General features: G+C 42.3%; 2 protein-coding genes, 1 long non-coding RNA gene and 4 other non-coding genes across 8 annotated transcripts in view; 1 reads left to right on the plus strand and 6 right to left on the minus strand.

Moving 5' to 3' along the window:
- Window positions 1-3,853: 3,853 nt before the first annotated feature.
- NOP58 (NOP58 ribonucleoprotein) lies at window positions 3,854-31,072 on the minus strand. 2 transcript variants are annotated; one of them, XM_054070181.1, is made up of 15 exons: window positions 30,937-31,072; window positions 26,978-27,054; window positions 25,184-25,236; window positions 23,326-23,450; window positions 22,168-22,304; window positions 20,981-21,045; window positions 19,547-19,681; window positions 18,518-18,663; window positions 17,437-17,563; window positions 16,612-16,775; window positions 14,701-14,835; window positions 13,321-13,382; window positions 10,742-10,875; window positions 5,897-6,051; window positions 3,854-5,362 (listed from the first exon to the last, which is right to left on the minus strand). In XM_054070181.1, the coding sequence occupies exons 1-15, from the start codon at window positions 30,979-30,981 to the stop codon at window positions 5,306-5,308; spliced, it is 1,617 nt and encodes a 538-aa protein (XP_053926156.1). In that variant the 5' UTR covers window positions 30,982-31,072; the 3' UTR covers window positions 3,854-5,305. The 2 variants fall into 2 exon arrangements, with proteins under 2 accessions (XP_053926156.1, XP_053926157.1); XM_054070182.1 differs by having other exon boundaries at window positions 3,856-5,362; window positions 5,897-6,015.
- Window positions 17,180-17,265, minus strand: LOC128852609 (small nucleolar RNA SNORD11). Its single transcript, XR_008450593.1, has one exon. It is a non-coding gene; the product is annotated as a small nucleolar RNA SNORD11 (small nucleolar RNA).
- On the minus strand, window positions 18,334-18,417 carry LOC128852610 (small nucleolar RNA SNORD11B). Its single transcript, XR_008450594.1, has one exon. It is a non-coding gene; the product is annotated as a small nucleolar RNA SNORD11B (small nucleolar RNA).
- On the minus strand, window positions 20,307-20,395 carry LOC128852613 (small nucleolar RNA SNORD70). The gene has a single exon (XR_008450597.1). It is a non-coding gene; the product is annotated as a small nucleolar RNA SNORD70 (small nucleolar RNA).
- LOC128852612 (small nucleolar RNA SNORD70) lies at window positions 24,843-24,931 on the minus strand. The gene has a single exon (XR_008450596.1). It is a non-coding gene; the product is annotated as a small nucleolar RNA SNORD70 (small nucleolar RNA).
- Window positions 31,073-39,254: 8,182 nt separating the features above from the next.
- Window positions 39,255-48,720, plus strand: SUMO1 (small ubiquitin like modifier 1). Its single transcript, XM_054070463.1, has 5 exons — window positions 39,255-39,402; window positions 44,196-44,270; window positions 45,526-45,603; window positions 47,475-47,546; window positions 48,486-48,720. Exons 1-5 carry the CDS (start codon window positions 39,391-39,393, stop codon window positions 48,552-48,554), a joined length of 306 nt encoding a protein of 101 aa, XP_053926438.1. The 5' UTR covers window positions 39,255-39,390; the 3' UTR covers window positions 48,555-48,720.
- A 10,873-nt stretch (window positions 48,721-59,593) lies between these two features.
- The window catches only part of LOC128852558 (uncharacterized), a 4,620-nt gene continuing 1,975 nt past the window's right edge, over window positions 59,594-62,238 (minus strand). The window contains exon 3 of the long non-coding RNA XR_008450510.1: window positions 59,594-61,022. This is a non-coding gene — a long non-coding RNA (uncharacterized LOC128852558). The remainder of the gene's footprint in view (window positions 61,023-62,238) is intronic.

A 62,238-nucleotide genomic window follows, 5' to 3' on the forward strand; every position in this document is an offset into this window, starting at 1 on the left:
AACGCAGCTGCCCCGAGACTGGCTGCAGCTTTATCAAGAGAGATTTCATCGTGGACCTAAGACAACCTCACTTGCAGCCATTGTACTGTCAAACAGGTTTCCTTCCTCTTCTTCACAACACTTCTACATCACATCCTATTTAGAACTCTCCAGTGCTTCATAAATAATGCAGTAACGAGAGCCCTGTACACTTAGGGGATTTGGAAGGCATTAGCTCAGGTTTTAAGGAGTAGAATATGAAGATCGGAGATTAAAGGTGGCAAACCAAATAGGCTGTAATCCAAACGACAGCAGTTTTTCTACCTTATTTCCCTTGGATCGGGAGCCCTTCTCGGCTCCGCTGCCAGCAGCCCAGCTCTCACTTCTCCACCCCAGCACTTCAGTCCTGCCCTGTCCTTTCTTTCCAGGGTAGCTTACAGATTTCACACCAGTGCATCACCATCAGTCCCTCACTGTATTTTGCTTGAGCTCTGTAGAGACACAACTGCTGTTTCCGATGGCCAGTAACTAGGAGGAGAAGCTGAACGTCAGAAAATCTTTCCTACCATAGATTAGTACTACTGAAAATGCAGAGTCACTGAAGGTAGAAGTGCTCACTGCTATAAAAGGAATCATCTTTTGTTTAAGAAATAAGTCAAAGTGCAAAGGATGTGGAGAAAAATGAAAGCTCGGAGCTAGGGCTCACCTGTGGAGGACAGGCACTCGCTGCAGAAGCTCCTGGATTTCCAGCTGGGGCTAATTAAGCAGAAGCAAGTGTAAATGTGGATGGTGCATTTGGCATTACTCTGCAGCGAAAAAACACAAGGTCCAAGCCTGGCAATCAATAAAGCAAGATTTCTATTCCAGATTTTAAGCTACTCCAAACACACTGCTGTGGTCCTCCCTGAGGAAGACGGGAAGCTAGTGTTAAGCTGCCTATCTTTTATAATCAAATTATTTTTTTCCTGAGAAAGTGAAGCCCCACTGCAGGGGCACACAGGCACCAGGATGCAGCGCAGACAGCAGGAAGCAGACTTGTGAGTTTTTCCATGGGCTGAAGTGGCGCTGGAGGGTTTACTTGAAAAACAGCAGCGATCTTGCCCTCCCTAGCAGGCAGGCTGCACAATTCCCAAGCAGTTACCTCCCATGTCTCCACCTCAGCCTCAGCAGACACTTTTGACTGCAGGGCCCGTGAAATCCTGGGATGGCTCTGGGGAGCTCCTTGTCTCCAGAACATAAGGGCCAGTGCGCAGAATGATGCAGGGTGCCTGCCCATCCCATTACCTGCAGTGGGGAAAAAACAGTGTCCTTCCACTTGGCTTCCGATGCCCAAGGAGCGCTGCTGCAGGTAGGCACAGACACAGGGAAGATGGCAGCGGGTGTGTGTCTGTGGGTGGGAGGAACAATCTGTGGACAGCTGGAGCAAGCAGGATGCCCCCAGGCAGCGGAAGAGGCCTGGAAGGAAGCACATCGCTGCCATAAGCACTGGGGCGAGGGGCTGCTGCAGATCAGAGCAGGGCTGAGGCTACGTCCCCCTAACAGTCCCACACAAACAAATCCTAATTCACAGGGAGCACTGCCAGGCATGTTCCCAAGCAGCAAAGAAAAAACCACAAAACATCTGTTTTCCAAAAGACTACAGTCTTAGCCTGAAGAAAACATTCATTTTCCTGACAACGCCTTTCACAGTGCAAAGTAGCTATGAAAAAAGCCAGACTATGGCTCTCTGGTGAGAAGGTGCCACAGCAGCAGCAGACAGCGAGCAGCTCCTGTGCTTGCTGACGCACTCCCTGTAGAGCTGGAGCAGGGAAGGGGACATGGTGCACAACTCAATTCCTAAGGAGGAAAAAATAGCAGAAAATGCCACTAAAAGACACCAGACTTAAACCTTGCCAGGCACTTCACCACTTTGAGCTGGAAGCCCAAAGCCAGTGCAGCTTTCCTTTGGAGCCAGCGTGAACAATGGGGAGAGAAGCAGGGAGGAGACACCCAGGACCTCGGCCCAGAAGTCCATCCGTCCCTCCGGCTCAGAGAGAACACAAAGGGTTGTCATCAGCCCAGACAGAAGAGCCGCACTGTCACTAGATGAGCATCCATGAGTTCCCAGAAGCCTGGACTGGGTGTTGTGTCCCCTGCAGCGTGGGAAAGGCTGCGTGTAACCTCCTCTGCAAGAGGGATGCCCTTCACCTGGAAGGTGTGTAACTGCACAGCCAAGAGGGCTGCTGGCTACTGATCAAGAATTCACCTGGGCTGTGAAGGAAGGCTGCCTCTCCAGCTCTCAGTCACCATGAGACCAGATTTTCAAAAGCAGACAACATTATATCCCAGGATGGCAGAACCTGAGACAGAGCGTTTAAGTGCCCAGCTGACCTTTGGGAGACGCTTTCCACTTGGCAGCCACCCCCTTAACACCTTCATTCACCCTTTTCTTTGCTTAGTCCTAGGCAGTCAGCGATTTCTCACTGACAGCAGAGTAACCTGTACTGACAGCAGAGTTACCTGTACTGGCAAAAGGCTCCAAGGACCATATTAAAACATTTTAGATTATTCTGTTCCACAGTTCTTGTTTTGCTTCAAGTGCTGTTTTCAGCCAGCCTAGCTGTTCTGTGTTCAAGTAAACCAAAGCATTTATCCTTAAACCAACATTAGGTTTGGGTTTTGTTTGTCTAGTTTTGATATATTAATAGACAAAACAGATTAACTCCCTCACAAAGATTAGTGACCGACAGTACAGGCTCTACATAAATGCCCCGTTGCACAGTTAATTCTTACAAGTGCGTACAAGCCTCAGAATTTAAACTTCTACTATAAAGATCACAAGACTCGGGTTCCAATTAAGGGCCTGTCCTACTTCTCGGGTAAGAAGAGCCACCTTTCTGTGTAGAGAGGTTGCAGTATTTTCTAAGTATACCTGTAGGTTTTATTATTGTTATTTTAAAGCACAAGATTGCACAGAAATAGCCAGACCTTTGTGGAAAAGGATATGGGAGCAAACCAGTCTTATCTCCTTGAACTGATAAGCAACTCTAAATGCAGCCTATAACCGCTGTTTATTTTCACTGATCGTATTTAGCACTCAGCTGAATGCACTCACAATGTCTCAGCAGCAGCTCTTTGGGATATGCAGCTCATTGTTTTGAAGGTGAGGAGTTTAACAGTTCAAACCAGACCCCAGAGTACTTATTTCCTTACCTGCTTAAAGGAGGCGGTGGCAGGGAAGTGCATGGTCCATCCAGGACTGAAAAGCTCAAAACTTGCTTCCTTTTCTCCACCCAGTATTTCTGGGTCGCACAGACTGAGCTCTCAGCGCTTTTTTCTCTTCAAAGGAGTTTCATTCAGCAAAACAAAAAAAAACTACAGCATTTCAGAAATTTTGAAAGCAAATAAAGTAGCTCTAGTTAATTGGATTCCAAAACCAATGCTCCCAGACACCAGAGCAGGAACAAGCTCCAATGGGCTGCCCTGGGAGATGGACACTGCTCTGTCCTGGACACTGGCTTGCAATCATTAGCCACTAAAATGTGTTATGTAAGAAAAGAGGCGAATCCCACTCCCCTGTTATCAAAGGAATAGGAAGAAAACATGCCCACGGAAAATTAAACTTCTCTCAATTTCGATCCCACTGATTATACTTACAAAGCAACTGATGTTCATATAAATTTTCTGATTAGGGTAAATTATATAGGACAGTTGGAGCAGCACATACATAATTTATCTGACACTTTTGAGGAAGCAACTGCATTAACAGTTCAGAGGAAACAACTCATGTCTGCTAGGATTTCTGTTTGAAAATACATTTATAATAAAAATCCAAAGGCACTGATAGCCAAGTCTTCCATCTCATTATGAATAATTTTTAATACCTTTCTTGCCCGCTCAAATATTTCAGCTTAAATTAATTCATCTTATTTGTCTGGCAAAAAGTAGATGAACTGGAAAGGTCTCTATATTCCCAGGCAATACAGAGCTCTGCATGTTAAAGGATCAGTGACTGCAGTGTGACAGAAGTACTCGTACGTACTACCTAAGACTTGCGAAGGCTGCAGTACAGTAGCACAGTCACAGTTTGCTGTTTCAGGATTCTCCTTGACCAGCCACGCAATTATAGCAGTTAAACCCACTGCAGCCTTCCTGAGGGGAAAAAAATTGCAGTTCACCTTCTTGACACTGGCACACCTGCGTTAATAAACACATTACCGATTTTGTTGGGGATTCAGTACATCCACTTACACTAACAGGTATTTAAGCCACTGGCAGTTACAACAAGAGATGGTCAATAACCTGTGTAGCACAAAAAAGCACCAGCTACACTGGCTGCAATTATGAAATATTATCCACTTAAAACCACTGCTGTTTTGTTTAACTAGTCATCTACCACTACACCTAGAAAAAGAGACTTTTTCATATTAATTACACTGTGCGATAAGCCTAGTCAAATTAAAAATTGTTTCCTTTTCCACTATAAAGCTTCAAGAGCTTTAGTGCCTGGATCATATGATGCTACTTCAGTGCATCTGTATCCCCTACAGAATACAGCAAAATTGGCAAATGGCTGCTATCTGCTGCTAATAAAGAACACTTGTCTTTTCAGCTTCATTATCAGAAAGCTGAAGAAGTAATTTTGCCCTGGGTTTTTTTCTTTTTTAAGAAAAAAGTGAGGAAAGTTGTCATAAACACCACAAAAGTAATTTGGAAGCTAGCTCATGTTAGTTAAAAACATGCATCTACATCTTGTCAGTGCAGCAAAACCAAAATGTTTGAAAGATGATTAAAAAAGGCTCTCTCAGAAGAACTACAGCACAGACTCAATAATGCACCTCAGCTGATCAACACATCTTTGATATTACACAGAGATATTTGTGTCACTTTTATGGAAAATTTCAAAATAATACAACCTTGGAGTTCTTTACAGAATAAAACTGCAACAGAACACATTTAGAAAGTTTTTTGCTTATCATTCATTTAAAACAATAAATCTTAGAAAAAGTCCTAATAATGGTTAGAAAACCAGCAAGCAAGTTAAAAAGGCAGAGGCATCAAATCTCCATAAAAATGTTTTTATTCCTATAGGTGGAGACTGCATATGAAAAGAGGCTCCATTGTGAGCTTTTCAACAAAAGAAACTGAAAAAAAAAAAAACCAGCAATCCCCGTAAATAGCAGAGACACTGGCATTTCCTATTCCACGGCAGAAGACGGCTAGCAAATCCATCTCCTTGCCCTCTTGCAAAACAGGGAAGTTAGTTTCCAGCAAGAGGCTAAAGAAATCACGTCAAGAAATGCTACTCTGAGGCAGCTGTCCAAGAGCCAACATTCTCCCCTGTTCCTTAGTCTTCATCCTCCTCTTTCACTTTCTTCTTTTTCTTCTTCTTTTTCTCTGTATTCTGCAAACAAACAAATGTTTCTATGAACAAACCATTATTGAGAAGAAAAGCAACACACGTAGCTAGGCAACCAACTTCACACTCCAAGCATCACGGCAGCTGCCATACTCAAAGCACAACCTAAGACAGGTCCCATTCCTCTGCTGCTACACACGCTCGATGTTTACAACACAGTGGGGCCAGTGGGCAAGGGAGGCTGCGCTGTCTGCTACACTGCAGGCAGCCCAGCACTGCGCTCACACCATTTCAGGCAGCACAGCTGCCCTAAACAGAGGGGAGAAAATGAAATCCCATGTTAAGAACACGATTTCCAAACTAAACAACCAGTTTGGTTTGGTCTCATCCACTCCACTGTTGCTTGGAGACACCAAATGATGCTTCATCACTTCAGCAGGTACAGCCTCTGTTCCCTACAAGCCCGAAACACTAGACAGGTGCCTGTGGATCGGCACCAAGGGAGAGCCTACTCCTCGCTAAAAAAAAGATGCAGAAAGAGACAAGACTAAAGCTGGCAGTGGAGAAATTTTGCCTCACCTCAACTGTGGGGCTGGTGGGGGGCTCCTCAGTCAGTACCTCCTCTTCTTCAGCTTGTTTTTCCTTATCCTTTTTCTTCTTCTTCTTTTTGACAGGTTCATTATCTTCTACAGTTGTCTCTTCCGTACCACAGAAGGAAGAAAAATGAAAGGCACCTTGTCACTTATTAAGAGTGTAAAAGGCAAAAGGAAAAGCTTTCTATGAGACGCGAAAGGATGCAGTGATGATAGCAAGAATGCAAAATACAGAATACCACACTACCTACACTTATTTTCCCTCCACTTTGTCCTTAGCTGAATGACTGCTCCTTGCTATAATCAAAACATAGAAGGCAAGCGGCAATGTTCCGACAGCACTATGCACACCTCCTGGGACAAACACCACTCCTAAATGCTGCTCCCAAAAGTTTAAAACAAGTTTAAAAAAAACTCAGAAACTTTCCTGTTCTGGAATACACGAATTATTTATATAAGCTGAGAGGAATGTTAACCCAAGAGAAGACTTACTAATACCCTCTTACATTTATTTTTCAGAGCTATTCGTCAACAGCTGGCCTATTTCATCACTATGATTTACCACTCATTTTCTAGAATACAAACCACAGTCTTAGGAATCTCTAGGTAAAAAAAACGAAGAAGAAGTCATTACCGAGCTGACAGTCTATGTAGTATCCAGGCTGTTACTGGAGAAAACCCAAGTTAAACTTATTTGCACAACTAAGTCAGTGCCAGATACAATGTTTCTCACTGTGTAGTACAGGACGTGGCAACCACTGTCCGTCTGTAGCTACAAAACTGAGATGCTGAAAGCAGTGGTGTGTACAGTTCCTACTAGAGGTGTGACTCAAGAAGCAGTTTTCTCACTGTAATCCCCCAAAACAACAAATCAATTGCAGCTTGAAGCTCGCTCACTTACCACTTACAAGAAGAACAGAAACAAACCCAAAGCAATTATAAAAAACTGAAAACAGTCTCTTAACGTCTTGACTGCACTTTGTCACAAGTTTAGTTCCCCAAGGCAGCAGGATTATGAGTCAAAAACACACTTAAATCTCTGCTTCTAACATAAGCTCTGCACAAAAAAAATTGGCTTCAAGGTAAAAAATTTCTAGATGTGTCTACAGGAAAATACAGCCAGCTAACACATGCAGTTTTCTGACATTAAAAAATGCCAGAAGCAAAATACCAAACGACTCCAGATAAAATTACATTTACCAGTTCCTTTAAGTGGATTCTGCCATGTGCATCATTCACAGTGAGCAGTAAGCAAGCATAAGGCATTCAAAATACGTGTAAAAATAAGTATCCTCACCTCCCCATGTATGACACAGGGAAATAAAAAGTAGCAGAAAAATAAGCATAAGCTACATTGAAGCCATACAGTACAACAGGAGCACAGGCATCACATTTCGCTTTGAGGCACATTTTCACTCAGCTGGATCGGTAAGCTACGCATTTTCAAGGAAAGTGTTGGGTGGTAACCTTGGAAAAATATCTCCTTGTTATTACCCTACATGTCATCAAGTCTGACACACCAGGCAGCGGAATCTGTCACAATTTACAACCGCAGATGATGTGCTGTGCACTCATAGGCACTGTCACTTCTCACAGCTAGCAGCAGATGCCTTCTTTAAGATTTCAGTTGCTGCTTTCTAGCCAAACTCATCACAAGACTTCACGTATTTGTACCTAGGCAGAATGAGGGTAAATACTCCACGGGTGCTCATATATTCCCCCTGGGTGCACTAAGTTACTGAAGCCCAGCACGGTTTCCTTGTGATCCACAGCAGCTGACATGAAAGCCAACAACTCTTACTATCAGGCACAGAAAGCAGCATCAGCAAGAGCAGTCTGACTGCTAGCCCTGTGCAGGGCTGCAGGTTACCAGCAGCAGTTCCACTAACCCATTTTCCACCAGTGTTCTCTAAGCATTTACACACCAAGCGGATGTACCTTCCCTCCTCCACACATACAGAATCAAATCACACTGCCTGTGAATGAAGATGCCATGTCACGATGTTGCTGTGATTTAAGGCTTTGTGTCTGGCAGGGTTCAGTCCGTTAATTTAAGATGATATTTCTCTTTTCAAGAGAGACCTTTCCAAGTGACTAACTGCTACTATATCCTGATGAGCGCTTCACTGGAGGCACTGGCTAGCCCTGCTGGTGGTATACATTCTGTCTAGCCACATTCAGCTTCAAAGACTGCAGTCACAAAAATAGCTGTCCTATTTCCCTCCACCCACCATTAAAACAGGTTTTAACAGACAACGCCTTAAGTGGATTATAAATCAATTCAGGCACTATCCTTCCACCTGGTCTCTTTATAGGCATAAAAGATGAAAGTGGTTTGAAATCATGCCTCACCACCTCAGTTCCTGTCCAAAGTACTGTCATACACGCCCTCCAAACAGAGGGAGAGAGAGAGAGAGAGAATGCCACACATCTCATCCTGCAGTAACATTCACATTTCAGGATAGTACAGTTCAAAAACATTGTCTCTCTTTACAACAAGTATTAAAGCGCTTTAACAGTTTGACAATTCACTTCTCAATGGCAGCTTCACAACTTACTCCTGTCCCTTACCTGCCTCTTGCAATGCAAACTGGATGAAAATTGATCTTGCTGAAGAATTCCATTCTTTCCTGGACTGCTTTTCCACCACCCCCATATATCATGCAGCTACACAAACAGCGTGGGGAAGGAGGGGGCAGAGACTTCTTTCACAACACTGTCTGGCTGTGTAATCTCTGACCAGAGAAAAGCTAACAAAGCACTGCATCAAAAATAATAGAGCCAAGAACAGCAGAAATTCAAGGCTCACATATATTCAAGTGGACATGCAACACAGATCTTAATGCCAGCACTCTTCTGTGTATTACAGAACTTACTGATCTAGTCAGACTCCTCAGACCACCCTCATCCCCTGGCATGCTGTGCAGTCACAGCAACTATACTGGAAAAGGGCACGGTCTGCCTGCCCGTGCCAGGGAAACCCACCTACTTTGCCAGGTGGTCAAAGCACAAGATTTGCAAACACTGGGGCAGTGCTCTTTAAAAGAGTACAACAGGGCAGCCTGAAGAGATTAGTTCCGCGTACAGGTGATCAGAGATGAATAATTTCTCTGAGAACACTTCTTTCATAGTCTGAAGCAACTGGCACAGCTAGTTGTAATGCCCAAGTATCCAAATAAAATCACCCAGCTGATACGAAGAAGTGGGAAAAAGCAGGAGCTACAAACCATACATCTTCTCAGGAAGGAAACCAACATACCTGAATTCTGTACTTCAGGTTTTGGAATTTTGAAAAACACAGCCAAACAACACAGATTTCAGTAGTCGATAAGCGTTCTGAAGATCATCTACTACTCAAATAATTCTTGGTAGCTCAAGGATATCTGCTAAGCACCACTCGACCCCTAAACCAGGGAATATCAATGCTCAAAAAAAGCAAACGAAGCAAACACAAACAGGTTTGTGCATGGGAAGCATGAAGCATTGAATAATGTATCCATGAACATAAATATCCTATTCATACTGTAAAAGAACAAGCTGGAAATGTAATATTTCACCTGTGAGGAGCTCACGCCTGTGAGATGTCAACACTTGCTTTGATTAATGCAAGAGAAGCCCAAGGGAACAATTCTGAGACTATATTATGGGAAGTTAGTTCAAAAGATTATCAAAAGCAGTAGCTGCGAGAACACCCACATTCTCCAAAAAGCAAACGGGCAAAGTTCAAGACTCTAAAGTACTCGTGTGTCCTTGACTTATTATGATAAGCACAGGAAAACAAGCTGGGGCACAGATGTCAGCTTTACAGCACAAAGGATTCTCCCTCCAGTGTAACTTTAAATCTCAGCTGAGCTGAGGTTCCTACAAGTTGCTCCATCCATGTACAGAGACACCAGGAACCAACTGGTGTGTGGAAACATCATACCTCTGCCTCAGCTGAGCATGAAGAGGTACAGAACCCGTGTAATTACACTCTGATATTCCAGAACACAACAGCATGGAAAAGGACAGACAAGGCTCTGAAAAGCCCTTGCCTGCTGCAGGTATGGGTAGTTGACAAAACCTGTGAGGACCTCACATCTAGATCTGGCTCTGGCCCTCACAGAAGAGACTTAACCATCTTCCCTTCCCTTTTATTCACCTCCCGAGTTAAACAATTGGTATTCCACTACCATAGCGAGTATTAGTCCAGACATTTAGGAGTGCTGAAAGGGACATTGGAGAGCAGAAGAGAGAAAAACGAACCATTTCTTAAAATGAACCATAATAAAAAACCAGATCATTTTGAAGTCACAGTCCAAACACCTTTCTTCACGCAGTAACTTATCAGTGACTGAAAGAAAAACTGTGGCCACGGTTCAGTTTCAGCTCTCCAGAGAATAAGAATTGTTCATGTTTTAAGTAAATTCAGACTGAAATTTAACTGTCATTTCACCTCAGATTCTGACATTCAAAGTTTATATGTTGAAAACATTTCTATACAGAATATAAAAGTATTCTTTAAAGAAAATTGGCCAAGTTCTGGTTTTGCAGAGAAGAGGGTTGTCTTCAAGATAGTGAAGCCCACTAAGCAGAAACCTGCTGAGCAAGAAAACTACAAGATGAGTAGAATTTTGGTTTTAAATGTTCTTATATGCTTAAAACAGTTTAAAAGGAAATATTTAAAGTAAATTGACTGTAATTTGGTGTCAGTCCATAAAAGATTATTACTTTTTTGTAAACACATTGTCATACCCAAGGAGAATCACCAGTTATTGTGGCTGGTTGTGAATACTAAGCCCCACTGTGTGATGCACAGTGACATGCCAGCAGCACAGACGCAGCAACTAACCTTTTGTTTCTGCTTTGAACTTCTTTGCTTTCACAGCAACCTCTCTGTCTTGCTCATCCACCTCCTGAATTTTGCGTTTCTTTGAAACAGTAGGAAGTGTAGAGTCACCAGAAGGGTCAAATACTTTTACTTCGCTGTAATGAAGAAAACAAATCTGTTTAAGTAACGAAAAGACCTCGGCCCCAGGCAAGATCCTGCAGTTGAACATAAACTTTCCAACACAGCCTCCCAAGAACATTCACAAATTAATCTTGTTCAGCTGATGAAGCATCTACATGTGAGGCTCTTTCTCCAACACACGAACAGTTTATCAGTAATCCTGACTACAGAGGATATTTCATGAAGTAAAACTGTCCGATTTGAACAGAAAATACCAGTTAAGCAAGAGCTTGATTCTGTTTTGTATCTGTTCAAGGCTCTACAGAGCACTTAAGTTACCCATTACAGTGAACTCTGCTGCTTTCTAGCACAGCTGAATGATCACGAGCACAACTCCCCACAATCTGGTAAGTCCGTATAATCATACCCCAAGGCTAACGTGCATAAACAGGATTAGAAGCAGCTTTACATCTGCTTTTTTTGCACTGCCTCTCCATCACTACATTCCCAGGCACACCTCACAATGCAGGGCAATGCTATGGCTCATCTGGTTATCACTTGTATCAGACATTATGGGACATTCAAACACCTCATCTCTGCCCAAAATTGCCTCTTCTCTGATACTGTATGCTCCTTTGTTCGGTCCCAAACTCCTCTACGGAGCTCATAGAACCAGTCACCCCAAAAACCCAGGGCTCTTTAGTTGGACCTTTTCAGGGGCAACTGAATTGCCTAATAACAATGCTACTTTCTTCTTACTCATTCAGAACAGAATTGAGTAAGAAAAAGGAGAATTGAGTTTTGAACAGTAAGTGTAAACTATTCTTTCCCTCCTCAACATATAGCAAGCATGAAAATGTCTCTAAAACAGGAATGTGAAGCAGCTATCTTGCACAAGATACAAAAAGCAACCGAGGCTAGTGATTAAAGGGGAAGGAAGTGGTAATGCTAGCAGACAGTACCAGCGATTCATCCTCTAAGGATCAGAAATTATTCTTATGGGTATTAACACTGCATATTGATTTACAGAAATTGATTATGCAGCACAGTGGACTATGCTTCAGCAAATAAATGTACCAGAGATACATAACGCACACTCTTTTGGAAAGTGCACTGAAATTGCTCCACTTGAGCCTCATCTCTAAAAACTATCTCGCAATTAACCTCTGAAACACTACTTTGATGTAGCTAATTCACAGAGGATCCATAGTTCCATACAAGACTAAGAGGCTGTTGCCAATCTCCTTAGAACACTGGTTTAGCCTGTCAAACAACCTCCCTAAAGCAGCAGTACTCCCATTTCTGTTCTACAAGGACAACTTTGACAGGGACTGAGTTAATTTCCTTTTTAGGCAGCCAGACTAATCCAAACAGCCAGGAACTATCTTCAGTCTCTTCCCCAAGCCTAGACACGTTTGCAAAGCATGTCTAACAGCAGAAATGTGTCCTGGCAGGAATTCATGACTCCTCATTTCAAGAGGTCAAAACCCAGCACGTATGTTGCCTCCTCAACACCCTTCTCCCTAAGCCACTGCCTCCCAGCGCTCCCCGATGCCTCATTTACCGACACAGTCTCTTCAAAAGCAGCTCCAGAAATCACAGCCATCACTACCCTTCAATATGCCTAGCACGTGGAAATAGAAGTTAATAGTTAGGCTTGAGAAAGATGTCTGGGACTGCAGATGGGTGCAGCAGCACTATTTTTGCCTCACAGAACTCGCATCCAGCCCTGGTTTTGCTAAATACTTGCCCTCTCTACGACAAAGGTTCAGCAAAGTAAGCAGGCCAAGCAAAGCAAGATGCCTGCAACCAAATTAAGTGAAAAGCACAGTTGTCACAGCTCAGACTAATTATAACCTGTTCAAATCCTTAGATATTCAGCTGCCCTAGATGCAATTTTACAGTGTCACTTTGGGCACCAGAAACCGCTCTAACGGTGTCCAGAGTACCGGCCTTATCTATCGCTTAAGATACGTGTTACTTATTACATACAAGACCTAAACTAGGAGATCAGGCTTTGCTAAAAACAAGAACAGCTTTTTTTCCCTTTTTCAATAATAAAACAATTAAGTAGGTCTCTAGGACAGCTTCCACGTCAAATAAATTAATTCAATCTGGTTTCCTCCAATTTAATTTACTCAGGCTTGCATTCAATAAAGCTGCTACATATTAACTCCCCAAACTATCCAGCTTTTGGGGCTGATGTTGACAGCATTTATATATATTTGTTATCTGATGATGTCAGTAATTTGCTACTAGAAAATCAGGACTGTTTCTTCAGTTCACTGGCTTTACCACAGCTGTAAAATGTGGGAAAATTGAAGTTCCCATTAGTAATTGGACTTGCCATCAGTGTTCAAGAGCACAGAAAATGTTTTCTGAATCTTAAGTCAACTCAGCACACAAACAAAAAGCTTCTCAGAGATAAAAACATGAAGAGCTATTTATACTCAGCCAAACTGAAAGAAAAAAATATTCACCTCTTGTTTTGATACTTGTCTGCCCTGGCTAAGGCTTTTCCAGTGCCACTTATTCTTCTCATCTACAAGAAAAATTTACAAGTGAAAAACAAATTACTCATAAAATGAAAACCATTCTCAACACAAGTTCTACACCAGCCCTTGAAAGAAATTAAAAACTGATAGGCAGACAATATTAGTTAATATATATTAGTACATCTATGTACCATATATTATGGTACATAACAATTAGGTACCACACATAATTAGGTACATTAGGGGCAGGCTCTTGTGTACCTGAATGAGTCCTACACCTGGGAGTAGAATAGTGACAGAGACGTGACAGGGGTGAGAAAGGCATGCCTTTCTAATACTGCTCTTCAAGAGCCCAATTCAATTACAGGGTATCTAGTACTGGGTCAAACACTCCACAGCCACGACACACAATATCATACTTCTAAGTTCCCATAAGCAGCTCAAATCTGTGCACACTTATTTTTTTGCAAGGATAACTGCACGTCAGGGCAGGTATTGCCCCATACCTGGCATAAAGCCAACCTTAAAACCACAATACAAGCCTTAAACTGGATTTGAATTAAATTTGTAGTTGTCAGGTGATCAGTTTGCCTTTGTTTTGATGGTAAGTATCACTTCCCATGAAATGCTCAAGGAGAAGCACGCAGGTTTTTTCTGGATTTTTCTTTTTGGTTGTAGCAACGCCAGTATTATGGCATTAGCATCAGATCTTCCAGCTTGGAAGGCTGAATCTAGGCATCATTTACAAGAACACATGCAGCAGGCATGCCATCTTAAAGAGGAAAATGAACCCTACGTTCTCCCAGCATGCTGTGCTGATGGCAACAGATGGAACAGCACACACAGAGAGGCAGGATATGTATTAGATGATGGGAGGGAGATGCAGCAATTTTGCTTTAGTTAGAGAGAGGCTGGTGAAGATTCACTGTCACCACTGTTCACGTTTTGGGGAAGCATGGTGGAGAACACGAGAGGGGAAGGAAACGCAGATATGCTTTCTTCTAAGCTGAAGAAAAAGAAGCGGTAAAGTAATAAGCATATCTTTGCAATTAATTATGATGATGATGATGATCAGAGATGCAGTAGAATGTAAATATGTGATCTTATTCATCCTGACAGAATTAAGATTTTTCATTATAATGTTTAAATGACTGCCTTAACTTACAAGACAAACTGACATACAAACAAACGCATGCAGCCATCTTACGAACCTTACTGTTCCAGCCAAGGCTGGGAGAAGCTACAGAATAAGAGTGACACTAAATCACACAAGGGAGTGAAGAGGAAAGACTCAGAAAGCAGTGCATCAGAAAATCACATCACAAACAAGAACGTCAGCTTCATGCAGCCCTCTGCTAGACTTACCCCTCTCTCTTCCAAAAGCCGCAGTCTCGTCTCTACTTTTAGTCTGTTCTCAGCTCCCATTTCAGCACTAGTATCCTCTCCAAGGGCATCATAACGAACAGTCAAAGCAGTCTTAGCTGCCAGCATTCGAGAAATCTGGAAAAGCCAAACAGAATATTAAATGCTAAGACTTAACATAAGGCAATGATTCACTCTGATCTGGAAACCATACCCACAAACAGAAGAACAAAGTAACCACTTGCTAGCAGTGCTTGGTCCAAAAAACAATTGGTACATCATTCTCCCAACACTGAAATACTGTTCATGTAACACCTTATTTTCTTGATAAATAGAGGGAAACATCTGAGACGGCAAGTTAGTTATACATATCCTACCCTACCCCAACTTTCAATGAGGTTCATCTGAGGTGTTATTTCCGGCTGCATAGCTTTCTCCACAATTCAAACACACATTCCTCCACCTACATTATGAAAGCCTGAACTCTTTCAAAGTAAGCCACAAGTTACTACGTTCAGCACGAGCGTCTGATTTTCAAACAAGACTAAAGCTTTTAGCAGCTCAGTTGGCCATCACATAGAAGAAAGCAGCAACATACCCTTTTGAGAAAGCCAACATTCAAGGTCCTGAGAGATATGGGACAGGTGAGGAGTCAGGACCCCAAATTTTAGGAAAGCCAACTTCCAGCTCTTCAGGGAGTTAGTCAGTAGGACCCTGTGGGAAATGGTCCTCAGGAACAAGGGAGCAGAACAGAGCTGGCAAATATTTAAATATGCTCTCTTTCCATAGAACGCAAGAGAGCTCGTCCCCATATGTGGAAAATTAGGAAAGGAAGAGACCATTGTGGCTGAGTTGAGACCCGCAGGTCAAACTGAAGAGCAAGAGGGAACGGCACAGGCAGCGCAAGCAGGGACAGGGAACCTGGGAAGAGTCTAGGTACGCTGCCCGGTTGTGCAGGGATGGGGTCAGGAAGCCCAAATTGCAGCTGGAGCTGAACTTGGCATGGGAAGCAAAGACTTACAAGAAGGGCTTCTACAGTTAAGTCCACCAGAAAACGGAAGTTAAAGAGAGTGTACCCCCACTGATGAACAAAAATGGTGACCCTGTATCAACAGACGAGGAGAAGGCTGAGGTACTCAACAACGTTTTTTCCTCAGTCTTCACTGGCTCTCCTTGCCCCTCCTGGCTCAATGAACAACCAAGACGTGGACCAGGGGATTAACGCCCCTCTCACTGTAGAGGAGGATCAGGTTTGTTGGAACAGGTCCAGAGGAGGGCCGTGAAGATGATGCGAGGGCTGGAGCACCTCTGCTATGAGGACAGGCTGAGAGAGTTAGAGTTATTCAGCCAGGAGTAGAGACGGCTCCAGGGAGACCTCATAGAAGCCTAAAGGGGACCTACAAGAAAGATGGGGAGGCAACACGACAAAGAGAATAGCTTTAAATTGGAAGGGGGAAAATTTAGACTAGACCTTAGGAAGAAACCTTTCACAATGAGGGCGGTGAGACACTGACACAGGTTGGCCAGGGAAGCTGTGGATGCCCCCTCCCTGGAGGTGTTCAAGGCCAGGCTGAATGGGGCCTTGAGCAGTCCCAGACTTGTCCTTGCCCACAGCAGGGGGTTTGGAACTGAATCATCTAATAAGGTCCCTTCCAACCCAAACCATTCTGAGATTCTATGATTCTAAGAACACATCTATTATTACTTAGATGTGTTGAATGGACAATCCCATTCACTTTCGCCAACAGGAATGACAGCCATCTCAGTATTTGTGAGACAGTGGCGTTTTCCATTTAAGCATGAAGCACTACAGTGAATCAAGCCATGAAAAGAGCCTCACTGTGAAGATCAAGCCATGCCATTAACAGATATTCAGAAAACAAAAACAAACTGGTAAACAATTCTACAACTCACCTTTCCTTTGTTTTTGGTATTGGTTTGTCCTACAAGAGAAGCGTGATAGATAAGGCCAAATTTGGGCGTGTCCCGTTTTGTCTTTAGTGCTCTGAAGAGAGCCTTCTCAGCACCCAGCAACTGAACTGTTGAAGCTGGATGTTTCGCCAAATTCAAGAGGGAACCTAGAAGGAGGTGACACAGCAACAGTAACTAGTCAGAGATGCAGCTAGAGAAGTAGGCAGCTAGATTCCTACACTATCTACAAGTAGGAAGCTGAGAGCCATCTATTTCTACGAGAGCTGCTTCACGTTCATATCCTGAAGGACAGGTAAGCCATTTCAGTCTTCCATGCTTCAACTAACTGTCTTGGCTTCACCAACATGAAAGAAAGTTGACTCAATAAAACATACTCTACTGGAGTAATGCCTTCTCCTGATGAAGTCTGGCAGCAAGAACATGTCATCACAGAACTACAGCACAGACAGAGGGCCGCTTACCTTGAACCAGTCTGACTATAAAAGCCTAATGACATTTTGTTAGTATTTTACCTCTGCAGTGACTGGACTATCAGCAGGAGGCTCGGTCAGTGTCTCAGAAGAGGTAGTGACTTGAGTTGCCCTCATATACCAAAAAGAACTCAGGCCAACTAAAAAATTTATCATCACAGACTACTACCAAGCTCATGCTGGTATTCTCAGATTCCTCAAGAGCTACCATCCCACACCCCCTTTACTACGAGATGTTCATCAGGGCCTTGCATCATGCTTTTAGCCGATCAGCTCCTCAGAGAAAACTCCTAATGAGATCATCTAAGCATTATTTACACTGATGAGTGTAACCCACCTGCATGAGCAATGAGTCTTGCTCCGACCAGTTCACCCACCATGACAGTGAGATTAGGGGCAATGGCCATCATTCTGTTCTTCAGGTAGTCATACAGCTGTGTCCGGTACTCAGAGATTTCAATCACCTGGCACAGACAAGAGTTTGGTTGCAGGAATCAGTATTAGCTGACAGACAAACAGCATGAGCTAAACAGATTGAAATGAGGAAGCGCTGAGAATTCCAACGATGGAGACTAACAGAATGCAGACAGTCAAGAGCCAGACTTATAGAAAGCTTTAAGTAGGGCATATTTCCAGAGCAGAGTTCCATCCCCAAAGTATATTGGACCCGTGCTGCTTATTCCCTTACGCAACTTCAGTTTCTCAAGCAAAGCTCCCGATGAAGGAGCTGAAAACACGCCAAAGACAGCGAAGCAGAACAAAAATACTTAGTAAGGACATTTCTTTAGGACAAAACCCTGGAACACTCAGTTTTCACATAAATCTTCGACACCATTCTCTTGAAATCGGATAAACGGTCTTTACTTTTTCCATACAAATACACACAATTAGAATGTACATGAAAAGGCAGCCCAGTCTAGACCTAGAACAGGAACTCACTACTCCTAATCCTGCCACTCCCTGGTAAAGTCACAAAGGGATCTGACTGGCACCAGTAAAGTCAGAGAGAGTTCACATACAGTCTAGATGAAAGCAGGATAGGGCTCCGAACTCTTCTGGAGCCTCAGTGCTCCACTTTTAACCCCCAAGTATATCACTTAGCTTCAAAAGTAACAGATAAAAAGAGGCTACAGAGTAGCATTATCTCAAGGACTTAAAAGCACATGATGCCAAAACTCTGACAAAAAGTAGGACTGCTCCTTCTGGAAGACTTTGTCCAGACATCAACAGTCTGAGATGGCTCAGATGAGGTAGTGACTGCACACCCTCATGTCTGTACATCAGGAGAGCAACAATATAGGAATCATCACTGCCATCACAAGTGTGTTAGCAACACCCTGGGAAAACCTCTCCTTGGTATGAGAGGCCCTGATACAGCTAACTGGAGTTCCTATTGTTATTCATCCACATGTACATACCTGATCACAGAGATGAATTATGTTGTTTATATCTTCTTCTGATACTTCTGTCCCCATGGAAATCTCTGCAGCAGCTTTCACTTCCTCTTCGATCTCCTCTGGTAGGATGTCAGAAACATCAGATGAGGCAAAATTGCTTCTGTCTCCTGTGGGGCACAGATGAAAGCATGTTTGTGCTGGGAGCGAGATGGATTAGTAAAAAAGCACAGAAACAGATGAAGATAAAAGGCCAAAATAACAACAGTGAGGCAAAATTGCTATTATCCTAGTCCAAACTCCTAATATATACATCAATGCTCTGACTTTATGTTTACACTAACTTAGAATGATCGGAAATTTTAAATTCGAAACTATAAATAAAAGGCCTTATACTGTAATACTGCATACGTCACCTTTTCAATAGCTGCTTACAGCAAAAATTTCAGTCACAAGATTACAAAGGAAGAATTCCAGGAAGTGAGCAGTCATTTGCCACTAACCAAACCTATGTAATTCTTCCTACAATGGGGAAAAAAAAGCTCGCTTAAGACCACAAGTCTCTCTGGACTGCAAACTTCATTATTTGGGAAAAAAACCAAACCAAACCAAAACACACATGCCTAAGAGGTGAGGCAAGTGTTTGAAATATTATAGCAGACATTCCTTCTGCTCTTTTGAATAATTACAGCAGTCCTAGTCTTCAAGAACACCGAAAACCAGGCTGCAATTCTCTTTACATCAGTTTTCAGCAGCTAACTTCCAATCTGATCTGCTGACTGTCATCCTAGTAAGATATATTGGTGGTCCACGCAGAACTGACTGGTGATATGGCTTTAGCTTTCTCTTAAGCTTTGAAATGGTAAATTGCATCATCATACCGATGCAAGCATACATTACTTTTCTACTGGCCCCATCTACACTGCTGCTGAAGGCCGAATTGTATACAGGGTCACGACAATAGCTGGATGAGTGCATGGCTGGTCTACAAATCAGTGCCAATCACACACTAACACGCAACATTCGCCAGGCTCATGCCTCCTTATTACTCACCAACTTTCCGCACACATTTACAATATGCTAGGTTATCTGTGATGATTTTGCCCAATTCAGGGAAGTGCCAGCCATACCATTCCCTGCAGCGCATGATGTAGTTATTCAGTTCTTTATCCAAGTCATCAAGAAGTGCTGAGAGAAAAAGAACAGATTTTATTTCCTAAAAAGGTAATCTAAAAATGGAAAATTCTCAAGTCAACAAATTTAAGAGCGTAAAGGGAGACAAACTGAAGTATTTTATCCCATAAAGACTGGAAAGAAACATAAGCTGCAGTACATTAGAAGTCTTTACTCTTCAGAGAGCTGTACAATCCCAGGAACAATACTATAGAAATACTAGAATTCCCATGAGCGTGGTCTGAAAGCTTCATCACTAGGATTGTATTGGACAGGATCCTTTGACAGATGTAAAGCACATTCCCCTAGAAGCAGAACAGCAGGCAGTTATGCTGCCTTTCAGTCAGTCAAAGTGCTACACATAAAACTGATGTAAAACTCAGACATCTAATAAACTTTAAGAAAAAAGTTTTAAAGGCGAGGAACTGATCTTGTATTCAATTACTTGATTTAAAAGATTGTATTAAGCCCTTTAGTTGCCTTTATAATATAAATATATCCAACACAAATCCAACAGGCTCACCATTTACCAGATATGACTGACAATTGGATTTAAAACATAAAAGTTTAACACCGACAGCATATATTGCTACACAGTCCTGAGGCTAAAGTATTTCCTTCTAATGCAATACCCATGTTCCCATTTGTTGTCTCAGTGGTAGTGACGAAGGAACTGAGTTAAATCATTAATTTCAGCTTTAAGTATGTTTCATCATTGACAACAGTCTGGGAATTAATATTCCAAACAGGATTCCTCACCACTGCTTCACAGCAAGCATGCCGATTATGACGTGGATGTCTTCAAGGAAAACTAAAGGAAGGGTTTTCCTGGCTGCATTTACAGTTGCAGTCTGTTTTCCATTAACAAAGCAAAGAGATCGAATGCAGCATTACAAACTGCAGTGGGATTTACGTGCCTAACATAATAGTTTATTTCTACATTGTCCCCTCTGCATGATACCTCCAAAATGAAGAGTCAAAACATCCTGTCCTGTGGGCCTCATTCTCCCAACATTACTCAGAAGGGAGACACATTGGGAAGGGGAGTCCTCAGAGGACTAAGCTAACACTGCCTGTATTTCAGCTGATCTCTGATAAGTAATGGCGGACACCAGTTTACTGTATTAACCTAAAAATGTTCACACTTGTGGAAAACCGTACTAAGAAAACACACCCTGTGCCTATCTGAACAGCAATAGCCGATTTACAGAAAGCTGCTAGGAGGAAATAGAAATAACTTTTCCATAACCAATGTAAATAAGTCAGCTATCCTAAGCTGGATCCATTAATAAATTAAGCTCTAAATATACTTACAAATTGCCTGGATGATCATGGTATCTACTTTGTCTGGGCTGAATTTCAACTTGTATCGGGAAAGGCTGAGGGGACAGAAATACAGTTTTATCAGTAACCTGACATCTAAGCATGTCTCACCCAGTCCTACTTCACGCAACTATGGCTGTCCATACACTCATTCATATCAGCTCAGTTTTATGCCACCGACTGCTCTCAGCTGTGGCCAGAAGTCACACTGACATGGTTTCACAATACCTCCGACAAATCCCACGACCAGGGTGAAAGGGAAAGTTAACGCTATCTGTACCACGTGTAGCAGACTGAACATTAGCCTTGTGGCAGGAAACAGGCTGTTCATTTCTTTCTGCATGGCTCCCCACAAAAAGTATTTGTCAACAGCACTTCCATTTCCACAGCGGCTGGAGGCACTCAGCAAAGCAGCACCTACGCAGCAGCAATATCAGCAACACTAACACAAAGCAACAGAAGAAACTTCCTTCAACAGATTCTCACTGTCTGAAAAAGCCAATTGCCATCTGGCTTTAATAGACGTTTAAAATTTCTACAGCAAAAGACACTTGATAACAATGAGGACTTGCAACTTCCAAGACTCTTTTCAATTCACACCAGTTTCTATACAATGTAACAGCAAACATGTATCTGTTTTTACGGAACCAGCTAGAGCAAAGCAGTTCTCCAATTGCCAATGGCTACAGGACAAGCCCATGTCAGAATACGGATTAGAAGTTAAGTCATTGAATGAATGCTTGATCCTATGCTGATCCAACAATTTTGTACTTAAGTACTGCTCCACTAAACCTAAAAGGCAGTGATAGCAAGGGAGAGTAAGACAACTCTGCCTTTAATATTCACATTATGTATTATATCTTATTAAATCACTAAATCATGGTCCTCACCTCACCTGTCAGTCGCAATGGAGTTTTAAACGACCCATTTGACTGCTACAGAGACATTTCAAATCAAATCCTCAAGTACATAACATGCAAAGGAAAGCTGAAGCCTTTCCCTACAGGGTGTGTGCAACAGGAAAGCCCTTCTTTATAAAACAAGATTTCAGATACAAAGGTGTCTTGATTTACAGAGGGAGTCCATGTCACACAAGGAAGCTTCAAGCAACACAGCTCAGCCAAAGACACTAAAATGAGGCAGACATGGGATGAAACATACCTGTTCTAGGAACTCACCTGTGTGCCAGACCGAGACACATAGCTGCCATCTCTCGAGAAGGGAGGCCTGTAATAAGCCCTTCAATCTGTGAGCGAATTCCTCTCATCAGCTCCGTAACCATTGGGCTGTGTATACAACTCAAATTCAGCTTCTCCTGAAGGATGGAAATCCAGTTCCAATGTCAATGACATCCCTCTAAAGCCCTCCTTCCAGTAGCCTCATGTCATCATACCTGGTTTTCCCACTCCAACTCTGTGATCACAGTTTCAGTCATCTTTGACGCTCAAGGCAGAGACCCGCCTCGTTCCCCACACAAAACCAATTCCAGTTTGAAGAGATGTATAATTAATGCTCTATCTGCTATGTAGACACTGGAACTGAAGAATCAAGACTTTGCAGTTTACTAGAAACAGTTTGGCCACAGAGAAAATTCAGAGGTAAAGGACTGGAAGCTTTGGGTTTTTACAGAGAACAAAACTGAGTGGTCAGTTCAGAGTCCTCAGCATTACTCATTTTAACACTAAATCCTCCTCATTTTGCAGCCTACACCAGTCTCCTAAGACAGAATGAGGTGTGGTCAGAAAAAAAATCACTGAAACAGGCAGCAATTGGACACGAGATAGGAACCTGGTATTTGACACCTAGGAGACATGAGAAAGCAGTCCAGCTCTACTGTACTACTTCCTTCCTTCAGTAGGCAAGGACTGGATGATGTACACAACTGCTTGTAGACTGAGAGAGATAGGAGAGACAGAACGATGTGTGGTCCCAACAAAACAATAAATCATCACCCACTATTTGCTGCATCTGATAGCGATGAATAAGTGTGTCCGACTGTTTTTTTATTTGGTTCTTCCCCACCTCTTTTTTTTGGATGGAATAATTAGTGAAATTAATTTTCTAATCTGCTGGGTTTCTAAGTAATATTTAAGAGAGAAACAAAGCAAATCTCAACACCTCAGTGCACTTCGATCATATCATTCACTTATGTGCTTAAGACAACATCTTCCCAGTATACACACAGTGCACGTTTGATCAGGAGGATCAGATATCTCCCACACTGTAGACAGCATCGCCAGCATATTCTGTTGCTGCCAATTGTAAGATCTCTTGAACTTGGCCACAAGATTTTAGAAGAATGAGACAAAAGAAAGACTGGCAAAATCAGTTATCACCTTTATGACACCTCCAAGTTTGGCATCTGCCACAGCCAACTGTTCATGGGCATCTTTTGCCACTATCTTCTTGAGAATTTTCTTCAAGTTCTTGCTGAGCTTGCCTTCTACGAGAGCTGTGGATGCTGTATAAAACAAAAAGACCAAACATGCAGCTTGTTTCCCCTCCTAAAACTTGTAAAAATAGTTCCCTAAACTTGCTATTTTTAACTGCCCACAGTACCTCTAGTCTGAGCTGCAATACTACTTTGCCATGCAGTGGCTGAAATAAAAATAGAATAAAATTATATACTTGATCCTATAGAAGCCTAAATCAAAAACTTTTCTCCCAGATGCCTCTCCTTTCTCCATGTGGTTTCAGTTCTATTTCTGTCAATCTTAAGGATCTCTACAAACAGTATGCCATATGCTTTAGATTTATGTTTAACATTTACAAAGGCAAGGTTATATGGGAACATTATGCATATCATTTAATTAACCAACCATTTTCCAGGTCCCTTAGTCAGCAACCATGATACCCTAAATTGAGTAATGGCTTATTTGCATCCTCTGATGATGATAATGTATTATACTATCTAAAGCCCGACAAAGAAAGTTGCCAAACACACTGACTGGGTAGTCAGACACAGAACATTTTAACATAGCATGTAGCTTGAACAATTTTAAAAGGATGTTCTTTGTTCTCAAGTATTAGATCCGTAAAAAGCTTTACAATCCCACACAATGTATTTCCAGTAGGTACTTATACAGCTCTTCTTGCGGGTCAATTCTGTGCTCCACTGAACTTCTGTGACTGATTCAAGATCTTTGTCACAGTAAATAGAGCAGAAGCCAGTGACTTTTGATTTCCAAAACCTTAATGACATGTAAGGGTAAAATCTAAGTGCTGCGCTGAATTTCCTCTCAACCTTTCTAAAATGGAGACAAGTTCCCACCTTTCAAGCTGGCCAATAGCTCCTAGCTCACTTAAAAGAGCCACGTACACCGTTTTCCCTTCAAAATAAATGTGACATAGGTTATTCAAATAATCTCCTCCATTTCACAGATAAGTACACCTGAACCAAAGTAGTACAAGTTTTTTTTTTTTATTTTTTTCACTGTTCTGCGAGGTCTGTGGTTTTTTTTTAAGTCAGCAGCAGCAGCATCTTTGATCTCACTTGCTTCTCATGCGTGATGGTAGTGTCTCCATTCTTACACTGCTTCCTTGATAAGCTATCCTTACCACGTTAGAATATAAAGATCCATTCTTCACTTGTAAGCGCGATATGGAACATCCACTTAGTGATGTTATACATCACACTAAGCAGTAATAGTGACATCATTTCTGAATGATTAGCTAGAACTTTTATCACTTCCATTCAAACTAGTTCACAGCATCAAGCATTTAAGTGAATTAGTAAAAATTACTCAATGCAAGACTTCTCCCTTTGTTCAAACTCCTGAATTTCTTTTAATGGAACAGGCATGTTTAAGGCTGAAAAACCAAGGGCAGTTGTAATAATACATAGTCTTGATATCTGTCTGTTGTCTCAGTGGTAGTGACGAAATGTTGACTCAAATCAACTATATTCAGTCTCAACAAGAATCCATCATTGACAACAGGCTACAGATATCAGATAAAACCTTCTACCTAGTGCTCATAAGCGAGGTGCTTGGGAAATAAGCACAGTAGGGAAAAAAGACTTCCTTACATCTCTACTGCACTGTGGACTGGGTGGAAGACCTCATAAAACAACAAAAGAGTTGACTTTGAAAATTAAAAGCTAAGCAAAGAAAGAGATCAGGAACAGAGGTGAACAATGGGTGAAACAGGGCATGACAGGCCTTTTTTACCTAAAAACAGTGTTAACTCACTTACCAGCAAGTGCTTCTGTTGTGTCCTGAAATTTCTCGAAGTGTTTCAACTTTACTCTACAGAAGAAAAATACAAGCATGTAAATGAATGTAGATAAACCCAATGCTAGAACTGTTTTACATTTTTTCTGCTTTATTATTATCGTTCCCCTCCTCTCCCTAAGACTGCAAGACCAAAGATCAATATCCAGATCCTTAAAAAGAAGGAAAACCACTAAACCTGCTGATTAATTTTGAGCCCAATGTGCCTTTTCAGCTGGGTCCAATATACTTGATTAAAAAAAAGGACTTTTGATTTAGTGTATCTAGGGCCAACATAACCAGAAAACCTAAGCCCTCTTTTTGTTTTGTAGTTCATATTTAAAGACAGACATGATCCATCTAAGTTACAACACTGCACCCTGATTAACTAGGTGTCACTGCCAACTGACTGATGATAGCATCTTCCCACTCATCTTCAAAAGGGAACCTTCTCCCTCTGTGGAATGCAGAGCCTGCACAGCCCAGATTTAACATGCTTTTCCATCAAATGCATCTTCCAAAATTTTAAAACTGAACTGATTCATTGCCTGTGAATCTCTCAGTTCTCCCTTGTAATTAGATGTCAGAATACAAGTTACAAGCAGAGTTTAAAACAAAAAACAAAAAGTTCTTCCATGCTGTAACTACTGACCAGAGCCAGAAATCACAAGGACAGCATTTAACCACACCATGCCAGATCCTCCAGCCCAACTTCCCTCTCCTCCTCACATAATCTGTGGTGTTGATATCTAGTTACAGTCAAGAAGCTATCTCAACCCAGTAAATCCCTTGTCAGGGACAGACACTTGACTAATCCAGTTCTGATTAACCACTACTCTTTGTGAGTCAAGTATTTGCAAAGGAAGCAAGGTCATAGATAAAAGCTGAATCCTTGAGTTAAGTATTCATAGAGCCCAACAGAAGCTCCAGGCTTACAGTGATACCTTTTTAGAAAGGCAGGAGAGAGATTAATTACTTTGATCAGAGTAGATATCCATTAAGAGCCACATCCTGTCTAGCAAGTGGCCGAGATGATGTTTTCCAAGATTAACAACACTACAAACAGGCAGATGTGAAATATTCCATCCTCTCCTCTAAATACTGTTAGAGAGCAGGATAAATCCAAAGCACAAGGCATAGCTTGTTCAGAGGTATCTGTTATAACCAAAGGGGTGTTTATTTTTCCAATAAAAACACCCAAGACAGACCTGGAAGCAATCCAACATTGTCCTCAGCTTTAGGACAACTTGCTAGAAAGGCCAGCTTGGTCAATAGACACGGCAGTCCCTGTGCAGCAACGCCATAGTGCTCACCCTCCACAATGGCAAGGGCAACAACAAAAAATCAGTTCACAGTGATTCACATGCTATTAGTTTCAGCTGGATTAAACTCTTTTTTTTTTTTTTTTTTTTTTTTTTTTATAATTTCCTGTGAGCACAAAACCCTGTCATTTCAGCCACTTCCAGCATTACAGGCTTGGATGTTCTTGTCAAAGCTTCTAAGTCTCCTTAAACTATTTTAATTTTTTGCTTCAGTGACACAGGGCAATGACTTCTGCAGCTTAGTTACACTGCAAGGAAAAGAAGTTTTCTTTTGCTTTGATATTCCAAGATTCTCTGAGTATCTAACTTCACATTATCGTTGTTCACCACTTTTAGGCTTTACAATACTGCAAAATAAAAATCAATACTTCTTCCTAAACCTCTGATGTGCATAAGTCCACAGGCAGTCACATCCTTCCAAAAGCCAGGCTGCTATTCCCCATAAAGCTGCTTACATTTTGTTTGCTTTTTCAGGAGTTTCAAATTCTTGCCATAAACTGTCAACTTCTTGGAGCTTTTTCTCGTTCAGAACCTGTAGAAGAAAGAAAAAATAAAGGATCCACACCAAAACAAAACCACACAACTATATATTTAAAGCACTATTGAACAACTTTAGACCCTGTATTCAGCAGATAAGACCTGAAGCAGATTTGCAACATAATCAACTACTGAAAATTAACATTGATTGAGTTAAGTTAACAAAGTCAATTTTGTTGACCTCCAGTTTCAACATTCTCTCTCAGCAGCTTTATCCTACTAATGTAACACCTTATTTACAGATTTTTTTTACTTCCAACGATATTTCAGAAATTGCTCAATAGTGGCTGGGTCCTCCTGAACCAGCACATTAAAGCAAACCCTTGTTGATCAAAGCTGGGCTTGCTCCACCACCTCTACAGGACTCATTCATAACCCCAGTGACCCAAAACCAAACCTGCCACTGATTTGGGAAAATACAGACATGTCTGGGACATCTAACAGGAAGGAGTGATCCCACGAGTTACTCCCATCCATTTGAGGCAGCCCAAGGAAGAAAAAGGACATCTCTGCAAAGGCAACTTTTCACAGGCAGCTCTGCAATCAACTGAGTCACTAATTACCTAGGGGGGAGCAATGGCTTAACCCCACCTCTGCACAAAGGGAATGCTTGCAGATGTAACAGTTGCACCCCTGGAGCCTACACACACTTCGCAAAACCAAGGTCTTTACAGTATCGCATGCTTCACACATCGCTCATAAATTCTGCAGTTTTGTCCCCACAAGGTAAATCCAACATAACTGCAATCTGACTGGGTGCAGGGAGAATCCTTCTTGGGAGTATAAGTCTGCTCCACCCCAGGTTTCTAAACCTAGGTTAGAGGAGGTCGTTCTTTTCAAACTGAAGTAACAACTGGGCAAACAAACATCATCACTCACTTCCCACGGGACTACTCTGGGGTACAGCAAAACCTGACAGAGGCAACTCTGCCTTTCCTCAGTTTGTTCCTACCCCCAGGCCTACAGAATGTCTGGCCTCTATAAACAGAAATGGGTGCACAGAGAGAAATAAAGACCTAGAAGCTGCTCAAGGCTTAAGCTACTAACAGCTCAGGCTGTTAGTTTCTAGAAATTATGTGCTGATAGGTATTTTATGTCCCACAAGGTAGCAAGACTTATTGGAAAAAACCCTTTGAAGATCTAGAACACAGGTATGTCCCATTCCCCCTTACAATTTAGGCTGTTTGCTACCAGGGAACACTTGAGAGCTGCCCAGATGGCACAGGCCAAAAGCTCTGGAACACACACGCACAAAGGCAGCACACAGGTACTGCTGGCAGCACACTGGCACTGCTGAAAAGGGACTGCGTGGCCAGGGCTGCCTCCTGAAATTCAGAATAAAAATTCCATCTGCTGGCAGCTGCTGGACTCTTGGAGCTGTAAGCACCCACCCGCCCACCGCAACCCCGCACTGGGCACCCCTAGTCCCTACAGCTCCAGGTACAAGGTGGGCACGACGCCCCCTATAACCCGGGGCACCCCCTATAACGCCGGGCACGGCGCCCCTCTACAGCTCCGGGCGCCCCCTAGCGGCTCCGCACCCCCTATAGCTCCAGGCACGGCGCAGCCACGGCGCCCCCTCCAGCTCCGGGCACGGCGCCCCTCTATAGCTCCGAGCTCCCCCTAGCGGCTCCGCGCCCGCACCGCAGCCCGAACCCAGCAGCAGCGCCGCAGCCGGGACCACCGAGCGGGGCGGGGGCAGCGCGATCAGCCGCTACGAAGGACCTTGGGGAGCCGTAAGGGAACGAACCCCGAGCAGAGCCCGGGCCGGGGCGCTGCAGCGGCTCTAGGCTGGACTCCTCCAGGCCACCAACCCCGCGAGGTGTCCCGTTCCTCCCGGTGATGCTGAAACTGCCGGCAAACAAACCCTCTAAGACTCCTTTTGGAGCTTTACAAACCAAGCATCCTTCATCAGCCTGGGCAACACGAGGGAGCGAACCCCATCGATCGTGCGCAGCCAGACACGCGCTGGGACAGAATGCATTTCCCACTCACAGGCATGTGGATAAATTTTTCCAGGAGTCTCATGCACATTCTATTACTTTCCAAGGTCTAATTTTAATGTTATTATGAAACTTCAAAACAGTCGAATCTTTGCTAATTTGGAGCTTTGGAGACAGCTCTGACCTTGCATTTGACATGGGGAAAGGCTGCAACGAGAGGTGATCTCAGCAGACACAGCTCTTCAGCACAGACCAGACTGAACAAAGGACGTTACCATCTCCAAAGAATAAGTGTTTCTCACACTGTTCATCCACTGCTAAAATATTGAAAAGGACAAAAACAAGTGTGTCCAGCAGGTCAAGGGAGAGGATTCCGCCCCTCTATTCCTCCCTTGTGAGACACCACCTGGAGTATTATGTCCAGTTCTGGAATCCTCGACATAAGAAGGATATGGAGCTGTTGGAACAGGTCCAGAGGAGGCTACAAGGATGACAAGAGGGCAGGAGCACCTCCCATATGATGACAGGCTGAGAGAGTTGGGGTTGTTCAGCCTGGAGAAGAGAAGGCTCCGATAACTTACAGATACAGATAACTTACAGTGCCCTTACAGTACCTGAAGGGACTACAAGAAAGCTGGGGAGGGACTGTTGACAATGCTTGTAGTGATAGTGTGAGAGGGAATGGGTATGAACTGGAGAGGGGCAGATTTAGACTGGGCATAAGCAGGAATTTCTTCACGCTGAGAGTGGTGAGGCTCTGGCCCAGGTTGCTCAGGGAAGCTGTGGCTGCCCCATCCCTGGAGGTGTCCAAGGCCAGGTTGGATGGGGCCTTGGGCAGCCTGGTCTGGTGGGAGGTGTCCCTGCCGAGGGCAGGTGGTTGGACCTGGATGGGCTTTTAAGGTCCCTTCCAACCTAAAGTATTCTATGATTCTATAACAAAGTTTTCGAAGTAAAAACAATAGTGCTTTTATTTCACAATTCAGTGCTGAATCAAGATGCCCTTCTAAAAATGCATCCCATCTTACAAAAGCAGTAAGTATATAAACTAGTTTTAGACAAAGAACCGTCCTCAAAGAAAATTTATTTTTTAGGTTCTCCAACCATGTCTGGAGACTCCCTTTAGATTCCCTCCTGACCTAAGACAGCTACATCTCATAAGTCAATTAAGCACATCAACAAATTCTTGCAGCCCTAAAGAAGTTCTCTTTTAAAATCACAGAATGGTTTGGGTTAGAAAGAACCTTAAAGATGATCTAGTTCCAACCCATGGGAAGCACGGCAGCCATGTGATGAGGCAGCCACGGGCCACTGCCTCACCACCCTCAGAGTGAAGAAATTCCTCCTTATGTCGAGTCTAAATCTGCTCCTCTCCAGTTTATACCCACTGTCCATCGACCTATCACCACAAACCTTTGTAAACAGACACTCCCCAGCTTTCCTGTAGCCCCTTCAGGTACTGGAAGGTCGACCTTGACCTAAACCAGCTACCTCATACAACACAATTAAGCATATCAATAAATTCTTGCAACTCTAAGGAGTGTTTATGCCTTCAGGTTATTAATTCACGTCTGGAGATTCTCTACATATTATGTCTTGATACAATATTTATATTACAATTTAATTAAATACACGAACCAGCGGCAGCAAAACTTATCAGTTCTCACAACAAGGTCTGAGAAAACACTGCTTGAAAGAAAATATGGTATAAAAAACCGCTCTCAGAGCGACGTTCTATCTGACTTGCCAAAACCACAATTACTTAGATGAAATTTAACTCTGCTTTAGCTTAAGTCACCGTATTCCACTTTTGGTAACGGTAAGGCCTTCCTTCATCACGGCCACAGGTTCCCGCGGCCACCACGAGCCCCGCTCCGGGAACGCGCCCAGCCAGCCCCGCGCGCGCCCGCAGCGCCTCTCCCACCCCCCGCCCTCACCTTGAAGATGGCATAGCCAGCGGCGGTCTCGAACAGCACCAGCATGGTGACAGCGGGGACCGGGACGAGACACACACGTGCTCCGCCGCGCCGGACCCCGCGCAGGCCGCCACGCGCTCGCGCGCCGGAAGGGGAAGTGGTGGCACCGGAAACGGAAGCGCGCGGGGTGGGGGCGCTTCAGGAGTTACGTGGCTGGGGTGGGTGGCAGAGGCCGAGGATAGGGGAGAATTGCCGGCCGGGGGAGGACCGTAAAGGGGCGGATTCCCAAAAATAATGACTTGGATGAAGTCTACTTTAGGATAAATAAAAAAATATTCCACTTTTTGTGATAGGAACTACTGTGTGTATCAGTGTGACCTTGCATTTGAGGTAGGGAAAGACTGCAAACAGAGGTGATCACAGAAGAAAACGCATCTATTCAGCACGGAGCAGACTGAATGCAGGATATTATCATCCTCAAAGAATGAAGTATCTGGAAAAAACACTTCGAAAGAACCCACTGTGCTATAAGAGGGACATTCCTATCAGTGACACTATCAGGCACTGTCCTTTGTGTCTTGATTGAATGATAATTTCTTGTGTTCGGCCTGATCTGTGCTGAACAGACATCTCTTCTTCTGTAATCACCTGTGCTGGCAGCATTTTCTATCTTAAAGCCAAGGTCAGGCAGAGACCTGGGGCCAGCTCCAAATCAGCAAGAGTTTTGACTGCTGCGAAGTTTCCTAACATTAAAATTAGACCTTGGAAAGTAATAGAATATGCGTAAGATTCCTGGGAAAAATTATACATATGCATGTAAGTGGGAAATACATTCTGTAACCAGCCTTTGTCTCACTGCACGACTGATAGAGATCACTCCTGCATGTTGCCCAGGCCTGATAAAGAATGCTTGCTTTCTAAAACTCCCACACGAGTCTTAGTGAATTTATTTGACAGCATTTTCAGTATCAATATTACAAAAACCAGAATATTTTGATTTAAGCTCAAGTAGAGTTAAGTTCATCCAAGTAACTGTATTTTGTGAAAGTTATGACACAATGTCCCTCTGACAGCATGGTGAGTTTTATTCAAAGTGGTTTTTTTCCAGACACTGTTCATTCTTTGACAATGATAATATCTTGCATTCAGTCTGATCTGTGCTGAACAGATGTGTCTTCTTCTGTGATCACCTCTCACGCCTATCTCAAATGCAAGGTCAGACTGATACAGTTAGTAGTTACCATTACAAAAAGTGGAGTATTTTTTATTTAGCCTAAAGTAAAGTTAATCCAGGTAACCATTTTTGGAAAAGACAGAATGTCCCTCTGGTAGCACGTTTTCTTCAAACTCTTTTTCCAGATACTGTTCATTGTTTGGAGATGATAACCTCTTCTGTTAAGTATGATCTGTGTGAACAGGTGTTCAGCCTAGAGATATTTTAGCCTAGAGAAGAGGAGGCTGAGGGGAGATCTTATCACTGTCTACAACTGCCTGAAAGGAGGTTGTAGAGAGGTGGGTGTTGGTCTCTTCTCCCAAGTGACAGGTGATAGGATGAGAATGAATGGCCTCAAGTTGTGCCAGGGGAGGGTCAGATTAGACATTTTGAAAAATTTCTCCACCGAAAGGGTCATCGGGCACTGGCAGAGGCTGCACAGGGAGGTGGTGGAATCACCATCCCTGGAGGTATTTAAAAGACACGTAGATGAAGTGCTTAGGGATATGATTTAGTGGTGAAGAGGTACAGTTGGACTTGATGATCTCAAAGGTCTTTTCCAACCAAGTGACTCTATGATGTGTCTCCTTCTGTGATCACCTCTGTTTGCAGTCTTTCTTTATCTCAAATGTGAGGTCAGAGCTGGCTCCTAAGCTCCAAATTAGGAAAAGTTTTGACTGTTGCGAAGTTCATAATAATATTAAAATTAATCCTTCCAAGTCCTTGGAAAGTAATAGAATATGCATAAGATTTCTGGGGAAATTTATACGTATGCGTATAAGTGGGAAATCCATTCTGTCCCCAGCTCCTGTCTGGCTATACACGATCGATGGGGATTGCTCCCTCGTGTTGATAAAGGATGCTTGCTTTCTAAAACTCCCAAATGACCCTTAGAGAGTTTATTTGCCAGCATTTTTGGTATGACTCCCTGTCTGCTCAGATCGCTGCCCGGCTCCTGCTCTGCCACAGCCACTCATGGCTGGTGGTGAGGCAGCTGCTGTGACCAGGCTGGGGCTGTGCCCGCTGGCTGGGGGACCCGTGTTGGTAGGGTTTGTATCCCGAGCAAGTCCTGGAGCAGGCAACACGGTGCATCCCCTTCCACCTGCGCCGCTCTTGCTCTTCAGGCTCCTTCCCGAGACCTCACCTGCAAGTCTTCCTATGAATACAATTTCTTTTCATTAAGAATCTGTTCCTACAGATACAATTGCTGTTCATAAAGAATCTGTTGTGACTGTGAGAATTAATTGATAAGTTTTGCTGCAGCTGGTTCTTATGTTTAATTATCTTGTAATATAAATCTGTCTTGTATCAAGAGATAACATGCAGACAATCTCCAGGCATGGATGGATAACCTGAAAGCAGAAACACTCTCTTAGAATTGCAAGAATTTATTGATGTGCTTAATTGTCTTGTAAGATGTAGTTGTCTTAGGTCAAAAGAGAACCTGAAGAGGGTCTCCAGGCATGGTTGGATAACCTAAGAAAATAAAAGTTCTTTGAGGACTTACATGGTTCTTTGTCTAAAACTAGTATATATACCCACTGCTTTTGTAGGATGGGATGCCTTATTTTGAAAGGCATCTGATTCGGCACTGAATTGTAAAATAAAAATACTATTGTCTTAGCTTCAAAGACTTGTCTTTTTCAGTATTTTAGCAGGGAATAAGTGTTTCTCACATGACCAAGTGTGGGTGTGTGCATTAAAAGGCTTGTTTCCAAAGTGCCCACTTCTGTGCATTTCAAACATAAAGTTTGCGGGCTGCTGATTTCTCGACGCTGTTGCAGCGTCCCAAGGACACGGACATTTCAGTCTGGGGGAAGGTAGAGGCTGGCAGCAGATGAAGCCATGCGTTTGTGCCTCCTGCTGCTCTCCATCTTGCTGAAGAGCATCTGTGTGCGTGCTGCTGTGTCTGACCTACTTCTGCGCGAGGGTCCCGGCCCGACATAGCAACTGAAAAGCTGCATGATAGCAGAGTAGAGCCGAAAAGCACCAGTGCTTGCCTTGATAAATTCCCACTTATTTCACATTTAGGGTTACCCACACTGTAAATAGAGACAGAGATCTTCCTGCCCACAGTAAGAGAGGTTCCAAGCACCACTTGTGCTTGATTAATATCAGGCATCCGTTGCTGCATTTTATGCTACCATCCCTATGAATCAGCACTCCCTAATTTCCTCTCCTGCTTCGTGTGTAAAGGAATATGATGGAAAGCCAGTAGTCAGAGAAACTTGGAGATTCATATTGTTCATAAGAATCCTTATTAAAAGGAAAGACTTTGATGATTTGGATAGCGTAGGCAATTTTTTTGAAGTCCCACAACTGGCAATATTGCCAAAGAAATTGTGTTCAATTGGAAAGAGCATTTCCAGGTTCCAGTTTCAAAGCACTGGTTCTGGTGCCACTGGCTCAGGGGCAGCACTACTCTTGTGAAGAGCAAATTTAAGAGTAAACGTTACTTAGCTGTCCGACTTAGGACACTGGATTCATCCTTTTTGCCAGCACTAACTGCTCTCAAGCAATAATGCTGGCATTGTGAGATTACAGATTGTTGTTGGGTTAAAGGTCAGTTTCATAAGAAATGCGCGTTTGATGGACTGAAGGGGCTTTGTACAAACTGCGTGGGCTAACAGCTTTAAGAAACCCACTAACAGCTCCTAGGTCCTAAGCCACATATGCACTTTTGGAGAAGTTTGTTAGCAGCAACTTGAAGGAACAGCGGTGAAGTTTATTGATGTTAGGTGATTGAGATTAGTTGCAGATGGGGAATTATTAGGGAGGTTATAAAGCATCTGAGAATTAAGTGAGGTTGTGAAGGTAAGTAGCCTTGATGGTGTTTGCAGCAGCAGGGATATTGTTGGGCTTCATGGGAAGAAGCTTGTGTAGGTATATTTAGTCTTTTTAAAATACTGTTATTTTTGTTATGATTTGACTTTAAGTATGCTACATGTTGAGTTTGGGCTGCTAGAGAAGAGAAGTGTGAGTTTTGCTGATGTGCCCCATAGTTTTCATGGGCTGGATGGAGACTGGCTTTGTGGATGCTGTACAAGCACAGCTCTTACCACGAAGATGCAAGGTGACCACAACCAAATAAGTAAGAGGGGAGTAAAGAAAGATAGCGTTACTGTTAGTCAGTGCACATGCAGGCATGCATGTTTCAGAATTATGACTTTATTGCTATGCATAGGGATAGATGGTGGCATTCTGACTCAGGTGAATGCTATTTTTTGTTACAATATTACATAGAAGTACTGGTAAAGTGAAGAATTATACTTGGGATTTGTGCCAGAGTCAGAGACTTCAGCTTCATGCTACAAGACAGCTCTCCTTGCATGTAAAACTGCTTTCATAGGTGGATAGCAGTGATATTTAAGACAGGGTAAGTATCCTGTGCTGCTGTAATGCCCTTGAATGGCTTATTTTAGTGTTTTGTGTACTACTATTAAGCTCATAATGAGCTCTTACTGTGAACTTGGTATGGTACGGACACATTTGTCTTTCTTGCCTACTAAGCCTTGCCTAAGAAATATCATCTTAGTTCTGTAGCTCTGTTTAGTGTCTAGTTGGGTTCTTTTCAGGTTTTTTTTCCCACGTTTATTAGCACTGAATTGTTTTATAGTTGTGATAAAAACTAATTCCCCTGAGTCTGGATACTGCACACCATTTCACTGGCTAGTGAGAGAGTGTCCTGTGGTGTAGCTATGTTTGTGACATGCCATTCGTGTAGTGAAATGCAGCAGGGCAGGCACAGAATACAACTGCTCTGGGTTTTGTGTTATTACAAAGGAACATGGCACAGAGAGCATTAGAGACTGTTGATGGGTGTTCTCTGCCTGGACAGGTTTCTTACCCTTTCCCAAAAGTAGCTGGTAAAAATAAAAACCTATTTAGTAGCACCTAGTCAAGAATCTCCTGTTTCTGTGGGTCTCACTTCTGTCGATCCATTAATTTTCACTTTACAGTTTAAATGCTGTTATTTTATGGTTCTTGCGTATGATTTTTCTATTTACTGGCCACTTAGAGACAAGTATGCACTTACTCCAGTAGTGATGCCATGCAGGAGTTGCCTTAGCTCTTGTAGAGGGGTGTCAGTACCACTTGCTGCAGTCCAAGAAGCTTGCAGTCTTGCCATGGTTTAGCCCTGGCCTGGCCCAATTTGGCAGCTAATACTGAGCAGCTGGGCTCCTGATTCCCTTCTCTTCCCTGCAAGGGAAAGGGAAATGAGAGGAAAAGACTTGCTGGTCAGAGACTAAAACTAAAAAATCTTTAGTGAAATAATGAGTACTAAAATATATACAAAATTGCATCCCCCCAACCCTCTGACTATCCATCATCACAGATGCTGCAGAGCAGACGTGCAATAACGGTCCTGGGCTAGGATGGAGCTGGACTCAGGAACTGGATGCAGGAACAAACAGATCTGGGATCAGGGGCAAATAGTTAGACGAGGTCCTTTACATTGGCCATTGAAGAAGAGAGAGAGAGAGAGAAACCCTTGTAATCTCAATTTTATATGAAGCAGCATGTCTATGACATGGCATACTCTGTTGGTCAGTTTGGGTCACCTGCACTACCTACCCCTCCCTGAGGGTGCGAACTCTTTCACTTCTTTGACTTGCAGCATCCCACAGTCTTGAGGATGGCCTTGGCTCCTATAGGAATAACTACAGGCAATGGCCTTTCTGCACACCAGTGCCCTGTGTTACCACTTCTAGAGAGAAACACTGTCTGAAAAACATGCAGTTAACTTTCAGAAAATGAGGTTACTTAGATGAGACTTAGCTGAAGTTAGAAAACTGATTCTACTTTAATTTAAACCAGAACAAGTCTGAATGTAATCTTTTTAAGGTGTAGGTGTTGCTTCTTGTGGAAACTTCTAAATAACCGTGTTGTCTTGATGTAAAGCAGGACAACTGTTCTGTCCTAGTATGGTGTATCACTAGAATAGGGTGGGTGACGTGCCCGAGGGAAGGGATGCCATCCTGAGGGACCTGGACAAGCTGGAGAAGTAGGCCCATGCGAACCTCATGAAATCCAACAAGGCCAAGTACAAGGTCCTGTACCTGGGTCAGGGCAATCCCTGGTATCAATACAGGCTGGGGATGAAGGGATTGAGAGCATCCCTGCAGAGAAGGTCCTGGGTGATGAGAAGCTGGATATGAGTTGGCAATGTGCACTCACGGCTCAGAAAGCCAACCATATCCTGGGTCACATCAAAAGAAGTGTGGCCAGGAGGTTGAGGAAGGTGATTCTGCTCCTCTACTCTGCTCTGTTGAGACCTCACCTGGAGACCTGGAGGAGTGTGTTCAACTCTGGAACCCTCAGCCCAGGAAGGACATGGACCTGTTAGAACAGGTCGCAGGAGGGCCACAAAAATGATCCAAGGACTGGAATGCCTTCTGTGAGAACAGACTGAGAGAGTTGGAGTCGTTCACCATGGAGAAAAGAAGGCTCTGGAGAGACCTTATAGTGGCCTTTAAATACGTAAAGGGGACAAACTTTGTAGCAGGACCTGTTGTGATAGGACAAGGACAACGGTTATAAAGTAAGAGTGTAGATTTAGGCTAGAGATAAGGAAGAAATTCTTCACTACAAGGGTCATGAAACATGGGACCAGGTTGCCAGAGCTGGTAGATGCCTCACTCTGGAAACGTTCAAGGTCAGGTTGTACGGGGCTCTTGGCAACCTGAACATGTCCCTGCTCACTGGAGGGGCATTGGACCTGGATGGTATATAAATGTCTTCCAACCCAACCATTCTATGATTCTGAGTTTGTGCAAATGCAATGCTCTGAGTGCAAATCTGCTTTAATGCATGTGGATCCTATTACTTCTGGTTGCGTTCACTGAAAAAGTGCAGAGTGTGCCCATATAGAATTGTGAGTTTTGTTGTTAACTCTGACCTTAGCAGGCCACTCCAGGGAGGCACAATAGGAGTCACTTGCTCTAAATGTGCTTTGTTAAGGGGGTGATGTGCCAGGCTGAGCTCCCTCGGGGCAGGGCAGGATGGCTGTGCAGCCTCACCCTCTCAGCTGCCTGCAGCTGCTGGGGTTTATATGTGATAAACTCTGGCTCAATGACCAGATGGAGATCTGTGACAAGTGGTGTCCCTCCGGGGTCTGTATTGGGACCAGTACTGTTTAATATCTTCATCAGTGATATAGACAGCGAGATTGAGTGCACCTACAGTGAGTTTGCAGGTGACACCAAGCTGAGTGGTGTAGTTGCCACACTGCGAGGATGAGATGTCATCCAGAGGGACCTGGACAAGCTGGAGAAGTGGGCCTCTGAGAACCTCATGAAGTTCAACAGGGACAAGTGCAAGGTCCTACATGTGGGTCAGGACAATCTGTGGCTTCACTGCAGTCTAGGGGATGATGTGGTTGAGAGCAGCCCTGAGGAGGACTTGGGGGTGCTGGTTGATGAGAAGCTTGACAGGAGCCGGCAATGTGTACTGGCAGCCCAGGCGGCCAACCGTGTCCTGGGCTGCATCAAAAGCAGCGCGGCCAGCAAGTCAAGGGAGGGGATTCTCCTCCTTTATTCCCCTCTCATGAGACCTCATCTGGAGTCTTGTGTCCAGTTCTGGAATTATCAACACAAGGAGATGAAGCTGTTGGAATGGGTCCAGAGTTGGCTATAAAGATAATGCGAGGGCTGGAGCACCTCTGCTATGAGAACAGGCTGAAAGAGTCGGAGTTGTTCAGTCTGGAGAAGGCTCCCAGGAGAGCTTATAGAGTACCTGAAGGGACTACAAGAAAGCTGAAGCGGGACTGTTTAGAAGGGCATGTAGCGACAGAATGAGAGGGAATGGCTTTAAATTGGAAGGGGAAAGATTTAGATTGGACATTAGGAATAAATTCTTCCCTGTGAGAATGGTGAGGCACTGGCCCAGGTTGCCCAGGGAAGCTGTGGCTGCCTCATCCCTGGAGGTGTTCAAGGCCAGGTTGGATGGGGCCTTGGGCAGCCTGGCCTGGTGGGAGGTGTCCCTGTCCATGGCAGGGGGGTTGGAACTGGATGGGCCCCGAGCTCCCTCCCAACGCAAACCATCCCATATTCCCATGAAGACCCCGTTCCTCCCCGCCGGGCCTAGGGGTGGCGGGCCGGGGAGAGCAGCGCCCTCCCTGGGGAGGCGGGGCCGGCGGGCGGAAGTGCGCGCAGACGCACCGGAAGTCCCGCCCGCGCCGTGGCCTGTGTTTGCGCTGCGGGCAGAGAAAGGAGCGCAGCGCCGCCGGGCCCAGCTGAGCCTGCACGCAACGGGGCCGAGCCATGTCGGACCAGGTACCGCCGGCACCCGCGAGCGGGCAGCAGGGCGGCCGCCCTCTCCTCTCAGCGGCCTCGCGCTCGGAGGGGCGACCCGGGAGGCGCCGGCCTTTGCCCTCCTCGGGGAGGGGGTGGGTGTCGATCTCCGGCTGTGGCCGAGCCCTTCCCCCTCTCCTCCCCCGTATTTTAATCCCCGCTCCCCGTCTGTCAGGGGATTTCGGGGGTGGGATCCGCGGGCTGGAGCAGGGGAGGCCCCGCGGGCCCCGCTCGGCGATCGCCGCCGGCGCGGCCCCGGGCCTGGAAACCCGGGAGTGCTGCGGGGGGTGAGCGGTGTCGCACAACAGTTGTTCCCTTTCGATTTCCGTTTCCCGGGAGTGTAGTCGGATGCTTTTCCCCCGGAGCGGGTTTGTGCGTGTTAGGCTAGACCTGGCAGGTCCCGTGTTTGCCCTAGGAATGCGAAAGGAGGAGGGGAAAAAAACCCCAGGCTTTCTTAGCTGAGCGTTGCTTGCCTGTGTTAAACACCGTCCTTCACTGAGACCGTGTCCTGTACATCGTTACGTTCTTGTCAATTCCGCCTTCTCGACCGGGGAGTTAAATAGTTACTTGTGCTGCAAGTTCCCGGCTCGCTTGGCATAGCATGTATACAGTCCTTTGCGTACAACTATTGCTTCAGGCTATGTGACCTACTGGTGGAAAGTTAACTCAGCATTCCGGTTTTAATTTTGTTTTGCTTTATGTTTTATGTATTGCCTTCATATGGCAGTTTTCTTAATTTGTTGTGATGATCCCACTTTGGAAAAAATCAGTGTCAGCATCTACAAACGTTTCTTGCAGAGCTGTGAAGTCAAGAATAGTACTAGTGCGAGCCAAAAATTAGAAGTGTCCAAAGGCAAGGGTAAACTCGGGATAAACTGTGTCTGCTTTAAGGAATAGCCTAGAGATGTGAATGGAAACCATTGCAGTATGCACTGGTGGTCTTCTCCACCTCTGACTTCCAAGCATGATGTTGCTCTGCTGGTTGGGATAGTGTTGCTATACTTCTGCTTGGGAGAGCACAGTCAGGAGTGCAGCTATTGTTGGTATCCACCGGGACATGCTTCCAGTGTTGTAAAATACATGGAAGTGGCTGCGTAAAGAGAAGACAAATTCTGAACTAGATTTTGTAGACTGATCTTCACGTGACCTGCTCTGTAGCTCTCTGCATTTGTGAACTAAGGCATGTTATAACAAACACATAGCAACTTTCATTAGGTAATTCCTTCTCCAAGCAGGTTCTGATAAAACACATGCTTGCTTGTTCTTTGAAAGTGTTTGAAGTTTGTCAAATTAATTGTATATGATAACTTTTTTTGTAAGTGTCTTCAAGTTTTTGACTAAGGACCTTGCATATTTTTTTTGTAATAAGTAAGCTTAACATCTTGTGTCATTCACTTCTGGTGGAACTGTGCAACAAGAGCTAAATAGATGCTAAAGTAACAGTATAACATGTGGTAATGCAGTGCTGTAAAACTCATTCCTGTGTTTATCAGTCCTACAGGAATATATATATATACACGTAATATACAGGAATAACTGGATTACCCAAAACTGTGGATTGCTTATGGTGTTTTTCAGCTGTGGAATTAAGAGGACATAATTTGTCACCAATTGCAATAATTTTGGCTTGACCTTTTAGTGTAAAGAAGCATGCTTGATTTAGTTACTTTATTTGCAATCGGATATTGACTTTTATGATGAGTGAAAATGTTTGCAAGAAGGCTAAACTTGGAAAAAAAACCTTGTGGCTGCTTGGTGAAATCTAAGCAGAAATAAAAAGAATTGTTTTTCCTGTCCCTTCAGTGGTCTTGGGCTGGCTTTGCTTTAATAGAATCTTGATGCTGGCATTGTCATCTGTTCATTTACTACTAGTTAGGAGGATATATATATATGTGCATTTTTCCACTCCTATAACAAATCTAAAAGTTAACTTGCTGTGTCAGTGTGTTGAAGTCCTATTCCTTTATAAATTTTGGTTTTGTTAATTTTTTTAAAGGCTATCTGAAGTGTGCAGAGTATAGTTTTTTTTAAGCTTGGACGTTGGAAGTGTGAGCACTTTGGAAAACTGGAGGAGGAAACTTGCAATATACTGCCTTACAGTGTTGAGTTAGGGGTTTCATTTGTTGCATTAGCTATGCGGGTGTCTTTTATCCAAGGAACTTAGGGTGCTTTTTAAGGTCATAAATTTAGTGTTGATATGTAAATGTGAGATGGTACTATGAACCTCATTTCATGCTGTTTAGGAAAACTGTGGAATGAAACCTTAAAAACTTTAGGCATCTACTGAAAAGTTGGAATTCAGAGTGTTATGGTATTCCTGTTCTGCTTGTATGATAGTCTTGCCATGTATACTGTTTCATGAGGTGCCTTAAACACCAGTTCTTTTCACAGTGCAACTAAAAGTCTGGAGGCTTGCTTGCGGATTGCTGATCCAGGATTTTGTTAGTGAATGCTCAGAGTTTAGTAACAATCTCCTTGCATTCTTTGTTCTTAAGTGTCTTTGTGTTGGCTTTACCATTTGGCTTTGAATGGCAGTATAGTTCACAGACAGAATGCGGGGAGCTGTTTCAGACTTGCTGGGTCTTGTTGTGTACTGATTTAAAAAATATTGCTTTTTTTAAGCTTTTACTTCTTATTTCTCTTTTCCTGAAATTACAACTCTTGGCTCTTATTTTGTGGCTTAGAGGTTGCTGGGGCTTTAAATGAGCATTTTGATGTTTTGAGACTCCATTTCCCTTTGCTTTTTTTACTGTTTGCTGCTTCCCCTGTTTGTTTTTAGTACTAGAGCCCTCTTTCCCAGAGGGTAGGAATCAAACATCTTATGAATCATTGCTTTGCACTCTTATTGGCCGGAGGTGCTGTCGTAGCAGCAATGATGATTTGTCATACCTTGTACAGGATGATTTGTTTTGGAAAGCTAAGTAGGTAGATGTGTACAATACACAGAACTCTATAGGCTCCTACAAATGCTTCTGCTCCTGGAATAATGTGCAGCTGTACAGTTTGGTTCTTACACAAAGTGAAATAAGACAGTGACTGACCTGAGATGTCATGTGAAAGGGACAGGATGTTCTTATGAATTCTTTCAGGAGTAACAAAAACAGGAGATATTTTTGATGTTACAGACTTGAGATCGGTAGAGATCTGAATCTTTGATTCCTAGAGGTTGGTAATCCTGCACACAGACAAGAAAACTGCTGTTTGTGTAAGTTATTGGAACAAGTTGTAGGTTCTTGTTTTTCTTCCTCTCTTTAGTCAAGAGCGGAAACCAGTGTCTTTTTATTCCTGCAAGTAGTCCCATGGGGTTAGAGTTCAGATATATGAGAGAGGGAGAACTGGTGGGGAGCATGTTCAAACTGGTTGGTATCTTTGGCTCCTACTTCTTTGTCATCACAGAAGCTGAATGGAACTGGGTTGAGGCAGTGAGTCAAACTGATACAAAGAGCACTTCCTCTCTCTTTCCTTTCTCCAGACGGAGACTGGTGCAGATCAGGAAGGTGTTTGCAGACTGTATCCCCTGCTTTTCCCTGAACTTTTAACATTCAAAGAAGTTGTGTGTGTTTAACCTCTTTAAGGAAAAAAAAAAGACAAAAAATTTGCTTGAAAAAGCTTGTCTGCCACTTTAATCTGGAGAGAGAGACCTGTCTGGATGGGCTTAATACAGAAGGTTAGTATGTGTTTTTGGCACTTGGTCCTAAAGTTCAAGTCCAACCAGACAAATTATATTTCTGTATAATTGCTCGTCCCTTTAAGGGCTGGGAAAACATATGTGCTAGGCATGATGTGTACATGTTTTGCTTTTGTGCACTGTGTTAAGCAATAAAACATAAAAGGAAGATTGATTTGAAACCTGATCAGTAGGGTATCCTTGTTTCTTACTGCTTAGGAAGATTTCTTTATTGAGCACCTTCTGGACCTGAGGCACTGTCTGTGTAAAATCAGTTTGTGCTGCAGCAGAACATAACTGAAGGCCTGAGACAGAATATCTGGTGACAGGCAAGGGATGGGGTTAATAGTATGTGATCTCTCACTTGTGTTGTCTGTCAGCAGCCAATGTGAAAACTTTGATGTCCTTAATTTGTGTCTTAGAACATAGCACTTAAACCCTTTTCATGAGCTTTAGCACTCAAGTTGTTAAAACAAACTTGTCTGTACAATTAATTCTTAATCTGGAAAGATATCAAAACACTTAAACTGCAACTTTTAAGAACTTTTAAGAATTATGGTCTTAAAACAAACATGCTGCGATGAAGCTGTTACCTGATGTTGTTTTAGTCGTAGAAAAGAAGGTGGTTCACCATCCTTTTGAAAGTAGAGACTGCTGTTCATACAATAGACTGAAAAATGTTTGCATGATTCACTCTTGACACGGATAGGGTGTCAAAAGTGTTCTGTTTACTCTCCTCACAATGTTTTTTTTATTCTGTCAAATATCTGAGCCTCTTAGTCCACTTCCCTTTTCTTTTTTTGCTCTTGACTAGGAATTAGTGGTATAAAATCATACCTCTCATTTTTGCATCCGTCATTATTTCCGAATGATTCTTGTCTCATCTCTTGTGTTCTTCACTGCTTCTCTTCCTTCATTAATTAACTTTCTGCAGGCATACAGACAGCCTTTTGTAATACTGTGTTGCTAGTATTTTCATATGCAGAAAGGGGGAAATAAGGTGCCTTGGATAGTCTGATTTCATGTAATAAGGAGGTTGACAGCTGTCATACTGTCCAGTGAAAATAAGTATTGAACTAACTGGGTTTTTTAAATGTTTTTGTTACAGGAAGCAAAACCTTCAGCTGAGGACTTAGGAGATAAGAAAGAAGGAGAATACATTAAACTCAAAGTCATCGGGCAGGTGGGTTGACTTTTGGTCAAGGTGTGAGTTTTGGTATTGTAGAAATGAACAAACGAAAGTGGATGCTGGTGATTCTTCAGTGTGGATCCTCCCCTGCCGTAAACTTCTTACCAATTGCCAGTAATGTGTGTCAGTGTACTCTCTGGTGGCTTTTTTTTTTTTTTAAAAGCTTGAGTAATTTATCCTTACGAGTCAGGATTTTGTCAGTGTGATCCCCATCTTACAACTAGGGGACCTGATGCATTAAGGGATTAATTTACTCAAGGACACGAATCAAATATGTGATAAAATCAATCATTTCATGTTTTCAGAGTTCATATACTATACTAAGCATGAGGTCAGCTTCCTTGGGCAGGGATATGAAGATGATTCTGTTGGCTGGCACGTTGGTAGATGTGAATGGTGGATTATAAGTCTGAATTCAAGTTGTGTTGGAATGTGCATTTTGATCTTTCCTGAACAGAAGTCCTTCTGTGCAAAGAACCCTTAGCTCATGTGACTTAACTCAGTATTGTTTGGAGTATTAGCGTAATTGCTGTGCTGTTGAGTGGAGACAGATGACTTAAAGTAGAACTAACTCAAACCAGTTTACCTCTTGCTGGTTTAATCTGCGATGATGAGAACACGTTCAAAAACTACATGTGACCCACATGCTTTTTTCGTGGATCCATCTGCAGTCTGTTTCATCTGTAGCAATTTTGACAGTTCTAGTTAGTTCCTATATTATGGTTGGTATGGAGAGCTGTAGAATAGTGAGACCTGAGATTTCTCCTTAGGTTAGTGCTGTTTTGCCAAGTCTGTCTATATCCGAACTTGCAGATAATTACTCTAACTGAACAAGGTTTTGTACACATTTTTAAGTGCAAGCTTTAACTTGTCTCCCGTGGAATCTTGGAGCAGAAGTCCCCTGCATATGTATGTTTGTATTTCATAAGCACATCAACTGAGTAAAGATGGAAGCACAGACTGAACCACGTATGGTTTTTAGTACTTTCAAATCCAAAACCTCCATAGTGAGCCGAAGGCTATGTTTTGCCATCTGGTTTGAAATAGAGCTTCCTGTGGAATGTACAGTGAATTTAGTGACTGATAAATCATCCTGGAGGTTATTTTATGATGCACCAAGGTATGCACGATGATAGTTAAACTGCATTCTGTCTTAGTTTTATGTAAGTTTTTCTCAATGGAAGTCTTAAGAGTAGCACAGGTAAGCAGTTACTACAAAGAGAGTAACTTTTTTCTTTTCTGTTCTTAGGACAGCAGTGAAATTCACTTCAAGGTGAAAATGACAACGCACCTCAAGAAACTCAAAGAATCATACTGTCAGAGACAGGTTTGTGAAACAATGACCATCTCTCTTCAAAAAGGAGGAAAAAAGCTAAATGATTTAACTTTAATTTCTCACCATTCTCTTGAATAAAGACATTAGTTGAGGCAGTCAAGCTTCTGTCTAGTTACCAGCAGGACAGGTATCTGACAGTACAAATAAAACTGATGTAATTTCTTTGAGAAGTAAAAATGTTTCTATTTAAAACAGTTGTGGATTTTGTAGTAAGTTAAATTTACTCTTGGAAAATACATAGTGGCTGCTCAGAAGACATAGAAGTTTCATTTTAAGATGCCCAGGCATGCATTTATAGTTACTGTAAGATCTTCAAGCAAAATTATCTTAAAGTTGTTGAGTACTGCAGCTGAGGGTGAGAGCAGCCTTGGGCATTGTGACAGCTGTTGATGTGGTAATGGATTAACACCAGCTATTATGCCCTAAGTTAAAGAAATCTGCAATGTTAATTGTGGACATAAGTAAATAGTAACTACTGTTACAGAATGAAAGTATATCTTTACTTCCAGATTCTGTGGCACATACTGTGGATTCACTGCTGCTATTTCCAGAAGCCCTGGCCTAGTTTACCCTCAGCTTTGGGGATAGATGCTTTGTGTGGCCTTTTCTTGAGTAACTGTGGTGGAGTTCACTTCAGGGGATATAATCATAAGAAGCAATACTTTTTTTTTTTTTTCTTAATACCTTGAGACAAGTTGAACTGGTCAATTGAAGTGTTGTTTTGTAGAATGTGTTCTTTTTTGCTGTCCTTCTGGAGTAGGAAGAGAGAAAAGATCAAACACCAAATATGTTTGTAGCCAAATCCAAAATGATCATTCATTTTAAAGCCTTGAAATTTTAAAGTTGGAAATAATTCATGCAGCACTCTTATTGACTGAAAACACGTGTCTGGAATTCTTTTTTTTATGAAAGCAATAATTGTTTGAATGAACTCAGCTATGTGTCTGCTGGGCTGAGTCCCAGAGAGTCTGATTTTCTTCATCAGCAGTCAGTAGGGTTTGTGGTGTCAAGTAGCCTTTCTCTGGTAAAGGGACCATGGATGTTGCTTCCAAATTGGCCAGAGGGATTGTTGGAGCAGTGTGAAGAGCTATTCTTACCTGTGAATTTTTTTGCTTAGTTATTTGCAAGCAATATTTCTGAGATTGAATTGATGCACAGAACAGGCTGTGTTTCACTTGTTTGTTTTGCTCATAACTTGAAAGAGATGAAAATGGTGAAGTGTTTGCCTCATCTTTTGAGGTGAGGTAGGATTTTCTGCCACAACACAGGCACACTGTATGATAGACGTACTGAAACTTAACTTGATTTACCATTGGGATGCTCATTTCTCTCTGTGAACAGTATTCCATTTTTTCCACCTCAGTTCTGCTCCTCTTTGTCCCCAGCATAGAGCTTTTGCAAAACTGATATGGTAAAAATTGCCGTTCCTTCCTATGGTGATATAACATTGGGAAAGCAAGGGTAGGAGTTAATGAAGTAAATGTCATGTTCTTCTTGTCATGTTGTCTTAAGATCTCTAATAAGGTTGATATGCAGTTCAGAAAGACAGGACCTTCATGTGTAATGTTGTCTTGGAAGGGAGAGTGTAAGACAAGGGAAAAAGCTAAGGGAAGCTCCAAGCTGTTGAGCTGCAACTCCAGCGAGACTTCGGAATGCACTCTCATTTCAGCACTGTCTTCTTCCTTGAGATACTTCTTTGTAGTCTATATAGTTCTGACAGAGTACCTGAGCTCACTGTGTGACAGGAACTAACACTTCCTTTTTTGATTTTCATGTGTGTTGCTTTTATTAAAAATATTTTTCTTGTAAATCCGTATGAGTTTCAATAAGCTTTTTTTCTTGTACATCCTTTTGTTTTTTAGGGTGTTCCAATGAATTCACTCAGGTTCCTCTTCGAGGGTCAGAGAATTACTGATAATCATACCCCCAAGGAGGTGAGTTCCTTTCTAGAAAGTGTTATATAGTTCACTGAAGAAACTAAAAACCTCATGGGTCAGTTTCTCTCTTCTGCTAGACTGCTAACCAGAATGTGAAAGTGTTGCTTTAAAATTAGCCAGCCTTTTGGACTACATTCAGTCAAATTATCTGACTTTGTCTAGCTGGAATCCTTAATATGGCTAATAAGCAGTTCAGAAAGAGGCTGATTGGATCTTCGTGTGTCGTATCAGAAGGGAGAGTGTAGTCACTGCTTACCATAGGAAAAAAACTAAGGTAACTTGCCAGTTGTTGAGCTAGAACTTCAGTGTGACTTGGGAATAAATATATATATTTAGTTCACATTTATCAGATGAAAGTGTAAGTAAACAGAAAGGTTACTTCTGCTATCCTGTGTGACTTCCACCAATTGTTATCACCAAACAGGAAAAAATACTGTTAGAATCATGACCTTCTGAAAAATCAGATAAATATGTACTCTGGAACTGAACAAGTTACCCTCTTTAGAGAAAAGCTGTAAACAGGCTTTGAGTTGCAAGCTGTAGGTCTTAGTTGTATTGTGAGCAAGCAGCATGCTATATATAATTCACGTGGCTGTGCTGCTGGTGCAGTCACTGTGATGGTTACATTCTGGTGCATCTGTTGCCCAGGAAGGGATTTAGAGAAAGGTAAAGCTAGCAGCTTTCAGGCTGATGTGTACTGTTCCACAAACGGATTTAGAGTTCACTAATAAGGCTTTTGCTTTGAGATATACGAGACTGAAAGAAAAGGACTGAAAACATGAGTTTTGGCTAGTCAGATGGTGACTGAAACGTTTCACCCCTTTGAATAATGATGGGGCGGAGGAAAAAAACATTGTATAACTTGTCTAGGACCTGTTCTGAATTCAGTACACCAGATTTGTAACAATTATATGCTGTTTTTCTCTGTTCTCACAGCTGGGGATGGAGGAGGAAGATGTGATTGAAGTTTATCAGGAACAGACGGGGGGTCACTCAACAGTCTAGATCCTTCTGTTTGTTTTCTTCCCCCTTAATCCTTTTTTATTTTTAAATAATAGTTCTTTTGTAATGTGGTGTTCAACACTGAATTGAAACTGGCACCCCATCTCTGGGATTTTATTTTCAAACGTCTGGTATTTTGACTTCTCGTGCTCATTATACACTATTGTTTCTGTTTTCATTGTGCTGAACTTCTGTGATCCAGCTGCAGCCTTGCTCCCCTCTTCCCTTCTGCCCTCCCCTTTAGAAATACGCGTACACACATGCATTTGTTCACTGGGTTCGTGCATTTCAGGCACGAAGGCTGTAAGATCTGCCAGGTGGGCGAGTGTTCTTAATGACTTCCATATCTGCCCTGAAGTTTTGATGTGTGACTGTTTCACTCTTGGACTATAACTTTCAGTGCGAGATGAAGTTTTTCAGAGAACTAAACTGTGGAGAAATTGTGTATCTATAACTCAGAGCTATTTTGCTTAAATTGTGCTGATGGCCCAATGAAGAAGATTGCCAAGTTGGAAATGGAAAAGCTAGAACTGTTGTCATCTGTACCTTGCTCCAGAGATGGCTTTGCTGAAGACATGAAATTGAAAACCCTAATGATTCTTAAATCTTGCCAGAAGAGCCCAGAAGCATTTTAACTTCATATAGCAATTAGTACATGCAGGTATTAATGCAAGAATGTTCACAGCAGACAACTGGTGTTACTTTGACACTCTTGTTTGTACCTTTTGGCCTGGGATGTGGGTTTTGAATGGACACTGTCTGTACCAGCTTCATTTAAAATAAACAAGAAAAACAATTTTATAAACAATTGCATTTTCTTTTCAAGTGTTTGGAAATGAGCAAACCCATACAAAGTTATAATTAGGGCATGCTTTTCCAATAACTATATGTTGAGGCCAGGAAAAAAATGTGCTCTGCAAATATACCTCATTTTTTCTTTAAAAAAAAAAAGTTTTCTGCTTGCCCTCGTAAAACACTTGATCTGCTTGGTTTGCAGGTGATTGAGTCTCTTTTCTTGTTAGAGAATATTCACATAGTTACGTACAGCTTCACTTCATGCATGAAAGGTAAACTGAAAATACAGCTTGGAAGGAAATACAAAGATGAGTTTTAATGTCTGTATTTCATATGATAATGGTACCTTTAAATCATCTCTCTATGATGGATGACATGAAAGTGTAATGATAGTTTATCAGGCATCATTATGATGGTCCACCGCAGGTTCTAGCTACCTGCAGGCTTGAAGCGGTCAGTTTTGAGAACATGTTAGATGTTCAAACTCAAATGGGAAGTTATGGGCAGGGTAGTGTGGAGAGGTGTTTGCACTGTCCCTGCTTCAGCCTTTCTGCAGATAAATAGGATTTGTTTCTGATTTGGTTTGGTAAATCAAGTTCACTATGAATGCCATCTTCATCTGAAGACACTTTTTAGTGCTGGCATACTTGAAAGAAATTGCAGGGTTTGAATGATTAGTTTTTATAGCACTTGCTGTAAAGCTAGAAATGCATTTTCTTTCATGCTTGTGTTTTGTGTCCTGTTTCTGCTTTAGTAATACTTTTGTACACATAGTTGTGCTAAACAATTTTTTAAAGATTAAATTTTTTGTTTACAAAATGTCAGAATATGAGGTTTTATTGAAGTATTCTATGCAATTCCATTCTTAGGTGGGAAGAAGGATTGCTACTGTGTTGTAGAACCGTGACTTCTTTGCACTTATCTCAAATTGCTTTTGTAGAATACTAAATATATCTGCTTTACAATACCAGAAGTAAAACAGCCTTGTGATTATTATCAGATCATCTTCTAATTTAAATTCCTATAATGCTCTTGCTAGTAGATAATTTCCCTTTATTCCTCTTCTGCAAATTAGGAACTGAGGCACAGGGGACAGCAGTTTACTTGGGTCCCTCTGGAAGCTGAAAGTGGAACTGAGAACAGAAACCATATCCCCTGGGTTTGACTCTAGTTACTGCACCAACTTTCTTTGCTCCTTACTGTTCACTGTCCTCTTCCAAATATGTTATATTCTCATTTCTGTCAGCTTTCTAGCTGAAGCACTGCATTTAGCTCTCCTGAGACTATGGAGGAGGGTTTTCTGCCGAATGCAGCTTCTGTACGATGAAGCTCAAGGCGAAGTTCTTGCTGTTGTGTAACCTTGTCCTAAAATACATCTCTTTATAGAGTGGATATGGTACCAGTGACAAAATGATTTGACCTCTTTCTCAGACTTGTTGTGAAGCCTCAGAGAGCTGTGCCTCAACGGAGCTGCTGGTCTAAAGCAATATCTGTACTGTTAAAACTTGATGGAATAATAGTAACAGGAAAACTGTACTCTGCTTCAAAGATCAGTATTGAGAGCTTCATGTAAATTGAAGATACACGTGCTACACGGGTGCACTAGTGCCCTTATTAAGGAGGTTCATTCTTGGAAGCTTTACATTGAAATAAAACCTGAATTTTGAAGCCAAAGAGTAGACAGACTTGAATTGTCTTCATTTCTGTAGAAGAGCTTATACTTTTCAAATAATTCCTTTTTGAAAAGATGGTCTGGAGTGGAGTTCTAAACCACTAGTAGCTTTAAAGCACAGGACTGGAAGTCAGATTTGCCTTCATATTAGAAAAAAAACAGAGGAAAATATTTTTTTCCTCCTGCAATTTTGCTTTGTCTTTGTGCTTACCTGTATATTAGAACTGAGTTCAGCTGATGATGGCTTGTTAAGTTTGTTTTTTTTAAAAGTGATGGTGGGGGAATGAAACTACCTTCATTGAGTCAGTTATGTGGTGGAAGGTAGAAGCTAATCCTTATTTTACTCCTAGTAGTGAAATTAGTATATTTAATATTCACTATGATAGCATAGATAAGCTGTTTTGATAAGCACTTCACAAAATTGTCAGTCTCAACAGATTTTTCTTAAAGCTGGTTGTTTAAAGGATTTCTCTTGAATATAAATATATCTAAATGATCATCAGTTTGACAGAATGAGATTTTTTTTGAAGTTTAAATATGTAAATGTTGGCAGGATTTGGGCTTCCGTTAGGATGTCACATAATGATGAAAACTAATGTCACAGATTTTGATTATGTATTGTTTTAAAGTCCTGCAACTGTATAGTAGTTTTTAACTTTTCCTACTTTAAGTGAATACTTTTTTTAAGAATGGAATGCTAAAATACCTGTGCTGACCTGTGCATCGTCTTCACGAACTTCTGAATTATTGCTGTTCAGATAAGTTTTCTTAAATGAGAAGACGAGCTTCTGAGGCACCATACAGAGAGCTGTAGGAATACTGCAAGTTGGAATTAGTGTAATCTGGTTTTGTTTTCCTTTTAGAACCAGTACTTAATGCATATTTAATTTAGTAAAGTTCAGCTTCAATTTAGAGGCTGCAAAAAATGATTGCTCTTTTCCGCAGGGGAGACTCTACAGGAACTGCAATGTGAATGTGGATCTATAGATGTTACACTTTATGTTAGATAATATTAGGGAAGTAGAAAATAAGATAAACCTGATTTATGAGGAAGAAAGTTCTTATTTTGCTGTGGTTTCTCTGTCATCATTGATGATGAAATCTAGCCTTTTCTTACGCAGCAGCATGTTTATTGCAATTTAGTGGTTTGGAGGATTCCTCTGAAAGTCAGCATTGAGGTCTTCATACCTTTTGTCAACTGGTAATTCCGTTGTTTTCTCTTAGCACAAAATAGACCAAAGAATCCAGGATGAAGCAGCAAAATATAAACTTCAAGAAGCACTTCAAGAAGCCTGTCTGGATTCATTTCTGCTGGCTGATAAGACATGAATGCCTTTACTTGCTATGAATAAGAGGTGTGTGCTGGCTGCTGTTGCAGTGTGGGAAAATAATTTGTGAATGAGTAGCACCTATCCGAAGAGGAACTTTGTTCCTCTTTTGAATCGGGTTGCAACCTTGAATTAGACTGAAGCTGAAAGTACTTTCTTACAACGGATTTCTAGCACCAAGCATTTGTTTATTCTTTTTTATGGTTGTCAGGCCTAGTTTTTCAAGCAGCTGAAAATAAGAAAACACCTATGGATGAGGAACACAGACTGTGTTCTAGTCGAGTAGCTTCTATTAGTATTGCTCATGTTGCTTCAGATCTGCTCTGTTCTTTGCCTGCAAGCTGTTAATAAAGTGGATTGCAGGCACAGGTCAGAATTGCTCTTTGGGTTAGAAAGCTGGTGCTTTGATGTGAAACACACACTTAGCTTGTTGCTGGTTCACTGGCAGTTTCTTTGCCACAGTGCATACAGTGCATTTGAGGCACTGAGCCTGGACAGGAGATCAGACTTCCCAGGGAGCTGGCTTTGAGCACGTTTTGGAATGGGCTAGGGAAGAACATGTCAGCTTACATTCAATACATTGTGGGACAGTATGTTCTGCTTCAACAGAGGAACATGAATATGAATAGAGCAAGCAGGAGACTAGTTTTCTTGCTCAGCTGTAGCTTACGTGTGTCCTGTTGTCCCTGGTGTTACTTCATGCCTGACAAACTGATCTTGGCTTCCCTTAAGAAGTCCTGCTATGCTATTTGCAGCATTTCAGTATGTGGTACACAGACTCTCGGTTCCTGCGTTAGTTCTAGAAGTGTGCTGTGCTGGAATCTGCTCCGATGGACTGTGTAAAGGTAATCAGTAGTTACAGATGTGTGGGGAAGCCTAGTTGGACTTTCCTGTCTTGTAAATGGATGTTATAATCTCTAAAACAGTGAATACAGATGCACGTGAATTATTGATGGAATTTGGGGGAATACTGGAAAACTGATTAAATAGTAAAATAGAACTGTCTTGGAGTTTGAACTGAAGGCAGCTTAACTAACTCCTGAGGTACCAATGCTGCTCTTCAATGTTAACTACACTGGTAGAACTTCTGATTGCAGGATTGTTTTTATCTGCTCTGGCACTTAAAGATGTGTAATTATTGAGGAGAAAAATAACTTTGGTCTTCGATTAATAGCTATACAGCTGATTAAAAGCTGTACTTGTATTTTGGCTTCCTCTAGAGCTAGTCTAGGTTATTTCTTTTCCCTCACCCTCATCTTGTGTTTTCTCAGTTTCTTCCTCCATACTCCAAGCGTTTCTCTGCCAACTCCGCCAGCCGCTGTCATTCCTTTTCTAACCTCATTATACCTTCTTTCTGTCTGTGTTTTTCTGCCTCTTAGAAACACATCACTAACAATTATTAGTTGCTCACATACTTCCCATTTAGGAAAAGGGTTTTTTATCAATTACAAATAGAAAGTACTGTTAATAATACTGACATTACAAGTACTTAATATTGTCTCAAACACATGAATTTGTCTTTAAGTGTAATTGTGGCTTTTTTTTAAAACCTGCTTGTCGTTTAGGTTGTGAATTCTTCCTCTGCAACTATCTTTTTTTAACTGTGTAGCTACTGCGACTTGGGCTTTCAGAGAAGAAGTATAACGAGATAAGCAGATATAGCATGAATATTACAGCTAGCATCTTGCACAGTTGCATTGTAGCTAGGATGTGGAATTTTTCTTCAGGCTGCAGAGACAGTGGAAGAAAGGAGTATTGTTTACCGTATCTAGGTTATAGAGGAGGAGCAACTGAGGTACTGCAAGTTTGGAACTTAGTCACAGGAAATTCATGGCACACACACAGGCCAAGTCTGTTTCTTTACCAGAAATCATTCAGATTAATTACTTGCAGCTAAAGTAAGCGTTAGCCTTTTTTTAGACCACCTGCTCCTTCTTGTTCCTCTCGCTGTCTCTTCTGGAAGTGCAGCTTTCTGTGATGATCCTCTGGCTGCTGCCAAGTATGTTCTAGTGCTGCTTTCTCTAATTGTGACTTCTTTGCTGCTTCCTCCTCCTGGCACCTCCACTGTGCTGGTTTCTGTTTCTGTAAACTAAAATGTAAATTATTATTAATTGCTATAGCAGCCTTGCGTTTCTGAACATTCTTGCCAGACGAGGAGCAAGTTCTAGCCCAAAGAGCTATGCGGATTGCCAAATTGAAGGGGAGAGAAATGAGAATAAAGAGAGAACAGATGCTGGTTAATGATACTTAGCATATATCTGGTTCTGCAAATTATTATTAGGAAAAAAAAAATACTGTTTACTTTCCTGTCTCACTGTAAGGGGTGAAAACATGAATTATTTTTACACGTGTGCTTTTGAGGAGGATGTGAGAACTATGGGATACACGTACATGGTTTAGGTGAAACAAAGGTGTGGAGACAAGGGGTGGAGGAGAGCACAGAGACAGCTAGGAATGTTTAGAGAACAACAGCTGGAAGAAAAAAAACTGGAATACATATTTGTGGAACAAGAACTTGGGCTGTTCAACAAGTAAGAAGGTAATGGAAATCCTTGGTTGAGTTTTAAATGTAAATGGAAAGGTGGTCAAAATGGGCTATTTTTACTGCAGGATTCACGCTGAGAGTAAGAAGCATGGAAGAAAGTCAAGGAGGTTCATGAAGTGAAGAAATATCCTTATTTTGGGAACGGGAAGCTAAGGACAATCAAACTAAACATCTTCACAGGGAGCTCTTTTAAGAATTTCCAAACTAACTCAGGGTTCTCAGTTCAGCAGTTTCACTTGAATGCCTACTTGTTTTCCCTAAAAAAAAAAGTTAAGCAGGGTATGGCACTAATATCGAAAGTGGTTTGTAAATCAGATTCATCCTTTTTTTCAACCATCTGATTAAAAGATGCTTATACAAATCTGCTTCTTAGAAATGCCTCCTGCTAAGGATAGTTTCCGGAGTGTTCAGTCATCTCTAGGTAGGCTGTAGCTCTTAAAAATCACCCAAGGAGGTCGCTGCTCTCCCCGGTAAATAATGTTCACAATGGAAAATTAAGTGTAACACAGAAGCAAAGCGGTAAGGTGGTGTCAATATGTTGGGTTATGTAAGCAGATTTCACAAGTTGAATAGAAATGTGATAATTATATTACACGAGAGCTTGTTTCTGATACTGATGTGTTTTGCAGGGCTTTGCCGTAAGTGTTTGTTGTTTGGTTGGGTTTTTTCCCCTAAAGCTATGTCGGCAGAGGTAAAAAGCAAAAGTACTCTTACTGCATTTGTTTTTGTTATATCACTAAGCAATAACCTACATTGCTTTGAGATGTCTTTATAACCACGTAGCTGTAACCATGCTGAGGTTTTTGTCAGGGAAAATGCTTGAAGGAGGTTTTGATGCTGATGGAAAGCGTGGAATGTCATCTTCATTAACTCACTATAAGCCAAGTACAATTGGATGAAAAGCTGCATTTGTTTAATGCCTTTAATTCACTGTCGGTACTGATTTTTTTGTTAATGACTTGGAAAATTGTAATTTAGACAGAATTCAGAGTAATGATGAATGAAAGTATTAAAAATGAAATTAAATTAGTAGATGTGCACACAATACTAAACCTAGCAAAAACCTAATATGCTGCTAAAAGATGGAACATTATGCACATGTTTCAGATGGAAAAGTCTGTGATGTTATCCTCCAGTTTGGAATTTGCCTGGGGATACTGGATCAGTTTGCTGGCTCCTTTGCACTCTTAGGTGTTATTAGTCTTCTATTAGGCACTTCTATATATGTTTCTTCATGCTGGAACATGGATGAGTTTGGATGCTTATGTCTGGCTGACAGAAAGCAAAGACTATAGTAGTTCTGTGTCATCATTGTATTCAAATGTTACCTTCTCAAATATTCCCTTCCCTCTAACCTCACCTTCTCCATAGTCTTCTGCTGTTCCTTTTCCAGGTCTGCCTTCACTTTTTCCATTTGTTCCTGCTTCTCTTTCCATTTCTGTTCCTCTTATTCCTTCCTTCTCTTCTCCACTTGTAGCTGCTGCCTGAGTTGTGTGCTTTTACTTTTTCCTGTGTAAATTCCTCTTGTAATTTTTCAGGAGAAATCTGAGCAGGAATACAATTAATAATGCGCTGAAAGTTCATATAGTGTTAATGGCTATTAATATCTGTTATTAACTGAGATATAAAATTCTTAAAAGATATGCTTCACATTCTTATTAAAGTAGATTTTACCTGTGTGGGACTTTCCCCATCACTGTAGCCAACAGTGTCTCTTTTTGCAATATGGCAAATCTTTTACTAGTTTTTCTTCCAGTAGGCACTCACCTTTTGTAATATCAGGTGACTCTTGCATTAATTTCCTAGTATTTAGTGTCTCAGGATGTTGCCACTTAAGCTGTGTTCTCTGAACCGCTGCCAATGATGTATGTTTTGAAGCTGTGATACACGAGGGAGCAGGCACGAGGGGTTTTGTCTTGTCCCAGAAAAAGAGGACACTTTGAGGAAATAGGTAAAGTCTAGAAGTCTGCCAGATAGAGGATTGTGATGGTGGAATGGGAAAGCTACAACGTGTGTATTTCCTTGGTTTTAAACGAGAAGAAGAAGAAAAGGAAGACTACTTCCAGGAGCTGTAGGGAGTCAAGATGCAGTTCTGGAGTATATCTGATGAAGACACCAGGGGAGCGCTTCTGCGCTGCAGGTTTTCTTTGAGACTGATCTTGGAGTGTCTTGGGGATTGTGGTTTCTGCTGGGTGGGAAGCAGGCAGGGGGCTGTGTGCTCCCCACTGCTGCCCCTCAGCACCCTGCTTCGCGCACCACCTCGCTGCTGCTTTGGCTTCGCTGGGGAGCATTGCCAGGCAAATGGATGGAGGTGAGGAAACAGCGACAGATACACTCTGTGAGCAAAAGCCTCCTCGCTGAAGGACTGCAAAGGGTGAAGTCGAGAGAGTGTGAATGGGAGCCGGCCTGGGTAGGGGGCTCCATGTCCACTAGAGCTTCCCAAGAGGAAGTGCCAGTTAATGGTTGGAGGGACAGCTTTGCACCTGCCTGGCCTGAGGAGGAGGTTTGCCGGATTAGGTGAGGGAACCAGCGTGTGTTGCCTGCCCTTGGGGAGGATGTGAGGTAGCAGGCTGGCGGTGTGTTGGAGTAAGGGCTGCTTGGGCTCACCCACTGCTCCTGTCACCCTCTGCCAGGCTCTCAGCAGGTATTCGCTGCCCTGGCCTGCTGCAACGGGGTAGGTTGGAGCTGTGCCTTTCAAATTAACTAGACAGCCTCCAAGAGCCGTGGCTTCATCCTGTACCTGCCTGTGCAGATGATGCTCAGGCAAAAAAAACCAAAAAGCCTGTTGCTGATGAGTGTGGGGGTGACCTGAGCGCCACCACACCTGTGCTTGGGGTGAAAGCTGAGCTGGGGCTGCTGGGCAACTCAGTCTGGTTGTGGGGCAGCCTTGTGTGGGGCAGTGCTGCCCTGCGAGGCTGCGGGACTGGCCAGGTGAGAGCTGGGGATCATAGCCCCTGTGCTGCCCCTCTGAGGGACAGTCTCTCGCCAGGGTGGTGTCAGGGTGCTCTGAGGGGGCTGTGGGGCTGGGAAAGCACCTATGAGGAGAGGGAGCCACCCTGAGGGGGCAGCTGTCTTATGACAGAGGCTGGTGACAGAGCTGCTCTCCTGCAGTAGCAGGTGAGGACACGCCAGGTAAGTCTGTGCTCTTGTTGTCTGTATCCCTGTGGTGTGGGAGTTGCTTCAGCGCGTGTCCCTGCCCGCACCCACAGGTACCATTTCTCACCTCTACAGCCCCATGGCTCCCAGCTGCTGCTGTGTGGGTGCTGCTGTCTGGGATGATCGTTGGAGGCCAGTGGTCCAAGCCGGGGTAAAGCCACAGCTGTCTGCATGGGGCTGGCTGTCAGAGAGGCCTTCAGCCTCCTCCCTGGGAGGAGAGCAGGTGGGTTGGCCGCTGACGTGTGCCTTGCCAGCTCCTCTCTTCCCATCAGCCTCTGGTCACCTTGCTCTGCCTTATGTCTTCTCCACAAAGGTCCTTTTCTTCCCTGTAATTCTCTTCATTTTTGTTTTCACTGGAAAAACACAAAGCTTTCCAAACCTGATATAGACAAATCACTGTTGAATTCATACATTGTTGATCTGGGCGATATGCTTTTGGATGCTGTGGATACTGTGGTGATTGTTCAGGATACAAACATTTCTGTCTAGTGCTAAATCTGTTCTTTTGGTTCATGTGCTTATTTTTGGATTTACATAATATTTTTGTGGTGGGGCAAAGTGTCAGAAGAAATCATAAATAAGATGAAAGTGTTGTGGTTTCATCTAAATGTCATTCTGGGAAAGAGAATTTCCTCTATCTATCTCATAACTTGATGACTCTTCGTTCTTGGTCTTTCTGCCTCTGTTCTGTTTCCTGTTCCACCAAAGTTAATCAAAAACAGTGTTATTTTGAATCTTTATTGTTATGGTCAAAAAGATGCAACAAATGCATCATGAGGACTGAGGTGAACTTCTGAAAGAAAAACTGAGGTAAAATGTTAAGACTTTGATGCAGACAACTGTTAACCTATAATAAATTATCTTGTCCTAAGCAGTGGTACTGCTGCTGTGCCCTGAAGACTGAAGCTCTTGGCTGTCTGTCTAGATTAAATACTAACACTTAACTTAATCTCTTCTGTGGACAAATGATAGGCGGCTATGATACCCGACAGAAGGAAGCTGCAATATGAGACAGGTGAGTTTTGAGCTTAGTGCTGCCTCTGGCCTGCAGGTTAACTTCACACGAGTTTTCTGTCTCTGAAAGTACTACCTGCAGTGTAAGGTCTAACAAAATCCAGCTTTCTGTCTTGAGAAATGCAGACAGGCATGCCTAAACAACCTCAAACCATGTTTATTGTAAATGTACTCTCTATTAGACTTCCTTAAGCATTTTGTGCTTTACAGGCATAGTCTAGATAGGAAAAAAAAAATATATAGCTACAGTGTACATCTGAGAATAGGGTTCGTAATCCTTGACTTTTGATACAAAACAAAAAAAAACCTGCGTATGCTTATTCTAAGTGTAGTTAAAATATTTCTGACTGTTAATGATGCTTGATATATCTTGTTTGGGGCTAATTTCATTATTTCCATTGATTATTAAGACTCACATAACCACTGAAATAATCCCTAAGTAAAAGAATTTTCCAGTCTTTTATCTTACAAGCAAAACCCAAGAGAAGCAGAAAAATAAAGTTAACTAGACCCTCTCTTTCATTCCCTTTTGAAAAATTTGACTATGACATGCTAATCTTTTATATTACCATTGTTGTATCTCCGACTGAAGTACCTAGAAAGATGCGTACAATGATGTTCAATATGCTAAAAGATCTGATTTTTGTTTGTTAACCTTACCTATAACAAAATCTGCCTTGTAGTATTGCCAGTCTTTATTACTGTTCTTTTTCTGCATTTCGGATGCTTGATCTACCTTTGTCAACTTTTGTCTGATGCGCTTCATGACGTTAGTCTCTGCAGCTTCCACATACTACAAAAGTGTCAAAAAGCATGGTATAGGTGATAAGGGGTATAGATTCATCTAGCAAACAGCAAATGCTGAAGTTGTACCAATTAGTTACCTTTGCAAGAGCTGCTGATAAGAGAATATTTGTATCTCTTCAGGATTTGCATACTAGGACTTCGCCCCAACTCCTGCAGTCCACCATTGTACAAGTACTCTAAATGAAATGCGTTCTTGTGCTACCGGGTCTAAAAATTCTGTGTGAAAACCTATCTGAGACATGAAGACAACCTCAAGTTGCTCTGGGTACTCACAGATGGTGAATAGCTGAGGAAAAGAAAAAGGGAACTGTTTTCCTCTATAAATTACAGTTTATTTATGCCGAAAGCTAAACCAGTGTCTGTTGATTGCGTAAAGAATTGCTGTTTGCTCTATGTGGGTGTTGGGGTTTTGACTGTTATCTGCTGCTGATATAACTGCTCCTACTCTTCCTTCTAGTACCATACTGGCTGTTTACTATGCATTGAGACCCTCCTGTTTCACTCTACTGTAAGACCAATTGTTCAACCAGTGGGGGAAAATAGATGGGATCTCAGAACATCCTTTGAGCCAGAACATGTCATCCACTACTACAGCTGTATTTTTTCAGTGCTGCTGACCTATGGAGAGATTATAAGGAAGAATGGTGTTCTACCATTAATCAGTACTGTCTGTATTTATATGAAAATGTGTCACTTAGCAGTTGGCTATATACCATTCCATCTGCAAATGGGTGATTGTTTTGCTACCTTAACTTTATCCTGATGGTATGGAGCAGAAAATCTGTACCACAAGCCAGACAGCACTTACTGTGTTGCATTTGGTGTCTGAACCACGATTGAAATTGGTTTAATGATTTAATAAGTCTTACTAAGGATTAAATAGGAAGGAACTAGCGGACACACATAGTCAAAGGCATTCCAGGAGAAGGAGCAGGAAGTTTTGCTGCCACAGGACTTAGAATATCAAAGCTGCTGCCAACTGTTTTTTTGGGGTGTTTTTTTCCTGCTCTCTCTGTTGGGAAGTATCTTCTCTTGGATACTGCTTTTCAGAGTTACTTGTCTTCACTCCAGATGTTTACTTCTGCATTTCCTGATGACCGGGAGATCTCAAAAGCCTTGATCCATATTGATTTCTATATCCTGTTTTTTAAAATCTAGGAGATAAGAAAAAGCAACAATAAAATAACCATCCAAAATACAGATTTGATTTCATTTTTATTAAAAAAGACTAAAATAAACAGCTTGGGATGGTGTAGAAAACTCTTGAGGTTTGGTTTCACTCCTGCCTTAACCTCTTGCTGTGTTTTGCACATCTGTATGCTCTGAAAGTCTTCAGAATAATTTGTCGGTACTATCTAATGAACAACTCATGTAATTGTAATGGCCTTAGCAGGTAGCTGCTACTCTCTGTGGAGATCACTTGTCTCCTCATTACTGAGGAAAGGAGTCCCATTCTCTCTGATGCTGCAATAAAGATCCAAAGACTAGTTTGCAGGTGCCTTGCATATTTAATAATGGTGAATATTTTAATAATTACAGTTTCATTTCTGTAACACTTATCAGAAGATCTTGAGGTGTTTTAGAAACTCATGATCTGATTTTTATTTTGGGAGTGATGTGAATCCATAGCTTCCAGTGACTTTAGCAGCAGCAGTAAGTGTTTGGTTTCTCTGAAGGTCAAGCTACAAATAATGACATATCACACTTAAATTAACAAGTTCTTTATGAGTGTTTGTGATGTCTTGTTTGGAACGTATTTCCTGAACATGGCTTCAAGAGGTACGGTTGTAAATCAATAGCATAATTGAAAATGAGAGGCTTTTATTTTACTTCTTGTCTTAGGGTGAATTGGCCTAAGAGCAGGAAGTTGATTCTGAGAGGTGTTATCTGAATGTAAAAATTTTATATAAAGAGTTAGCACTATCATCTTGAATTGTTCGTCTTGCAACATTATCAGAGTAGTAAAGAAAGACAAATGATCATTCTGAGCATGGAGTTATAACACTGTTACATTTGGCTTAACCCAAGTTCTGTATAAAACATTTTATTTTACTTACTAGGCTTAGAGAGAAGGCAAAATAAAAATCTTAGCTCGATACTTTAGTTTTATTTTCTTTTTGTTTTAAAAACTGATTCTGCTTAGAATTCATGCGGTAATTCCACTGAAGGCCGCCTCATTGGGTGTAAATGATGAGAGACTTGTCCAGGCCTATATAGAGTTGCAGAGGATAATCTGTGTTTAAGTATGTTTTCTCTCCATGTTTCCAGAGTCCCTGGTGCTTGGCATAACATCACAATGCAGAGGGATCATGAACCTGGTTTGATTGACTGTTTAAGACTCATTTGCAGTTGTCTTGTGTCATCCAAGTA

The sequence above is a fragment of the Cuculus canorus genome, chromosome 6 (genome assembly GCF_017976375.1).
Source record: "Cuculus canorus isolate bCucCan1 chromosome 6, bCucCan1.pri, whole genome shotgun sequence".
NCBI lineage: Eukaryota > Metazoa > Chordata > Aves > Cuculiformes > Cuculidae > Cuculus > Cuculus canorus.

Bases quoted from the DNA above. Each gene is read 5' to 3' on its own strand.
- NOP58 (XM_054070181.1), bottom strand. From the start codon at position 30,981: ATGCTGGTGCTGTTCGAGACCGCCGCTGGCTATGCCATCTTCAAG. The intron at 18,664-19,546 runs GTGAGTAATAAG...TGTGCCCCACAG, and splicing joins TAAATGTGTGCGGAAAGTTG to GAGACAGAAGCAATTTTGCC. The intron at 14,836-16,611 runs GTGAGTTGTAGA...TGGCTTTTCCAG, and splicing joins ATACCAAAAACAAAGGAAAG to ATTTCTCGAATGCTGGCAGC.
- SUMO1 (XM_054070463.1), top strand. The intron at 44,271-45,525 runs GTGGGTTGACTT...TTCTGTTCTTAG, and splicing joins AACTCAAAGTCATCGGGCAG to GACAGCAGTGAAATTCACTT. The intron at 47,547-48,485 runs GTGAGTTCCTTT...CTGTTCTCACAG, and splicing joins ATAATCATACCCCCAAGGAG to CTGGGGATGGAGGAGGAAGA.